This window comes from Ammospiza caudacuta, chromosome 26, assembly GCF_027887145.1.
Source record: "Ammospiza caudacuta isolate bAmmCau1 chromosome 26, bAmmCau1.pri, whole genome shotgun sequence".
NCBI lineage: Eukaryota > Metazoa > Chordata > Aves > Passeriformes > Passerellidae > Ammospiza > Ammospiza caudacuta.
Genome location: NC_080618.1, coordinates 7089450 through 7150773, shown reverse-complemented (window position 1 = coordinate 7150773; position 61324 = coordinate 7089450). Strand labels below are relative to the sequence as shown.

Genomic DNA, 61324 nt, shown 5'->3' with positions numbered 1-61324 from the left:
CTTCTCATATTTTACACAGAAATCCAAGGAAATTGGGAAAAAAGGCCCATTCCAGCCTGTGCTGCCTGTTTGGCTCAAGCAGCTGCTTTGATTATTTCTTTGTTTTGGGGTTATTTGGGCTTTTTATTTATTTTTTTTTTTTCCTTTTCATGTGGGCTGTTTCTGGGCAAATTCCTTCAAAAGAAAAAAAAGCCCAGAGGAGCCACAAAGCTCTGGGAAAGGTCAGGGGCAGACAAAGGAGGAGGGACACGGCTGCTGCTGCTCTGGAATACTGAACACCCCCAAATTCCCCACAAACACCCCCAAAACGCCCTCAAACTCTCACCAAACTCCCCCAAACTGTCCCCAGGGTGCCGGGGCTGGACGGGCAGGATGAGACCCCGATCCTGGGAGCGCCGAGCGCTGCAGCTGCTGCTCCAGGCGGATTTAATTTGAGTTTCTCTCCTCCTCCATCGCAGCTCGGGGGCGGTTTTGGATCCGGGTGGGATCCCGAGGCCGAGGGGAGCAGCCAAGCGTGTGCGTGCTCTGCGCTCGGCTCTGGCGCTGCATATCCCCGGATTTGGGGCTTTCTGGGGCAGAAAAACTGCTCCAGCCTGGGGGGCGCAGCCCAGGAATTCCCTCTGGGGATTCTGGACAAAGCTGGAGCCGATTGTGGGAGCATTTCCAGCCCGGCTGCGTGGGATGGGGATTCCTTGGGGATTCTGCTCTTGGCAGTGGGGTTGGAGAATCCCTTGGGATCCTGTTCCTCACATTGGAAATGGGGCATCTTTGGGATCCTCTTCTGGCCATCAGGAAGGGGGATTCCTTTGGGATCCTGTTCCTGCCATGAGTAATGGGGGATCTTCTGGGATCCAGTTCCTGACACTGGGAATGGGGAACCTTTTGGGATCCAGTTCCTGACACTGGGAATTGGGCATTTTTGCGATCCTGTTCCTGCATTGGAAATGGGGAATCCTTTGGGATCCTGTTCCTGACATTGGGAATGGGGAACCTTTTGGGATCCAGTTCCTGACACTGGGAATTGGGCATTTTTGGGATCCTGTTCCTCACACTGGGAATGTGGAACCTTTGGGATCCTGTTCCTGCATTGGAAATGGGGAACCCTTTGGGATCCTGTTCCTGACATTGGGAATGGGGCATTTTTGGGATTCTGTTCCTAACACTGGAAATAGGATTTGCGTTTTTGGGATCCTGGCTGTGACAGTGGCGACAGGGCGTCCTTTGGGACTCTGCCCTTGGCACCAGGGATGGAGAATCCTTCCAGACCCCTCAGGTGACACCGGGCTGGAGCCGGGATGTCCTTGGGGAACCCAGAACCTGCCCAGGGACGTTCCTGGAGCATCCCTCGGGATGTCCGGGCGGGGACAACGCGGCTCCCGGAGGTGCCATCCTTTGGGGTCGCCAACCGTGGGACCTGGGAGGGGATGCGGGGGCCGGGATGGGATCCGGGATGCGGGTTCCGGGCTGGTCCCGGCTGCGGGAGGGAGGGACGGGGCTGTCCCCGGGGAGGGACGGGGGTGTCCCCGCGCTGCCACCCCCGGCCCCGCCCGCGCCCCTCCCCGTCCCGCCCCGCCCCGCCCCGGGGCGGCCTCCGGGGGCACCGGCTGCGAGCGGAGCGGCACCGGCACCGGGTGAGTGCGGGCGGGACGGGGCATCCCCCTCATCCCCATCCTCATCCCCATCCTCATCCCCATCCCCATCCCGCTCTCCATCCCCATCCCCGTCCCCCGCGCCGGGAGCGGCCCCGGAGCTGAGCGCGGCTTCCCCCGCAGCCGGGAGCTCACGGGAAACCTCCGGGACCTCCGGGACCTCCGCGATCTCCGCGCTCCGTCCCCCAGCCCCGGTGTCACCTCAGCCCCCCCAGCATCGCCCCCGAGCGGGGCCGGAGCAGCCGCGGGCTCCGCGGTTCCTGCCCGGCTTCGGCACCTTCTCCTCCCGTCCCGTCCCGTCCCGTCCCGTCCCTGCGCGCTGCCCGGGCCCGCCCCAGCCCCGGCTCCTCCCGAGGCTCCACCCGAGCGCGGCCCCGAGCCCCGAGCCCCGAGCGCGGCCCCGCCGCGGGCGCTGAGCGCTCCCTCCGTGCCCCGTTCGTTCCCGCAGGACGGAGCGGCCGGGCCGCAGAACAATAGCGGCGCTGGGAACAATGGAGCGGCCGCCGCTCCCCGCCTAGCGATGCGGCCGAGGGCAGCGCTCCCGGCCCGGCGGTAGCGCAGGACCCGCGGCCCGGGGTGAGCGCTGCGCTCGGTGCCCGCTCGGTGCCCGCTCGGTGCCCGCTCCGCCCGCGCCCGGCGCCGCCTGCGGGCCATGCTCGGGCACCGGGGCGGCCTCGGGCCGGGAGCGGCGGCGGGGAGGGAGCATCGCGGCCTCTCCGGGGATGGGATATTCCCACAATGCTCGGCTGCGCCCGAGCCGCGCTCCCGCCCCAGCCGGGGATGCTGCCGGGGCGGGGTGGGACCGAGGCGGCAAAAAAACCCCAAAAACCGGAGATTTCTTTGCAGGAGCAGGGAAAAACATCGCTCTCCTGGTAAAACGGGGTTTTGGGCGGTTTGGCTGCTTTTTTCCTTGTTTTGTTGTGTTGGAGCCGGGCGGGAGCTGTGTGGATGCGGCCGGGCTGGGCTGCGGGGATGCGGGACGGGGTTTAAGGGGGTTCTTTTTGGGGAGGGGAACAAGTCCGAACACGAGAAGGCAGAGAGGGCCGGAACCCTCCCTGGTTTGCCCCGGAGCTGTGCTAAAAGCGCTTTTCAAAGCACCAAGAGAGGCTCGGGCAGGGCAGGGCGAAACCGAGGGGAAACTGAGGCACGGGGGGTGCCGGGAACTGAGCCGGCCCCAAACTGCCGGGGTTGAGCAATGCAGCGACTTCCACTTGGCCAGCGCCTTGATTTGGGTGATTCCCAGCCTGTCCCGGGCTATCCCAGCCTGTCCCGGGCTATCCCAGCCTGTCCCGGGCTATCCCAGCCTGTCCCGGGTGATTCCCGGTCTCTCCCGGGTTATCCCAGCCTCTCCCGGGTTATCCCAGTTTTTCCCGGGCTATCCCAGCCTGTCCCGGGTGATTCCCGGTCTCTCCCGGGTTATCCCAGTTTTTCCCGGGCTATCCCAGCCTGTCCCGGGTCATTCCCGGTCTCTCCCCTCCGCCCCCAGCCCGGTTCTCTCTGCAGCCCCAAAAAAGGAAGAATTTGCCCCATTCCCAGCAGAGGAAGGGGATGTGATGACGGAGGAGGCCGAGGTGGCCGGGCCGGGGCGTAAACAGGAAACTCCTCGGCACGGGAGGATGAACCTGCGCGCTGGAGCTCCCCTTTGCACCCCAAAACGGGGATTTCTTATGGCTCCGGTTCATCCCCGTGTCCCCTTGGAGGGATTTGGGGTTTTGGGAATTGGGGTTGGCCCAGGATGCTCTGGAAAAAAGCTCCGAGTGGTACCAAAGGCTCCACCCTGGGCTCTGCTGCTCCAGGGGGGGGATTTTCCACTCACTTTGATGATTTCACTGAAAAACTGAAGGTTTTTTCACTCGCTTTTGTGGTTTTCCTACTCTAGGAAGGTTTTTTCCCACTCCCTTTCATGATTTTGCTGCTCTAGGAAGTTTTTTCCCCACTCACTTGGGTAATTTTGCTGCCCCAGGAAGGTTTCTTTCGCTCCCTTTGGAGTTTTTGCTGCTCCAGGAGGGTTCATTCCACCCTTTTTGGTGATTTTGCTGCTCTAGGAGAGTTCTTTCCACAATCTTTGGTGATTTTGCTGCTCCAGGAGAGCTTTTTTTCACTCCCTTTGCTGTTCTTGCTGCTCTAGGATCATTTTTTCCACTCACTTTGGAGTTTTTGCTGCTCTAGGAGGGTTCTTTTCACTCCCTTTGGTGACTTTGCAGCTCCAGGATGAGTTTTCCCACTCACTTTTGTTGTTTTGCTGTTCCAGGAGGGTTCTTTTTTACTCATTTTGGTGTTTTTGGCACCATTTTCACATCTGCCATGTCCTTCAATCTCCCCTGAACCTCCCCAGAGCTTTTCCTCCCTTGCCAGGGGACTCCCACCAGGGATGCCCCTTGTGCCCCCCACACCTGGAACCCCAAATTTGGGGTCCCACACTCCGCTGCTGCCCCAAAACCCCATGGATTTACCCCAAACCCTTGAGCCAGCTGCAAAACCCCCTCCTGCTACCATTTTTGGTGGATAAATTGGATTATTCCTGTGGGAGGATGCATGGAGGTGGCTGCAGGGGGAAGTTTGGTGCCGGATTTTGCTGAATTTTGCCGAATTTGACCCGATTTTACCAAAATACTCCCAGGAACAGCTCCTCAGGAAACCCAAAGCTTTGTCAGCTCTTCCGCGATTTCTCTTCTCCTTCTGCTTTTTCTCTGAGCCCCAGGGCTGGGCTGGGCCCATTTCCTGCCCTTCCCCTTTTGCCGCTGAGGAGTTTTTGCTGCTGCAAATCAGATTTTCCCCGTTTGTTTGTCCCAGCGTGTGGGATGGAGCCCCCAGGATTGCTGCCCTGCAGGGGTTTAGGGTTTGGGTGCATCCCCTGGCAGGTTTCACTGCCCTGGCCTGGGTTTTGGGGTGAATTTGGGGTTTTTCTTGCAGGAAAAGGGGGATTTGTGTCCCAGGGGCTGGGAGGAAGCACATGGAGAGGTGGGAGCCTTGAGGAGCAAACGCTTTTTATTCACCTCAGTTCCTCTTCCAGGAGAAGGGGAGGGAGGGAAAAGACTGAAAAAAATTAAATTTTTCCATCCAAGGAATAGCAGAACCCCAAAAACTGTTTTTATATCATTCAAAATCATCCCAATTCCCCATTCTGAGGCCTCTTCGAGGGCTGATTTCCAAACTGAGCATCCCAAACCCAAAACCTCCCCCCGAGCTCCGAGCCAGGGCCTGTCCCGGGTGGGGTTTGGGGTTCCCAAGGGTTTCTGTGGTTTCTGGGATGACAAAAACCTGCAGGATCGGCCCAGGATTTCTGCCTGCCGGGAAATCCATCCCTGGGGCTGCCCGAGGGAGCAGCAGCCGCTGCCAGCCCCGCGCCTTGCAGCTCTGCGGGACGGAAAAGAGTAAAAACATCGGGGGGAAAATCGGGAAAAAAGGAACAATTGCCATTCCCCGGCCTGGCCGGGACACCCGCGGGGGCTGCAAATGCAAATGCAGCGGGAGCAGGGTAAGGAGATCTCAGGGTAAGGGATTAAATTTTCAGTGAGTTCGGCGCCTCGGCCTTATCTGATCTCGCTCGTTCCCGGAGGAGCCGCCGAGCCCCGCCCGCCCCCAGAGCCCTTTCCAGTCCGGGGGGGTTATTGCTGTTTATTTAGTTAGTTAGGTTTAGGTTTGATTTGAATTTTTATCTATTTATTTATTGCATTGCTTTAAATTATATTTATTTCCTTATTATTTTTATTATTTATTTATTTTTAGGTTTAGTTTTTCATTTCCTATTTATTTATTTAAAGTTTATTTATTTATTTAAAAGTTTTATTATTTTATTATTTTGTTATTTTATATTATTTTAAATTTTCATTTTAATTACTTTTTAATTATTTATTAATTTTTATTATCTTTAATTTTTATTCTTACTTTTTATTCTTATTTTTGATTTATTTTCATTGCTTTTTAATTTGTAACTTATTTTATTTTCATTTCTAATTGGCTTTATTCTTAGTTTTACTTTTACTTTTATTTTCATTTTTTATTTCCATTTTTATTTCCATTTCCTTTATATTTATATTTACAATTTATATTTATATTGTTGCTTTGGTTTTACTTTTATTTTCTTTTTATTTCCATTTCCTTTATATTTATATTTACATATATATATCTATATATCTATATATCGATATATCAATATATCGATATATCTATATATCTATAGATTTATATATATAAATATATTAATATATCAATATATTTATATATTTATATATTTTATATGTATATTTATAAAATATGTATAGTTATATTTATACACTTATTTATAATTTTATTTATACTTATATGTTTATGTTTATAGATTTATTTTATTTATATTTATTTTTATTTTTATTTCCATTTTCAGTGTTCTCCCCCCGGGCAGGGTGGCTGGCTTGCCTTTCCTGACCCCGCCGTGTCCCCCCAGCCCGGCCCCCCCCATGCCCGCCCGGCCCCGCCATGGAGCTCAGCACGGGGGGCGCGGTGCCCTGCGGGAAGGACAAGTTCATCTCCAGGTATGGGGACACGGGGGACATGGGGGGACACGGGGGAAAAGGGCGGGACATGGCGGGGGACACAGGGGACACGGTGGGGAAAGGTTGGGGACATGGGGCTGGAGTGTTCCTGGTGTTCAGGGGATGGCGGATGTGGGATCTGGGATCTGGGATATGGGGTGGATGTGGGAAATGGGATATGGAATATAGGATGGATGTGGGGTATGAGATGTGGGATATGGGGAGATGGATGTGGAGTGTTGGGGTATGGGGTATGGGAAATGGGATGGATGTGGGGTATGGGATATGGGGAGATGGATGTGGAGTATTGGGGTATGGGATGTGGGATATGGGAAATGGGATGGATGTGGGGTATGGGATATGGGATGGATGTGGGGTATAGCATGTGGGATATGGGATGTATTTGGGATATGGGATAGGGGATATGGGATGGGTTAGCTGGAACCTGAAGTGGGCGATGTGGTGTGGGATGTGTTATCTGGAACCTAAAATATACAATATCTAACAATATATAACAGATTATAACAATATATGCAATATATAACAAGATATGCAATCTATATATTGTATATATACAATATATAACAACACTATCTAATGTATAACATATAATATATACAATATATAACAACACTATAGAACGTGTAATATATAGCAATAGCTAACAATATATACAATATATATATTGTACTGCATATATATGGTATCTAACAATATACAAGAATATGTACCAACATATAACAATATATACAATATATAACAACACTGTGTAATATATAACAATATCTAACAATATATACAATATATATACAATATCTAACAATATACAAGAATATATACAATATATACCAACATAGAACAATATATACTAAATATAACAACACTATAGAATGTGTAATATATAATAATGTATAACAATATATAACAATGTATAACAATATATAACAATATATACTATAAATATATCTAGCTATTGTATTGTATGTATACCATATCTAACAATATACAACAATATATACAACAATATATACAATATATAGCAACACTATACACAACAATATATACAGCATATAACAATATATACAATATGTAACAGCACTATCTAATGTATAACATAATAATATATGCAATATCTAACAAATCTAACAATTCCCAAGATTTGGGCTGGTTTCTGTCAGCTGAGCATCCTGAACCTCTCTCGGCCAGCCCAGCTTTGGGAGCTGGGGATTAATTAATTAATTAATTAATTGGGAATTCATGCTGGAGGCGTCGAGTCCTGTGATCCATGGCTGGGCTCAGCCAGCCTGGCGTGCCTCACTTGGATTTTTCAATGATTTCCGTTGCTGTAGTTTATTTATTTTATTTTTGTTTCCATACATATCTTTATTTCCACCTTTTAATTTTTTTTTTTAATCTCAATTTTTGTCCTTGTTTTTGATTTTGATTTTTATTTATTTTTGTTTTCCTCACCACTTTGCCCCTCAGAGCTTTGTTCTGAGCTGGAGGAGCCCGGCGTGGCCACCTCGCCTGTGACCACTCGTGACTCCAGCGAGACCCCCAGAAATCTGATTTAATTATTGGGTTTTCAGCTCGTGACCAACTGCCCCCAGCTCCTTTGGGGTTTTCTGTGCCTTTTAGGGACATTTATGGGGGACACCCTCACGGGGAGCTGCTCCCCCTGATTGTGGCTGCAAAACGTTGGACCCCCACAAAACCTTCAATAAGGGAGGAGGAAAAAGACCCAAATCTGCCTCAAATAAAGCAATTTTTGGGTCCCCAGCAGCACAGAGGGTTCCTCAGCCAGGGCAGCAATTCCTGCTTTTCCTGCAGCACCTCAGGGGTCACTGGTGGTGCCTGCAGCATCTCACCCCAGAACGCATCTCAGCACCTTTTTTCCTAATTTTTTAATTTTTTAAAAATCTTTTTCCCCCAGGAATGAGCTGCTCCTGCACCTCAAGACCTACAACATCTACTACGAGGGGCAGAACCTGCAGCTGCGGCACCGGGAGGTGAGAGAGGAGGGCGTTGAGGGGCACAAAAGGGAATCCAGGGGTCCAGGGGCAGCCACAGCTCCTCTGGGAACTCCAAATTTATAAAAAATATATAATATTATAATTTTATATTTATATATGTATGTAATTTGCATTCACATTACATATATATATGTGTGTGTGTGTGTGTATATATATATATATATATATAATTTTTACATATAAATCTTTATATTATATATAAAATCTTTACACTATATATATACATACAATCTGCACTTGGATTTATATATATGTATAAAACCTTTATATTGTATATATGTAATTTGCATTCAGATTATATGGATATATGAATTTATATATATTGATCTTTATATTACATATATAATCTTTACATTATAGACAGAAAATCTGCATTTGGATTATATATATATATATATATAAATTTGCATTCACATTATATAGATATATGATTTATATACCTAAATCTTTACCATATATGATATATATTTTCATTATATTTATATACAATATTTACATATATAAATACATACATATATATATAATATATATATTTACATATATTACATATATAAAATCTACATTCGAATGGCACGTATATATCTGATTTTTTATATGCTATGTAAACCTTTATATTATATATGAATGCTTATATTGTATATATAAAATCCCTACATTCTATGTATAAAATCCTTATATTGCATGCATAAAATCCTTATAGTCTACGTATAAAATCCTTATATTCTGTATATAAAATCCTTATATTCTACATATAAAACCCCTGTGTTCTGTGTATAAAATCCCTACATTCTGAGTATAAAATCCCTGCGTTCTGTGTGTAAAATTCCCATTTTCTGTGTGTAAAATTCCCATTTTCTGTGTGTAAAACCCCCGTGTTCTGTGTGTAAAATTCCCATTTTCTGTGTGTAAAATTCCCATTTTCTGTGTGTAAAATTCCCATTTTCTTTGTGTAATTGTGGCTGCAGGAGGAAGGGGAGCTGATCGTGGAGGGGCTGCTGAACATCTCGTGGGGGCTGCGCCGCCCCATCCGCCTGCAGATGCAGGACGACAACCAGCGCATCCGCCCGCCGCCCTCCTCCTCCTCCTGGCACTCGGGCTGCAACCTGGGCGCCCACGGGTGAGTGAGGGCAGGGGCAGCCCCAGAAAACACAGCCCTAAAAAACACAGCCCTGAAAATACAGACCTAAAAACACAGCCCCAAAACACAGCCCTGAAAATCTCTGAAAAATACACAGCTCTGAAAATGCAGACCCGAAAAACACAGCCCTGAAAAACGCAGCCCTAAAAATGCAGACCCGAAAAACACAGCTCTGAAAAATACAGCCCTGAAAAATGCAGACCTAAAAATACAGACCCGAAAAACACAGCTCTGAAAAATACAGCCCTGAAAAATGCAGACCTAAAAAACACAGCCCCAAAAAACGCAGCCCTGAAAAACACAGCCCCTAAAAGCATAGCCCTAAAAATACACAGCCCCCAAAAAACACAGCCCTAAAAATACACAGCCCCCAAAAAACACAGCCCTGAAAAATACAGACCTAAAAACACAGCCCTGAAAAATACAGCCCTGAAGAACACAGCCCTGAAAAACACAGCCCTAAAAATACAGACCTAAAAACACAGCCCCAAAAACCACAGCCCCAAAAAACGGGCAGGCAGCCCCAAAAATACACACAGACAGACACAAAACCACACAGCCCCAAAACCACACAGGCAGCACCCAAAAAGAGGCGGAGAACCCCAAAACCACACACAGACAACCCAAAAACATTCAGCCCCAAAACCACACAGCCCCAAAAACCACACAAACGGCCCTGAACCCACAAAAAAGCCCCAAACCCATACAAAAAGCCCCAAAACTTCCCTCCAGCCTGTCAGGCTGTGCAGGTTGCACCCCCAGGCAAGGCACCCCGGGACAGGGACCCAGGACAGGTCGCCCACCCCTCTCTGTCCCCCCAGGTCCGTGCTGAAGCCCAGCACCCTGCCGGACATCCAGGTGACAGATGTGGACACGGCCACCGGCACGGAGAATCCCGGGAATGGCACAGGTGAGCTGGGCTGGGATTGGGCTGGGATCCGTCGGGATCAGATCCACCAGGACTGGTCCAAGGGTTTGGATCCACCAGGAGCAGGACGAGGGCTTGGATCCACTGGGCTCAGATCCACCAGGAGTGGTCCTGGGGCTCACATCCACCAGGTTTGGATCCACTGGGAGTGGTCCCAGGGCTTGGATCCATCAGGAGTGGTCCAAGAGCTCAGATCCATCGGGAGTGGTCCTAGGACTCGGATCCTCCAGGATGGGATCCACTGGGATTGATCATGGGGCTCAGATCCACTGGGATGGATCACAAGGCTCAGATCCACCAGCTTTGGATCCAGCAGGATCGGTCCTGGGGCTCAGATCCACCAGGATCAGGCTCGGATCCACTGGGAGTGGTCCCAGGGCTTAGATCCATTGGGAGTGGTCCAAGAGCTTGGATCCACAGGGATTGGATCCACCAGGATCAATCCTGGGGCTCAGATCCACCAGGTTTGGATCCAGCAGGATTGGACTTGGATCCATCAGGATCAGATCCACTGGGATCAGTGCTGGGGCTCAGATCCACTGGAAGTAGTCCCAGGGCTTGGATCTACCGGGATTGGGTCCCCCAGGATCAGTCCCAGGGCTCTCCTGGGGCTCAGATCCACTGGGAGTTGTCCCAGGGCTTGGATCCTCCAGGATGGGATCCACCAGGATCAATCACGGGGCTCTCCTGGGGCTCAGATCCACCAGGAGTGGTCCTGGGGCTCAGATCCACTGGGAGTGGTCCCAGGGCTTGGATCCTCCAGGATGGGATCCACCAGGATCAATCACGGGGCTCTCCTGGGGCTGAGATCCACCAGGAGTGGTCCTGGGGCTCAGATCCACCAGGAGTGGTCCAAGGGCTTGGATCCATTGGGGTTGGGTCCACCAGGATCGGCCCTGGGGCTCTCCTGGGGCTCAGATCCTCCGGGATGGGATCCACGGGGAGTAGTCCCAGGGCTGGGATCCACTGCAGTGGAAGGTGTTGTGCAGCCCCCAGGGTGGCAGAGGAGGCCCCGCAGCTGATGAGGACCCGCAGCGACGTCGGCGTCCGGCCCCGCGGCAGCGCCCGCACGGCCGGCGAGCAGCGGCGGCTGCGGCGGCACCGCTTCTCCATCAACGGGCACTTCTACAACCACAAGGTGAGCCTGGTGCCGCCATCCGTCCTCACGGACGGGTTTCGTGGTGGTTTGTGACCCCAGAGTTCAAAAAGAACCATCACGGTACAAGGTGATGGTTCACGGGGTGACGGATCTCAGAGTGCAAGAAGATCTGACATGGTACAAGGTGATGGTTCACGAGGTGATCTTAGAGCGCAAAGAGAACCATCACGGCACAAGGGGGTTTGCATAACCATGCGTTGGTTATGCTGGAGAACAAGACAAGGGCAGAAGCAGCTGCTTGGGTCAGGAAGTATTTAGTGCTGGCTTCAATGGCTCGTGGGTGGTGGGATTTTGAGATTAATGGGAGGATGGCGAGTGTGTTGATTTCAAGGGGGTTTGCAGTGATAATCAAAACAAATGCAGCTTTATCGAAAAACCACAGTGAAATGTGATGAGGAGGAATTAGGGGGAAAAGGGGAAAAATAAAGGAAAGAGGGAGGAAAAAAAGGAAGGTTTATAGCTACCAAACATAGAACGGCAGAGTCCTTCAGTGCCCAGCCCATGGAGTTCACCAGGTCATGTCCGGGGAGATCTCAGATGTCCATCTGGACTCCAATCATACTCTTTTTTGATGAGGGAAGAGGACGAATCTTGATACCAAATCAGAGGTAGTCTATTGTATCTTTGGGGGAAAGAACGGCGTTTGGGAAGGGTACACGCAGTCCGTGTTCTCAGCAGAGATTTCAGGCGGGGTCTTCTGTTCAGTGCTCCCCAATGAGGATTGTGAGGCCAAAATGAGAGGAATTTTGGACAGAGCCTCACAGAGGGCTCTGGGGGGGTCCAGGGGATCTGGGGGGGTCCTGGCAGGGCTCTCAGTGCCCGCTGTGCCCCTCAGACCTCGGTGTTCACGCCCGCCTACGGCTCCGTCACCAACGTGCGCATCAACAGCACCATGACCACGCCCCAGGTGCTCAAACTGCTGCTCAACAAGTTCAAGGTATGGGCATGACCCTCCCTCGGTGCTCTGAGTGCAGCTTGTGTTGTGGTTAAAGTAAGTTAAAATGTTTTATAGATTATGTGTATACAAAATCTGCATTCAGATTTTATATATATATATATATACACACATATACATGTATCCATATATAAAGTATTATCTGTTTGTACTCATATTTTATCATTTTTATATGTTATAACTTTATATATATTTATATTTATTTATATAGTTTATGTTTATATTCATATTATTTATAAATATTTATATTATATACATGTATTTTGCATTCAGGTTATATACATATGAATTTTTATATAGAAATCTTTATATTATATATAAAGGTTTAGATTATATATAAAATATTTATATTATATGTGTAAAATCTGCGTTCACGTTATATATATATATATATGTATATGTATACATACACAAACACATACACATGTATATATATATACACATATATATATGTATATATATGTATATACACATATATATATGTATATATATGTATACATATGTATATATGTGTATACATATATATATATACACATATATATATATAAATCTATACCATATGTAGATAGATAGATAGATAGATATAGATATAGATATAGATATAGATATAGATATAGATAGATAGATATAGACTATACCAGGGCAGAACCTGTCCCTTTATCAGAGCTTTGTGTCTCCCCCAGATCGAGAACTCAGCAGAGGAGTTTGCTCTGTACATGGTGCACACGAGCGGAGGTGAGTGCCCCAAACCCCTGGGCATGAGTGCCCCAAACCCCTGGGCATGAGTGCCCCAAATTCTCCTGGGCATGAGTGCCCCAAATTATTCCCAAACTGCTGGACATGAGTGCCCCAAATCCCCAGCACCAGGGCCAAAGTGCTGCCACCTTGGCCCTGGTGTTGCCCAGGCACTGTCAGTACCACCCTGGCACTGCTGGTACCGCTCTGGCACTGCCAGGACCTCCGGTACCACTGAGGCACTGGCAGAACCACCCAGGCACTGCCAGAACCACCCTGGCACTGCCAGAACCACCCAGACACCACGAGTACCACCCTGGCACTGCCAGTACTACCTGTGCACTGCTTGTACCACCGTGCCCTGCTGGTACCGCCTTGGCACCGCCAGTACCACCCAGGCACTGCCAATACCACTCTGGCACTGCCAGTACCTCATGGGCAGTGTTGGTACCACCCTGGCACTGCCAGTATCACACAGGCACTACTGGTACCACCTGGGCACTTCTGGTACCACTCAGACACTGCCAGAACCACCCTGGCACTGCCAGAACAACCTGGGCGCTGCCAGTACTTCATGGGCAGTGCTGGTACCTCATGGGCACCGCCGGTACCACCCTGGCACCGCCAGTATCACACAGGCACTTCTGGTACCACTCAGACGCTGCCAGAACCACCCTGGCACTGCCGGTACCTCGTGGGCACTGCCGGTACCGCGGCGCCGCGCCGGTGCCAAGGCCGCGGTTCCATCGCTGTCCTTGCAGAGAAGCAGCGGCTGCGCGGCAGCGATTTCCCGCTGCTGGCCCGCGTGCTGCAGGGCCCCTGCGAGCAGGTGTCCAAGGTGTTCCTCATGGAGAAGGACCAGGTGGAGGAGGTCACCTACGACGTGAGTGCGCCCTGGGGGTGCGGGGGCACTTTGGGGTGTCTGGGGAGAGCCGGGTTTGGGCGGGAGGGACCCCAAATCCCAGCCGGTGCCACCCCTGCCGTGGCAGGGACGCCTCCCCTGGCCCTGCTGGCTCCAAGCCCCAGTGCCCAGCCTGGGCCGCTGCCAGGGATCCTGGGGGGGCTTTTTTGGGAATTCCGTGCCAGCCCCTGCTCAAGCCCACAGGGGAGGGTTTGTCCCTGATGGACAGAGAGGTGCTGGGGCTGCAGGAGCTGCTCTGTCCATGGAAACTCCTCATCCTCCAGGAAATTCCCCAGAGCATTCCCAGTGTGTTCCCAGTGTACTCCCAGTCCATCCCCAGTGCATTCTCAATGCATTCCCAGAGCATTCCCAGTGTGTTCCCAGTACATTCTCAGTGCATTCCCAATATATTCCCAGAATACTCCCAGAATGCATTCCCAGAGAATTCCCAGTATATTCCCAGTGCACTTCCAGTACATCCCCAGTTTATTCCCAGTCCATTCCCAGTCCATCCCCAGTGCATTCTCAATGCATTCCCAGAGCATTCCCAGTCTGTTCCCAGTGCATTCCCAGTGTATTCCTTCCCAGTTCATTCCCAGAGCATTCCCAATATATTCCCGGAATATTCCCAGTGCACTCCCAGTGCATTCCCAGTTCATTCCCAGTGTATTCATTCCCAGTGCATTCCCAATATAATCCCAGAATATTCCCAGTCCATTCCCAGTGCATTCCCAGTGTATTCATTCCCAGTGCATTCCCAATATATTCCCAGAATATTCCCAGTCCATTCCCAGTGCATTGCCAGTGCACTCCCAGTGTATTCATTCCCAGAGCATTCCCAATATATTCCCAGAATATTCCCAGTCCATTCCCAGTGCATTCCCAGAATATTCCCAGAATATTCCTAGAATATTCCCAGTGCATTCCCAGTGCACTTCCAGTCCATTCCCACTCTGTTCCATTCCCAGTTTATTCCCAGTTTATTCCCAGTGTATCCATTCCCGGTGCCTCCCCAGCCCCGTTCTGCCATCCCAGCCCTGCCATCCCCAGAACAGGAATTTCCCAGAATTGTTTTTCCCACCGGCTGGGAGCGGCTCCCTTGTGCCATCTGCCGGCTCTGCTCTGAAATCCCGCCCCAAACCCGGCACTTTTGGGGTCAATTTGGGATTAAACAGCTCCGAGACCCTGGGGACCCTCAGAGCCACCTCCAGCACTCAGTGGGTGAATAAAAATAAAAATAAAATAAATAAACCATAGGCAGATCTTTTCCCCTTAACTGTCCATTTGTTCCCACGAGATGATGGTCACAAACATAATTTTTTTTTTAGGGTTTGCTGCAAAATTTTGGGATATTTGGTGAATTCTAAGGAGAGGAAGGGGGATGGGTGAGTTTATCCTCCTCCTCACCATCTCCTGCCTCTGCTGTGCCCCCCAGGTCGCCCAGTACATCAAATTCGAGATGCCCATCCTCAGGAGCTTCATCCAGAAGCTGGAGGAGGAGGAGGACCGGGAAGTGAAGAAGCTGAAGCACAAGTACGTGGGGCTGGGGGGGAAGAAAATCCCCCAAAAAATCTCATTTGTGCAGCTCCAGCGCTGGGATTTTCCCTGCCGGGTGATCCCTAAGTTTGGGGAAGCAGAGGGGGGGGGAAAATAGGAGGGGAAAATAATCAATTTGGGATTTTTTTGTGGGATTTTCTGCCTGGTTTTGTGGTGAAAGCGGGGTTTAACATCCCCAAACAGGGGTTTGAATTATTGCAGGTTGGAAAAAATCCTTTATTTAAAATTTCTGTGCCCCCTCCAGGTACTCCATCCTGCGGCTGATGATCGAGCAGAGGCTGGAGGAGATCTGCGAGGGCCCCACGGCCATGTGAGCATCCCTGGGATGTGCTGCACCAAATCCCAGCCCCAAAACGCTCCCGGACGGCCCCAAACCCGAGCCAAACCCCCCTCCCAAAAACTCCGTCCCTCAAAATCCTCGGGGGGCTCCTCCCAGGAGGGCTCTGGCTGGGGCAGCTCCAGCCAAAGCCTCAAATCCAGGGAAAAAAGGCAAAAAAAAAAAAAAAAAATAGAAAAAAGAGGAATTCTGTGAGCAGCACCAAGCTGGGGCTGCCAGAATTGCAGAGCTGGGATTTTGGGGGGCTCGGGTTGGAAATTCCCAATTCTGGAAAACACAGGGGAAAAGAAGCAAAACAAAAAGGAGAAAAAAGAGGAGAATTCCAGAGCTGGGATTTTGGGGGGCTCGGGTTGGAAATTCCCAATTCTGGAAAACACAGGGGAAAAAAAAAATTAAAAAAAAAAAAAAAAAGAGGAGAGATCCAGAGCTGGAATTTGGGAGGGCTCAGGTTGGAAATTCCCAACTCTGGAAAACACAGGGGAAAAAAAAATTTAAAAAAAAAGAGAAAAAGGAGGAGATCTGTGAGCAGCACCAAGGTGGGGCTGCCAGAATTGCAGAGCTGGAATTTCGGGGGGCTCAGGTTGAAAATGCCCATTGTGGCTCCCCGTGAGGGTCCTGCTGCTCGGCAGCAACAGAGCACAAAAAATTCCTCTTTTTTTTTTAATGAGAAAAGCACATTCCTGCCCTATCACCGCAATAATTCCCAGGTGTGGGGAGGATTTATAAATCCCAAGGGTTGGCTGAGGTTTTGGGGGGGTTTAACCTGACCTGGGGGCTCGTGGGTGCGTTTCCAGCCCAGGAGAAAATCCCATTTCTCCCCCAAAGCTGCAGCCACGGCGTGGCCCCTCCGCCCCCCCTGTAATTTGCACTAATATTTCAGGATTTTGCAGAAAACCACGATGTCAAACCTCTCTGGTAGCTGAAAATGCCAAAAACCACAAAAGCGAATGGCCGAGGGCCTCGAGCACCTCGCGGGGTCTGGGTGGGGAAAGGGGGAGAGGCAGGAGGAGGCAGAAATAAAAGAGGATTTTGTTTTCCAAATCCATTTTCTAGCCAGGAAACGATCCTGGTGAAACCAGGAAAAACCTCTTTCCTCCCGGGCTAAACCAGCAATACCCATTTTATACCTCGATGTGAATTAACCTCTGACTTTCCCCCCACTTCCCTTTGAGTTTTTGCAATGCGTCTTTGTAATTTTTTTCTTTTTTTTTTAATTATTAATGTTTAAATTTTAATTTTAATGGTACCTTTTCCACCTTTAACTCACGTTGGGGAAAGTGTTTGTACAGCGAGAGGAGCTTTGGATGTGTTTGAAGGATGATTGTGGCACTGCTGCGTGGATTAACAAGGAAATAAAATAAAATAAATAAAATAAAATAAAATATGTAGCAACTTCATGCAGAATGAAACCCCCTGAGTCAGAGCCTGGCTTTGTCCAGAATAAATCACTTTTTGTGGGTAGAAATTCCATGGAAATCAGTAAAAAATGAGGGAAAATAGTAAAATCCCAGTGGAGAAATTCTCCAAGGAGAAACACTCTCACCTCCCAGATTTACAGATTCCCACCTAAATTTCTGGCAGATTTTTGGGGAATATTGGGCAGGTTTAGGATTTACCCATCCCCAGGGATAATTTACCCCTGCACTCTGCAGGCTGCATCCTGCCGGCATTTCCCTCCCAGCAGGTAAAACCTGGGTTATTTTATATAAATATTTATGTTTATATAAATTTTGGGTTATTTTGGGCTATTTTGGGTTATTTCGGGCTATTTTGGGTTATATTTTGGGCTATTTTGGGTTATATTTTGGGCTATTTTGGGCTATGTTGGGTTATGTTGGGCTATTTTGGGCTATGTTGGGTTATTGTGGGTTATTTTGGTCTATTTTGGGTTATTTTGGGTTATATTTGGGGCTATTTTTGGTTATTTTGGGCTATTTTGGGTTATTGTGGGCTATTTTGGACTATTTTGGGTTACTTTGGGTTATTTTGGGCTATTTGGGGCTATTTTTTGTTATTTTGGGCTATTTTGGGTTATTGTGGGCTATTTTGGGTTACTGTGGGCTATTTTTGGGCTATTTTGGGGCGATTTGGGGCTATTTTGGGTTATTTTGGGCTATTTTGGGTTATTGTGGGTTATTTTGGGGCTATTTGGGGCTATTTTGTGCTATTGTGGGTTATTGTGGGTTATTGTGGGTTATTGTGGGTTGTTGTGGGTTATTGTGGGCTATTTTGGGCTATTTTGGGTTATTTTGGGGCTATTTTGGGTTGTATTTTGGGCTATTTTGGGCTATTTTGGCCCCCTGGAAGCCGCCCCGGGGCTGTCCCCGAGCCCTCCCCGCTCTCCCTCCCCTCCGGGGGCCGGACCTGCCCCGATCCTGCGGGAAAAGCCAAAGCCAGCAGAGCCAGCGGGGCCCCGGCACGGCTGAGGGCAGCGCCGCGCACTCCTGGGCTGAAAACGCCGGGAATTGGGTGCGGAAACAGCACAGAAACAGCGCAGAAACAGCGCAGAAACAGCGCAGAAACAGCGCAGAAACAGCACAGAAACAGCGCAGAAACAGCGCAGAAACAGCGCAGAAACAGCGCAGAAACAGCACCGCGGTTCGTTCGGCTGGGCTGGAGGGCGGCGTGGGGAGCGCAGCGCCGGGCGCTCCAGCGCGGGCATCGTCCCTGGATGATGGTCCCGAAATTTGGGGAAATAGAGAGGGGGGAAAAACAGGAAGGGAAAAACAGGAGGGGAAAATCCTCATTATGGGGTTTTTTTTTGTTTTTTTTTTTGGGATTTCCCGCCCGGTTTTGTGCCAACAGCTGGAATTGGGTGGGGGGAAAACGCTCCTCAGCGCTTTCTCTAAAACAACCCCGAAAGCCGAAGCAGTGGGGCAGGGAAAGGAGGCGAATTGAACAAAATTCCATCAATTTCCATGTGTTTGGAGCGCCGGGCCAGGCCTGGCAGGTTCCGGCGGGGCGGGAATCGCTGACACAGCCGCGCCTCGGCCGGGGGGGCTCTGTTTGTCCCCAATCCTTTTGTCGGGGCTGCGATGGCTCAGCAGCTCGGGCACAATGGGGACGCGTTTGCTCAGCCCCGGGGCAGGGGGACAGCGGGTCCCGGCCCCTTCCTGCGGCCCTCTGGCCATTTCGGGGCTGTTTGCCCCGCGGCGGCCGCGCTCTCTGCTCGCTGGAAGAGTGGGATGAGGTAAAAATGTGAAATAATGAGTTAAGTTAGGGAATTGTGGAATGGGGTGGGTGGGGAGATCAGCCGGGTCAACCCTTGTATGGGGAGGGGTATCTGCCACTGGAATGTATTAATTACCGATCAATATAATATATAAAAATAGGTATAAATACATTAAAATGTAATAAAGTAATGCCACACTCATTAATATAATAATATAATAATATAATAATATAATAATATAATAATAATATAATATAATAATATAATAATATAATAATATAATAATATAATAATATAGAATGTAATAATACAGAATAAAATAATACAATGCTTATTAATATAATAGTCTCTAAAATAACAATATAATAACATATAAAATAGAATAACACAAGACAACAATATAATAATATAGTAATATATAATATAATATAATATAATATACTATACTATAATATAATATAATATAATATAATATAATATAATATAATATAATATAATAATATTATGTGATAGACGACATTAACTATTATTATATATTAATGGCCTCCATTAGAAATCATTGGTTATTGATCACATATTGTTATACATTCTGTATTAATCTATAATACGTAGTGATCTGGACAGTAAATGAGTATATAAATCATAAAATAGAGATAATAGAGGGATAAATAGAGCAAATATAGAGATAATATAGAGAGGCAAATGGAGATAATATAGAGAGATATATAGAGATAATATAAAGAGATATATAGAGACAATACAGAGATAAATAGAATAGATAAATCGTTAAATAGAAAGATTATAGAAATAAATAGAGACAATATAGAGAGATAAATAGAGATAATAGAGAGATAAATAGAGACAATATAAATAGACAAATAGGATAAATAGATAAGTACATAAATAGAAATAGTATAGAGGTAAATAGAGACAATATAGAGAGATAAATAGAGATAATAGAGAAATAAATAGAGACAATATAGAGAGATAAATAGAGATCATATAGAGATATATAGCGACAATAGAGACAGGTAATTAGAGAAAATATGGAGATAAACGGAGACAATATATAGAGATAAAAGCCACTGAGGTTAGCTTGGTGCTAATAACACCAAATTTGGGGTGTTATTAGAATTAGAATTAGAATATGTTAAAGAACCCCAGACCCACAGAACGGTTGGACAGGAGGTCACCGAGCCCCACCTGTGACCCTCCCACCTCCCACCACCCAACCCAGCGCGGAGCCGCTCCCGATCCTCGGGGTTCCCTCAGAGGCAAACAGACCGAGCCCCCGAGCCCCTGAGGGCCCCGCTCTGACCGCCGTGTCCCGCAGGTGGGGCAGGATGCGCGCCGCGCCCCGCGCCCGCCGCCGTTCGCTGCCGCTGCTGCCGCTGCTGCTGCTGCTGCTCGCCCTGCTCGGCGCTGCCGCCGCCGGCCGCCGCGGGGCCCCGGGCAGGAGCTCCGCGCCCGGGGGGCTCCGCGGGGGCTTCCGCGCCGTGTCCCGCGCCGGGAGCGCCCCGGGCCGCGGCTCCAAGGTGGCCGGAGCCATCGCGGCCGGGGCGGCGGCGGGCTACGGCGTGGGGCTGCTGGGGCGCCCGCGGCCCGCCCGCCTGGGGCACGGCGTGCCCGCGGCCCGGCAGCCCCCGGCGGCCGGCGGCTTCCACGCGGCGTGGCCCGAGCTGGGCGCGAAGCGCGGAGCCCCCAGCGGAGCCCCCGGGCCGCGGAGAGCCGGGCCGGGGCTCGTCCTGCTGCTGGCGTCGGGAGCGTGCGTGCTGAGCCACGGGATGCAGCGCTGAGGGCGCCGCCGGGCGTCCCCGGCCGGGGCTTCGGACCGAAGCGACTTTCGAGTGACTTTGCTGGGAGATTGGACGTGGCTTGGGGAGGTGGGAGAGGCGCTGCGGAGCTGGGGGCGCGCCGGGAGCCGGACCCTGCGAGCTCCGGCCGGGGCTGGGTGGATCCTGCGAACCCCGGCTGGAATCGGGTGGGCCCTGCGAACCCCAACCGGGACCGGGCGGATCCTGCAAATCCACCTGGGAACGATGGATCCTGCAACCCCAGCCAGGACCGGGTGGCTCCTGAGAACCCTCCCGGGACCGGATGGATCCTGCGAACCCCAGCCAGGACCAGAGGGATTCTGCAAAGCCACCCGGGACCGATGGATCCTGCGAGCTCAGCCGGGACCGGGTGGATCCTGCAAACCCCACCAGGGATCGGCTGGCTCCTGAGAACCCACCTGAGACCAGAGGGATCCTGCAAATCCACCCGGCACTGGAGAGATCCTGAGAACCCACCCGGGACTGGAGAGATCCTACAAACCCACCTGGAAACGATGGGTCCTGCAAGCCCACCCAGGATCGGATGGATCCTGTGAACCCACCCGGGCCCAGAGGGATCCTGCAAATCCACTCGAGACCAGATGAATCCTGCAAACCCGCCCAGGATCGGGTGGATCCCACCCGGGACAGGACCTGCGTGAGCACGGGCAGCCCTGCCAGCACCTGTGGAGCTCGGCCCCCGCAGCCATCCCCGCTGCACGGCTGCCCCAAAAGCCGCTCCTTTCCCCCCAAAAGAGCGCTGGGACTCGCGGGCACGGGGGCGTGGGGCCGGGAACCCGAGGCCTCGGCCTCGCAATAAAGTTTGGCCTTGAGACATGCTCTGGTTTTAACCAAATCTGTCGTTCCTAGCGCTGGGATGTGCGACCGTGTTCACAGGGGTCCTTGGGTGAGGGAAGAGATGAGGATCTGACTCCGTGTTTCAGGAGGCTGATTTATTATTTTATGATCTATATTACATTAAAACTACACTAAAAGAATAGAAGAAAAGGTTTCATCAAAAGGCTGGCTAACAATAGAAAAAGAGTGATAACAAAGGTTTGTGGCTTGGACTCTCTGTCCTTCTATTCTATTCTGTTCTATTCTATTCTGTTCTGTTCTATTCTATTCTATTCTATTCTATTCTATTCTATTCTATTCTATTCTATTCTATTCTATTCTATTCTATTCTATTCACAGCTGACTGTGATTGCCCATTAATTAGGAACAACCCCACGAGACCAATCACAGACGCACCTGTTGCATCCCACAGCAGCAAATAATCAATATTTGCATTTTGTTCCTGCGGGCTCTCAGCTCCTCAGGAGGAAAAACCCCAAGGAAAGGATTTTTCATAAGAAGATGTCTGTGCCGGGGACGGGAATCTCTGATGGGGATGCGCTTCCACAGGTGGGTGGAGAAGCCAAATCCAGGCATTTCCCAGCCGGGGTTTGGAGCGGGTTTTTTGGCTTTTCAGCCCAAATTCAGCCGTGTAAAGCCAAGCTCGGACAGGAGATGGAGCTGTTGGCCCGGGATAAAACCAGGCTGAGATCCGCGCTCCTCTCAATCCGGCTGCTCCTCCTCCGGCTCTCTGCTAACCGGGCGGCCGTGCACCAAAATTCCTCTTTTTACGGCGTTTTCCAGGCAGGAAAAACGTATTCAGCTGGGTGAGGGGTGTTTATTTGGGGAGATGGGGGGTGCCAAGGGCAATGGGATCAGAGATTTGGAGAAAACTCTAGAAAACCACTCAGATTTTATTGTGTTTATATTTTGGGGGGGGGGGTATTTACATTTTGGGGTGCATTTGGGGGATGCTAAGAGCTGTATGAGGAGAGATTTGGAGAAGGCCCTAAAAAAAAACACCTCCAATTTTATGGTATTTATGCTTTGGGGGGTATTTAGGCTTTGGGAGGTATTTACACTTTAGGGGGTATTTACATTTTGAGGGGATATTTACACTTTAGAGGGTATTTACATTGGGGGGTATTTATACTTATTTTGGGAGGAATTTACACTTTTTGGGGTATTTACATTTTGGGGGAGTACTTACACTTTTTGGGGGCATATTTAGATTTTGGGGGGATATTTATACTTATTTTGGGGGGTATTTACACTTTGGTGTGCATTTACACTTTTGGGGTATTTACATTTTGGGGTGCATTTCTTGCCATCCTGGTAAATCAGAAACTCCTCCATGCCTGGCTCCTGTGCACACTGCAGGATTTGGAGTATTTAGCTAATTAATTAATTAATTAATTTCTCTGCTTCAGCAGAGGGGTAATGTGATCCAGCTGTCCTTAAAGGACACAACGGTTCAGGCTGTGTCACCCCACTTGGGTGTTGCCAGAGCCAGGAAAGTTCTGACCTTCCAAAAATCACCCTAAACCCCCACGGGGGGTTAAAAACCAGAGTGTTGCGTGTGCAGGGAGGGGAAAAATGTTATTTTTGAGCATTGCCAATGTGTTTCCCATGACTGGGAGGGAGGGAATTGAAGGTTTTGGGGTTAAAAAACGAGAAATTTGTAATTGTGCTGCTGCTGAGGTCAAACCCTCCCCAGGGGAGTTCAGCAAGTGCTGGGAGCCTCTTCCTGGAAATATCCATGAGATCATCTCGGGAAATGGGGGATTTTTAAATCCATTCTTTTATTCCCTTCCTTTGGATGAGGTGAAGTTTTCTCCTTCCTGATTTGGGGGAATTTCTCCTCCAATTTGGGGCTGTTGGAGGAGGGGCCCTGCGGGCTGCGAAATGCAAATAAATGGGAAAAAAAATCCCATTCATTGAGGCCGATTTGCACCGTGCAAACAAATGGAAACAAATCCCATTGAGGCCGATTTGCACCATGCAAATAAATGGAAACAAATCCCATTGAGAACGATTTGCACCATGCAAATAAATGGAAATAAATCCCATTGAGAATGATTTGCACCGAGAGGGCAGTGGCTCCGGGGGGGGGGTTCTGCTCAGGTGAGACCTCACCTGCAGGGCTGGGAATGTTCACCTGGAGATGGGAAATTCCAGGGAGAGCTTCCAGCACATTCCAGGCCTTGCAGGGGCTCCAGGAAAGCTGGAGAGGGATTTGGGACAAGGGATGGATGGGCAGGACACTGGGAATGTGTAAAGAGAAATTTAAGTGGGATTTTGGGATGGAGTTCCCAGAGCAGCTCTGGCTGCTCCATCCCTGGATGTCCCCGAGGCCAGGTTGGAGCACCTGGCACAGTGGGAATTGTCCCTGCCCATGGCAGGGGTGGCACTGGGTGGGATTTGAGGTCCCTCCCGACCCAAAGAGCTCCAGGATTCCACGATGAAGCCTCCAGGATGGAGCAGGGCTTGGCTCGGGCTCAACGCCACCGAAACAGCAAATGTGAAAACTCCTTTATTAGCACAGAAACCGGAACGAGACAGAAATTGGAAAACTCCTCTTGGGCTGCAGCGAGGCCATGGGAGGGAGGAGAAAAGGTTAACTGGGACTGCGGGGTTTGGGCCAAATTGGGGCTGGAAGGGAACAAAAGCTCCGGAGGGAGGACGGGAGGGCGGAAATGCAGAAAATGCAGAAAACGCAGAAATGCGGGAAATTCCGCGGGGCCGGCACACAAAGGAGGCTGCCGGGCACCTTGGCTTGATCCGTTTTAATGTGTACCAGACGTGGAACACTTAGAAAAGGCTCAGCACGGCAAATCCTGGGCATGCAGCGTGACTGACGGGGTTACAAAACATCCGCGTGTCGCGAAGGACGGGGCGCCTCAAAGCCCTGCTTTGGCTGTCCTGGAAGGTTTCTCTCTGTTTATAGGTATTTATATATAATATATATATATCTTCACTTAGCTTACACCGATGCAAAAAGGAAAAAAATAATAACAAAAAAAAAATCCTCATTTAGGACAGTGTTATTCAGTGCCTTGCAAAAATAAAATCACACGAGGGATATCGAACGCAGCGCCACGGGTGTTACAGCTCGTCCCCAGCCCAGCATCCACAGAGAAGCAAGAATTAACAATTTCACCCGTTGCTTCCACAGGGCAAAGGAATTACTCACAAAAGTGATTTTTTTTTTAGCATTTCCCTTTCCCAGGCCCATTTTTTCCCAATGCTGTTTGCTGTACCGGCGTGGTTCAGCTGCTTTCAGTCTCTTGCTACCCCCTGAGAATCCTTTGTGCTGCATTTTAACGTCCTTTGGGTCCAGGTGCTGAAGCACGAACACAGCTTGTCACCTGGAGCACCCAAACTGGCTTTTTCTGGGGCTGTAACACCATTTTGGGGGTGTTTGGGGCATTCAGCAGCACTTTCTGCCTCTAAACATCGACCGGTGCCCCAGCCCCGCTGTGACAGGGAGTACAAAATGACTTTATTTCGGTGTCTTGCTGCAGGGGGTTTGTGCAGCATGCAGGGTGTGCAGTGGCAGCTCCTTATGTACACGGGGAAGGGGCTTTTTTTTTGTGGTGGAAGGGTTCAAATTGCAACCTGGCAGCTTGAGAACCCCAGGGGTACCCCAGGGAACGGGGGTGACGGTGGGGTGAGACAAATCCCTGCCTGTTAACGAAGAGGATTTTTGGAAAAGCTCCTGCAGGGACGCCAAGGAGAGCTCCCCTCTGCCTGGTCCCTCTCGGGGCGACCCCGAGGAGGAGGATGAGGAGGCGAAGGCCGCGGTTCTGCGCTCCAGCACCATCCCGGAGCCATTTTTGGGGCAGAAAACGACATTTTCATCCCACCGCCTAAACCCCGAGGCGCCGCGATCGCGCCGGGGGGCTCCTCACCAAAACCAAGCGGGACCGGGGCGGGCGCGGGGACCCCACGGGGGACACCTGGACTGCACGGGCCGCCCTAGTGCAGGACGACGAGGACGAGGAGCAGCAGGGTGGCCAGCGGGGAGTCGGCCAGGCGCCGCCACGCGCCTGAGGCCAGCCGGTACTCCTGGTACTGCTGGATGCACATCTCGCGGATCACCTTGGTCACCACGCGCGTCTCCAGCTCCGCCTCCGTCTGGTTGAGGGCGTCCGAGGCGTTGCCCTTCCTGGCGGCGGGGCCGATGTTGTGCTCGGTGACGGTGATGTTGAAGCAGTCGGCCACGAAGACGTCCTGCGGCACGGGGCCGCGCTGGTCGCGGTAGTCGCGGTAGTAGACCTGGTTGGGGTAGCGCGCGGCGTTCTCGTTCCACCAGCGGTACTCGTCGGGGCTGTCGAAGCGGTAGTGCATGCCCGACATCACCCTGCCCATGGCGTAGCCCCCCAGGCCCCCCACCACGGCGCCCGCCGCCGCCGCGCCCGCCACGTGCTTGAAGTTGGTCTTGGGCTTGGGCGCCTTCCAGGGCTTCTGGTGGTAAGTCCCTCCGCTGGACGGGTTGTAGCCTTGGCCCCAGCCCGGGTAGCCGGGGTTGTGGGGGTAGCCGGGGTTGTGGGGGTAGCCGGGGTTGTGGGGGTAGCCCGGGTTGTGGGGGTAGCCCGGGTTTTGGGGGTAGCTGGGCTGGCGGGGGTAGCTGGGCTGGCGGCTGCCCCCGCCCCAGCCGGGTTTGCCTTTGCCCTTCTTGGCGGAGGCGACGTCGGCGCAGAGCCCCAGGAGCAGCAGCAGCAGCAGGCAGGAGGTGCCGAGGAGCCGGGCCATGGCTGTGGGGACAAGGACAGAGTCAGGGCAGGGCCACGCTCCCAGCCCTGCCTCGCCCGTGGGGCACAACAAACACAAATGCGGCTGGTCCCCCCAAATCCAGCTGCAGAATGAACAGCATTGGACAAAAGGTATTCATCATCCCCCCAAACCCTTCATTTATATGTAAATGTAAAATTTTTTATATATTTTTATACATATATGTGTATGCTTTTATATATATATATATATATATATATATATATATATATATATATATATGTGTGTGTGTGTGTGTATATATATATGTATATACACACATGTATATATATTCTTTTTATATACGTATATATAAATACATATATTTTATGTATGTATTTTAATATATGTATATATATTCTTTTTATATATGTATATATATGTATTTTATATATGTATATATAAAAATTTATTCATTATTATATGTATATATTTTTATTTATTATTGTATTATTATTGTATTTATATTTTTATTGTTGTGTTATATATGCTTATTTCTATCTATTTTATATATTTACATATATGCATATATAGGTATATATGTATATATTTTTATATATGTGTATATGTATTTTAAATATATTTGTATATATGTATTTGTATTTTAGTGTATGTATATAAATATATATATATACATGTATTTATCTATTTTATATATGTGGAAATATATGTATTTTTATATTTTTTATATCTATATATATATATTTATGTATGTATGTATGTATGAATGTATGAATGTATTTATATATATATATTTTTTAATATATTCCCCAACAGGACCCCTGCTGACAGTGGCAGCTTTAAGTGATGAAACAAAAGCTTTTACAAGCAAATGCTTCACGTGGTTTTGAGGTAAAACCCCGCTCATCAATCCGGCCCTACCCAGCCTGGGGGCAGAAATGAGATCCCCGCCGTGCCACCATCGATGCCAAGGGGCACTCGGTGCTGCAGGGAAGGCAACGCCCAGCCTGGCCCCGGGGGGTTCTTTTCCCAATTTCTGCGTGTTTTACCCAAATTGCCGTTCATTAATGGGTATTTTTGGGATTCAGAGTTTCCCAGCATCCAGTGACTCACTGAATGCTGCTGGCATTCCGGGCATCTCCCACACTGCCCGGGGGATAAATCCCATTTCCCCCATTTCCAGGGGGGATAAATCCCATTTCCACCCCTGAATGCATAATCCAGCCAGGACAAGGGACAGTCCCCACCGGGGCTGCAAATCCTTTGGAAAACACCTCAAAGACCCAAAAAACCCAAAAAGCCCAAGCTGCCAAAACCCTTGAATGCCTCCTGGCAATGCCAAGGGCTCTGAGTCACTGCTGCCGTGGGTTTAAGGTTAAAAAAGGGATTTTCCATCCTGCCCCCCAAAATCTCCCCTCGCTGCTGGGGAGGGTGAGAGGAGCATCCTCAGTGTGGGTGGGTGTTTCAGCATCACTGGATCCAGCAAGAAATAATTCACTTTGGGTCCTAAATTTATTTTTTTGCAGCATTTACAGAGTTACCCCAGGATTAATCATAACACAGGCAGGAGATGCTGAACTTTCCTACAGCCACAAAGGGCAAACCCTGTTCAAGCCAGAAATTCTCCTGTTGCCACCTGGACAAGGATTTGTGGGCCACAAAAAGCGAATTAATCTCTCTGGGTTCGTTAGTGATGCTTTTTCTGCCAAAAATCTGGGTTTATGCCCAGAAATGTTTGAACGAAAGGCCCTTCAAGCTCAGTGGTTTGGGTGGGATCGTTGGCAAGGCCCGAAATAAAACCTCAGCAGGATGCAAAGCCCAGTCCTGGTGATGGGCAGGAATTCCAGGTTTGGGATTTGGAATTTCAGATTTGGGATGGGCAGGAATTCCAGGTTTGGGATTTGGAATTCCAGGTTTGGGATTTGCTTTTCCCTGGTGATGGGCAGCAACTCCAGGTTTAGGATTTGCAATTCCAGGTTTGGGATTTGCTCTTCCCTGGGAATTCCAGGTTTGGGATTTGGAATTTCAGGTTTGGGATTTGGAATTTCATGCTTGGGATTTGGATTTGCTCGTCCCTGGTGATGGGCAGCAGTTCCAGGTCTGGGATTTGCAATTCCTGCTTTGGGATTTGCTTTTCCCTGGGGCAGGAATTCCAGGTTTGGGGTTTGGAATTCCAGGTTTGGGATTTGCAGTTCCAGGTCTGGGATTTGTCAGTCCGTGGGATTTGCTCGTCCCTGGTGATGGGCAGCAATTCCAGGTTTGGGATTTGCACTTCCAGCTTTGGGATTTGGAATTTCAGGTTTGGAATTTGGATTTGCTTTTCCCTGGTGATGGGCAGCAGTTCCATGTCTGGGATTTGCAATTCCAGGTTTGGGATTTGTCAGTCCCAGGTTTGGGATTTGCAGTTCCAGGTCTGGGATTTGCTCGTTCCTGGCAATAGGGAGGAATTCCAGGTCTGGGATTTGCTCATCCCTGGTGACGGGCAGCAGTTCCAGGTTTGGGATTTGCAATTCCAGGTCTGGGATTTGCAGTTCCAGGTCTGGGATTTGCTCATCCCTGGTGACGGGCAGCAATTCCAGGTCTGGGATTTGCAGTTCCAGGTCTGGGATCTGCAGTTCCAGGTCTGGGATCTGCTCATCCCTGGTGATGGGCAGCAGTTCCAGGTCTGGGATTTGCAATTCCAGGTTTGGGATTTGTCAGTCCCAGGTTTGGGATTTGCAGTTCCAGGTCTGGGATTTGCTCATCCCTGGTGATGGGCAGCAGTTCCAGGTTTGGGATTTGCAGTTCCAGGTCTGGGATTTGCAGTTCCAGGTCTGGGATTTGCTCATCCCTGGTGATGGGCAGCAATTCCAGGTCTGGGATTTGCAGTTCCAGGTCTGGGATCTGCTCATCCCTGGTGATGGGCAGCAGTTCCAGGTCTGGGATCTGCAGTTCCAGGTCTGGGATCTGCAGTTCCAGGTCCGGGATCTGCTCCTCCATGGAAAATCCCGGCCCCAAGGAGCGGGCTGGGGCTCGCTGCCTCCCTCACCCTGCAGCACCCACCCGCTGGGGGCAGGGATGAGATCAGGGGGGTTAAAAATAGCCAAAAGGCAGGGAAAACAACGGGCTCCTTGGGTGCTCGGCAAAATGGGCAGCGGAGGAGGAAAATCCACAGAATTGGGTATTTTTCAAATATATTTCTGGAGGCGTCGCTCCCCGCTGTGAGCTCCGAGGGGTTAAAAACCAGGCCCCGGCTGAATTAAAAATTTAAAACCCTGGTTGGAGAGGGGTTCTGGCAAAGCTCTGCCATGGTTTTATTGAGGAAATCGCGGGGTTTGAGGCTGATTCAGGGATCCTGCTCCTCTAATTGCCTTGAGAACGCTGATAAACAGGATACGGCGCTAATTAGCGAGCCAGGAGCTTCGCCCCAAATAAATGAGTTCCCTGGCCAAATCCCTGAAGGAGCTGCTTGCTGAGAATCCGGGATTTTCTCCCTTTAAAATCCCAGATTTCTCTCGGCGAAGAGAAACCCGGAGTTGGGATCTCTCTGCTCGGGAATTCTATTTATGGCCTGACCATGACACTAATATTAAATTACACATCGAGTGATTTCACTGGGATTTTTTTTTTTTTTTAATTTTTAACCTTTCTGGCCCAGATTCGCCTTCTCGGCGGACGCTGGAAATGACGAATTAATTCAGGTGGTTTGTGGCGGAGCCGATTTTTATCCGTGCCGGAGGAACCCAGCGGAAAATGGAGGCTGCAAGCAGCAATTACGTGCTCGGCGTTGGCAAGGAGGAGGATTCGCTTCGGAGGGGAAAAACCAACACCCAGGTGCCAAAACACGCCTGGAAATAACCTTGGGAAGGTCTCCGGGGAGGCGGAGGAGGGAGGTGGGGATGTGGAGATGGGAGGATGCTCGGGGATGGGGGAGTCCGGACCCTCCTGGGCTCAAAATCCCGGCCTGGGGCTCTGGAAATTTCAATTAAATCGGAATTTCTCTGAAAACATCACCCCTGGGTTTAGAGATCTCCCCTTCACCCCTTTGTCTTTCCCGAGAAAAGGGGGAGCAGCTGGCGGGTGGGAGAAAAGCCAAAACCCTCGGAGGAGAAATTCCCGATGTTGAGTAACCGCTGAGTAAACAAGAGGCGGGCAGGAGCGGGGCGCTGGCTTGTAAGGAACCGCTGGAAATGTCAATTTTTCATCGGGAAAAGAGGCAGCCCCGCGCTCCCGGCGTTCAGACCCCCCTCGCCTCGGGGTTTATCCCTCCCGCATCCCCTCCATCCCCGTTCCCCCGGCACTCACCGGCTGGAAACGGCGCTGCCCGCTCGCCCCGAGGTGATTCAGCCGCGGAGCTCCGCGCAGGAATAAATAGCGAGAGGGAGGAGCTGCTCCGGGCAGCCCGGCCCCGCTGAGCCCTCACCCATCATCATCGTCATCGTCATCCTTCATCCTTCATCCGGCATCCGTCCCCGGGGAAAAGCCCGGGCCGCGCCCCGAAACCGCCCCAAAGCATCCCCGGGGTGCGGGGAGCAAAGGAGAGCCTGGAAAATCGAGGGGGGGTCGTGGTTTGATTGGAGAATTATCAGGGTTTGAGGGTGGTGGAAAAATCCTGGCAAACTGCAGAACGCGGACGGTTTTATTGGAGAATTATCAGGGTTTGAGGCTGGTGATAAAACCCTGGAAAACCTCAGAACCTGGATGGTTTTATTGAAGAAATATCAGGGTTTCAGGCTGGTGATAAAATCTTGAAATACCGCAGCAGTTGGATTTTATACTGAGGAAATATCAGGGCTTGGGCTGATTTAAGAATCTGGGAAAACTGCAGAACACGGATGGTTTTATTGAAGAAATATCACTGTTTAAGGCTGGTTATAAAATCTTGGAAAACTGCAGCCCATGGATGGTTTTATGGAGGAATTATCAGGGTTTGAGGCTGATGATAAAACCCTGGAAAACCTCAGAACCTGGATGGTTTTATTGAAGAATTATCAGGGTTTGAGGCTGATGATAAAATCTTGGAATATTGCAGCATTTGGATTTTACACTGAAGAAATATCAGGGCTTGGGGCTGATTTTAAAATCTTGGAAAACCTTAGCACCTGGATGGTTTTGTGGAAGAATTATCAGGGTTTGAGGCTGGTGATAAAACCCTGGAAAACCTCAGAACCTGGATGGTTTTATTGAAGAAATATCAGGGTTTGAGACTGATTTAAAAATCTGGGAAAACTGCAGCCCATGGATGGTTTTACGGAGGAATTATCAGGGTTTGAGGCTGGTGATAAAATCTTGGAATATTGCAGCATTTGGATTTTATATGGAAGAAACATCAGGGCTTGGGTCTGATTTAAAAATCCTTTGAAAATCACAGCACCTGGAGAATTTGATTGAAGAATTTTCAGGTTTTAAGGCAGATTTGAAAATCCTGGAACATCGCAGCATTTGGATTCTATACTGAAGGGATATCAAGGCTTGGAAAATCCTGGGAAATTGCAGCATCTTGGTGGTTTATTGAAGAAATACCGAAGAGAATGAGGAGGTTTGGGGCCGTTTTGGAAATCTTGGAGAATCACAACACTTGGATTTTTTTTTTAATGGAAGAAACTCTAGGGTTTGGGTTGGAAATCTCCTGGTTGGGAACCTGGGAGAGGCCAGGATGCTTTTAGCAGCTGCTTTTAGCAGCTCCAAATCCATTATCCCGTGGAGCAGAGCTGCTCCCAGGGCTGGGGGAGAGGAAATCAAACCAGGGAGAAAAGATGGATTTGCCTTTCAAAGCTGTGTCCCTGCAGAGGAGCAGAACTCACTCCTGCAATCTCAGTTTGTGTCGAGGAATCCTGAAATTCAGGAGGAAATGCCACAGAAAACAACTAAAAATCCCATGGGATGGCAAAAATGGGGTTTTTTTGGAGGGTAAGGATGCAAGAGTGGAATATACAGAGACAAGAGTGGGGGAGTCTCCCAGTTTTTAGAGTTTTCCCAATTTTTAGGGTTTTCCCAATTTTTAGGGTTTCCCAGGGCCAGCACCCTGGGACAATGGGAGGTGTCCCTGCCACGGGTGAGTTTTAAGGTCCCTTCCAACCCAAATCCCAGGATTTTATGATTTTAACACCCCCCCAAACCCTCCTGAGGCGGCCCAGAACAGCTGGGCCAGGAATGACCATCCTGGGCCACATCTGGATGGAAAAGGGATTTTCCTGCGATCCACCTGGGTTATCCTGAAATAAATTAAAGTGGTTTCTCCCTGTAACACAAACGTTAATCCAGCCAGGAGAGAATGAAATCGGCAGGACTGAGGGCTGTGGGCCCGGGGAAGCCCTGCCCTGCAGGAGGAGTTTATTCTGTGTGTGGAACGGCTCCTGCCTGCCTGCTTTGGGTCGAAATATTCCTCCAAATTCCACACCAGGAAAAGGAGCAAACCAGGAATGGGTTGGCTGGGCTGAATTAATCCTACATTAATCCAAAATCCAGGGTTTTACTGTAATAATAACTTGTTCCAGGAGAACAACAACAACAACAACAACAACAAGGGAAAACTATTAATCTTGAAAAGAACATTTACTGAAAACAGCGCTGTGGCCAACACTGAAAAATAAATCTTTTTTTATTTCAAGCAGCAGAAATGCTGTTTGCAGAAACAGAGCCACTGCACATCAATCAGCAGCACGGATCGTTAATGAATTTTTAATTCCTTGTGGAAGCCGTCAGGGCTGAGGCCTCCCCACCAGTGCATGCAGGGCGGATCTTTAATGGATTTTTGGCATCCCAGGGTAAAATTCCTCTCAGCCCCGAGGCAGGAGCTGCAGCTCCTCGGGATCCTGGTGGAAATGATGCCCCAGGCCCTGTTCCTGGGGTGGCTTTTGCTCAGGAAATGCTGACTGTGGTTCTGGGGAGGGAGGGAAGTTCATCTCCTTCACGGCCTCTCGGTGATTGATTTTGTGTTGGTTTTTATGGCTTGGGTTCATTGAAGGTGATTTATTCAGCCAGCCCTGGCTTTGCAAAGGCCGGGTGGATATTTAACCCACCGGGGTTAAAATCTTCATCCACTGGGCTTAAAAATGGTCATTTATTTGGGTTTAAAATGTTCATCCATTGGGGTTTAAAATGTTCACCTATTTGGGTTAAAATGTTTGTTTATTTGGGTTAAAAATGTTTATCTATTGGGGTTAAAAATGTTCATTTATTGGGGTTAAAATCTTCATCCATTGGGGTTTAAAATGTTCATTTATTTGGGTTAAAATGTCCGTCCATTGGGGTTAAAATGTTCATTTATTTGGGTTAAAATGTCCATCCATTGGGGTTAAAATGTTTATTTATTTGGGTTTAAAATGTTCATCCATTGGGGTTTAAAATGTTCACTTATTTGGGTTAAAATGTCCATCCATAGGGTTAAAAATGTCCATCCATTGGGGTTTAAAATGTTCACTTATTTGGGTTAAAATGTTCATCCATTGGGTTTATAAATGTTCATCCATTGGGGTTAAAAATCTTCATCCATTGGGGTTACAAATGTTCATTTATTGGGGTTTACGTCTTCATCCATTGGGGTTAAAAATGTCCATCCATTAGGATTCAAATATTCATTTATTTGGGTTAAAATGTTCATCCTTTGAGGTTTAAAATGTTAATTTATTTGGGTTAAAATGTTCATCCATTGGGGTTTAATATGTTCACTTATTTGGGTTAAAATGTCCGTCCATTGGGTTAAAAATGTTCATTTATTTGGGTTAAAATGTCCATCCAATGGGGTTATGAATGTCCATCCATGGGGTTAAAAATGTTCATAAATGGGATTAAAATAATCCATCAATGGGGTTAGAAATCTTTATCCGTGGGGCTTAAATGTCCCTCCATGGGGTTAAAAATGGGGTTATAATTATTTTAGGGTTAGAAATCTTTATTCATGGGGTTATAAATGTCCATCCATGGGTTATGGTTATTTTAGGGTTAGGAATCTTTATCCATTGGGGTTTAAAATCTTTATCCATTGGGGTTTAAATGTCCATCCATTGGGGTTATGATTATTTTAGGGTCAGAAATTTTTATCCACGGGGTTATAAATGTCCATCCATTGGGGTTATGATTATTTTAGGGTCAGAAATCTTTATCCATTGGGGTTTAAATGTCCATCCATTGGGGTTATGATTATTTTAGGGTCAGAAATTTTTATCCACGGGGTTATAAATGTCCATCCATGGGTTATGATTATTTTAGGGTCAGAAATCTTTATCCATGGGGTTATAAATGTCCATCCATTGGGGTTATGATTATTTTAGGGTCAGAAATCTTTATCCATGGGGTTATAAATGTCCATCCATTGGGGTTATGATTATTTTAGGGTCAGAAATTTTTATCCACGGGGTTATAAATGTCCATCCATTGGGGTTATGATTATTTTAGGGTCAGAAATTTTTATCCACGGGGTTATAAATGTCCATCCATTGGGGTTATGATTATTTTAGGGTTAGGAGTCTTTATCCACAGGGCTATAAATGTCCCTGGAGCTGCTCCAAGCTGCTTAGGGCTGTGCTGAGCCCTGGGTAAGCTCCTTACCCGGTGGTGCCACATCCAGGCCTGGCATCACCTGCGTGGGGCACAGCCCCAAAAAATTCATTTTGGTCCCTTCCAGCATCACCAGGGCGCTGGGAGGTAAAACAGCAGATTTTATTTTTAAAAAATATAGCATTAAAATTCTCGTTTGGGGAAAAAAAAAATTGAATTTAGGGACAAAAATTGGTAATAAAAGTGCTTTGAAATAGGGGGAAATTGAGTTTTTGAGGCTTTAATAAAAAAAAAAAAAAAAAGCTAAAATGCTCGTTTGGGGGAAAATTAATTTATGAATAAAAATTGGTAATAAATGTGCTTTGAAGTAGGAGGGAAATTGAATTTTTGAGGCTCTATCATATCTACTCAAAAAATTGAGTTTTTGAGGACTTTATTTAGAAAAATAATGTTCAAATGTTTGTTTGGGGAAAAAATGAATTTAGGAACAAAAACTGGTAATGAAAGTGCTCTGAAGTGGGGGAAAAATTAATTAATTTAGGGACAAAACCTGCTAATAAAAGTGCTCTGAAATGAAAGGAAAAAATGAATTTTGGAACAAAAATTGGCAAGAACATTGCTCTGAAGTGAGGGGGGAAAATGAATTTTGGAACAAAAACTGTTAATAAAATTGCTCTAAAATGAGGGGGGGGAAATGAATTTAGGAGGAAAAACTGGTAATAAAAGCGCTCTGAAATGGGAGGGAAAAAATGAATTTTGGAACAAAAATTGGAACCAAAAGTGCTCAGAAATGGGGGAAACAAAGGGGTTTTTGAGGCCCTTTCTGGATGAATGGCTGGGAGCTGGAGCAGCCCGTCCTTGTTTGCTGCTGCTCCAGCTCCGGCCCAGCACTGGAGATAAAAATAAAAATAAAATAAAAATAAAAATAACCCAGCGGCGCCTGGGAACAACAACCCCAACAATTCCCTGCTGTGCCTGGCAAGAGCTCCCAGGAGATAAAGGCTCCTTGTGCTGAGAAATCTCCTTTTTTCTGCTGGCACAAAACCCAGAGCAAAGTTCTGTTCCTCCCCACAGCTCGGGAGCGAACGCGTTGCCAGAAACGCCGGAATTCCCAGAAACCGCCCCCAGATTCCGTCACCCTTGGCAGGAAAATGGGAATTTTCCTCCTCGGAGCAGGAGTGACTCACGGGGAGAATTTTCCTTTTTCTCCTCCCGGTTTTTGGGTTTGTCATGGCCTGGAAGGGACCCGGGTGAGGTCAGAGCCCCGAAATATCCCGGGATGGGCCCGGGAGCTGCCGGCGAGTCACGGAAATTCAGATTTTAAACCCTGGGCAGGGAATTCTCCCTGCTTTCCTGGCTGGGAAGGAAAAAAAGCACAAAGAGGGCAGGAAAAGGGAAGGAAAAATCAGATTTCCCGCTTAGAAAATGGGTTTTGAAGTGAGCTGGGGAAAGCTAGACCACCCCCCCAAAAAATGCAGATTTTAATTTAAATTTTTAATTTTTTTTAAAGTCGAGATATAGACTGAAGGAGAAATAATTTTTAAAACTGAGTAATAATTTTAATGTATCTTTTAAAATGAGTTAGATAATAAGAGAAATAATTTTACAACTAAATAATAATTTTAAAAAATAAGTTAATTAATTAATTAATTTTGAATAAATTAAATAATAGGAGAAATAATTTTACAACTAAATAATAATTTTTTAAAAAAAGTTAGGTAATTAATTAATTTTAAATAAATTAAATAATAAGAGAAATAATTTTAAAACTAAAGAATAATTTTGAAAAATAAGTTGGTTAATTGGTTAAAAAATAAGTTACGTAATAAATAATTCTAAAATTAAGTAATATTTTTTAAAATTGGGTCAATTAATTAATTTTAAAAATAAGTTAAATAACAAGAGAAATAATGTTAAAAATAAGCAATAAATTTTTAAAAATAATTGATTGTTAAAATAAGTTAAATAATAAGAAAATATTTTAAAGCTAAGTAATCATTTAAAAAAATAAGTTAATTAATTTTTAAAATAAGTTACATAATAAGAGAAATAATGTTTAAAATAAGTAATTTTAAAAATAATTAATTAATTTAAAAAATAAGGTAAATAATAAGATAAAATATTTTTAAATAAGCTATAAATTGACTTTCATTTTTTTTAGACAATTTTTTTCCTCGTTACAGCGATTTTTGGCCCAGGTCTCCACCTTGTTTATTCACCTGAGGACTGAGCGAGTTTTTCCTGCCCTGACCTGGTTTCTCAAGGAGGATGAGATGATTAAACCCAGATGATCAATCCTCTTATGGTGAGGAAATTTCCCTGCACCTTACAGGCCCTTTATGAAATTTGTCTTCATTAAGACACCACGGAAGTTTTACACACCAAATATTCATTAATAATATAGAATAGCATAGAATAAATAGACTATCTTAATTATATTAATCCATCATTATTTAGGAACAAAAACTGGTAATAAATGTGCTTTGCCCTTTGGCTCTGGAAGTGGAGCCGCCCATGAGACTCTTTATAAAGTTTGTATTTATAAAGACACCAGGGATTAATATAAATATAATATTATATTATATTTATATTATTCCATCATTAAATGTCCCATCTGCCCTTTGGCCCTGGAAGTGGAGCTGCCCACGAGGCTCTTTATAAGGTTTGCCTTTATTAAGACACCAGGGAAGTTTTACACCCCAAATATTAATTAATCATGAAATTAATAATAATTTTATTATTTTTTAATAATATAAATCCATCATTCAACTTGCCCTTTTGGCCCTGGAAGTGGAGCTGCCCTCGAGGCTCCTTACAGAGACACCAGGGGAGTTTTATACACCAAATATTCCAGAATTAAATCTCAAATCCTCTGGCCCTGGAAAGAGCCCATGAGGGGGAGTCAGAACTCGGAGTTAAAGCCCGGGGGAGGCTCCGAGGATGCTCCTGGGGTTGCCATGGGCACGGGGCCGTTGCCATGGCTACCGAGGGATGCAGGAGCGGTGCTGGAGACAAACCCTGCTGGTCCCTCCCTCCCCAAATAAATTCCAGCTGGGAATGAGGATCTTGTTCCCTCCTATCCAAATAAAATCCAGCTGGGAATGGGGATTTCATCCCTCCCCAAATAAATTCCAGCTGGGAATGAGGATCTTGTTCCTTCCTATCCAAATGAAATCCTGCTGGGAATGGGGATCTCATCCCTCCCCAAATAAATTCCAGCTGGGAATGGGGATTTCATCCCTCCCCAAATAAAATCCAGCTGGGAATGGGGATCTTGTTCCTTCCTCACTGAATAAAATCCAGCTGGGAATTAGGACCCTGTTCCTTCCTCACTGAATAAAATCCTGCTGGGAATGGGGATCTTGTTCCTTCCTCACTGAATAAAATCCTGCTGGGAATGGAGATCTCATCCCTCCCCATCCAAATAAAATCCAGCTGGGAATGGGGATCCTGTTCCTTCCTCACTGAATAAAATCCAGATGGAAATTGGGATGTTGTCCTTCCCCAGATAAAATCCAGCTGGGAATGAGGATCTTGTTCCTTCCTATCCAAATAAATTCCAGCTGGGAATGGGGATTTCATCCCTCCCCAAATAAAATCTGGCTGGGAATGAGGATCTTGTTCCTTCCTATCCAAATAAATTCCAGCTGGGAATGAGGATCTTGTTCCTTCCTATCCAAATAAATTCCAGCTGGGAATGAGGATCTTGTTCCTTCCTATCCAAATAAATTCCAGCTGGGAATGGGGATTTCATCCCTCCCCATCCAAATAAAATCCAGCTGGGAATGGGGATCTTGTTCCTTCCTATCCAAATAAAATCCAGCTGGGAATTGGGATCTTGTCCCACATTGAATAAAATCCAGCTGGGAATTGGGATCTCATCCCTCATTGAATAAAATCCAGCTGGGAATTGGGATTTTGTCCCTCCCTCACTGAATAAAATCCAGCTGGGAACTGGGCTCTCATCCCTCCCTCACTCCTTGCTGCAGAAAGAGCTTTAAAAGGACCATTTTGGGGGTGGGGATGGAATTCTGAACGATCCCCCAGGGCAGCCGCTCTGTGTCTCGGCTTCCCGAGCTGTTTTTGGGGGATGATGAGAAAAGCGGATGGAAGAGGTCACGGGTGCTTTTTGTGGAGAAGAAAAGGAGGTTGGTGTTCAGTGAAAAACAGAGAGAAAAATGGGGGGAAATGGAATAAGAATGGGGGAATTGAGTGCTGCTACAATGGCAGGAATGAGCTGATGCTGGCTGGACTTTTCCTGCATTTCTCCTCCATTCCGGGAATAGAGAAGAACAATTTCTGCCCTGAAATAGGGAATTTATAAACAATTTCTGCCCTGAAATAGGAAATTTATGAACAATTTGTGGCCTGAAATAGGAGCCGGGCAGCAGCAGCTGGGCTGAGCAGAGCTGCCAGAGCTGCAGCCCTGTGAATTAATTATTGATTATTTATGGATTATTGACTCTTCCCAGGGCAGCAGGGACAGCAGGAGTGAGGTGAGGGGCTGAATCCCAAGGGGGAAGGGGAATGGTTAAATCAACACCAGTTAATTAAGTGCTTAGAAAGTAAAGAACATAGATCCAGGTAAACTAGGATAGAGAAAAAAAAATTCAAAGAATACAGGTCCAGATAAACTGAGATAGAGGGAAAAACATCTGAGAGAAAACAGATCCAGATAAAGTGAGATAGAGAAAAAAAAAAAAAAAAGAACACAGATACAGATAAAGTGAGATAGAGAAAAAAAAAAAAGAACACAGATACAGATAAAGTGAGATAGAGGGGGAAAAATTCAAAGAACACAGATCTAGATAAACTGAGAAAGAGGAAAAAACACCTCAGAGAACACAGATCCTTATAAGGTGAGATAGGAAAAAGAGCTTCGAAGAACACAGATCCAAACTGAGATAGAAAAAACCAAACCCCTCTGACAGAGGAGACAGAAAAACACTTTTTAAAATCCATTTAGCAGCTGCAAATAAGCTGATTTCAGTCTTTAATTTATCAATGCAAGTAATAAAGAGGAGACAAAGTGCCTCTGTGAGGGTGGGACTGAAGGTTAATCATAAATCTGGGGCTGCAGGTTAATCATAAATCTGGGACTGCTTGAGGTGAGGAATCATTATCCAGCTCATCCTTATTTTTATTTTTCCCCTAGTAAACAGAGTCCAGTTGGTTCAGGACAATTTTCTGGATTATTCCTGGGGGATTTACCATTAACTCAAAGATCCTCTGATTTTTAATCCATCCACATCCCAGGCAAGGAACAGGGATATTCATGGATTTAGAATAAACATTTATTTTGGTGTGAATCCCTCTGCCATTCATTATTTGTCTGCAATTTAGAGTGGCCCAGCTATGAGAAGCAACCTCAGGAAGAAGATGCAGCTGAATTAATCTCATTTCTTTGCAAACCCACTGGATTTGATGACTTCAAAGGTCTTTTCCAGCCTAAACAACCCCAGGTTTGTCTCTGTGTTTTATTTAATCAGTGAATGGACTCAGTAAATATTATTGCTCTTATGCTATTTAACGTTTCAAGTCCATAATCCCTTTTTGCTCTCTTGCACCACCAAGCGGGGATTACAGGATTTAAAATACAGCACTGCCGTGGAGTAATAAATAAATTAAAAATAATAAATTTTAAAAATTATTTATAATAAATTTATAAAATAAATTATAAAATATAAATTATGAAATAAAAATTAAAATAAAATAAATTTATAAAAATATATATTATAAAAATTTAAACTCAAATTATCAAAAATTATTATGAAATTAATTTATTATAATTATTTATTTTAAATATTTTTTTAATTATGAGAACCTCTTCTTTTAATTATCTCAGAATTTTGTGACTTTCAAGATGCATCCAGCTGGGAGCTTTTTATTTCCTGGCTGAACCCCAGGTAAGAACATTTTCCACACACCCCTCCCCACCACAACCCCCTCTGACCCCCAAATCCTCCATTTTAACGCTGATTTTTGGTGCCATCAGGTGGCTTCCATGTGGGCTGAGGACATCCCTGTGGATGGGGGCTCCTGCAGAAATCCTTTTGGGGTTTTCATTCTAAATCCCTTTGGAAAAATCCTTAGCAATGCTGACCTCTGCAGGCTGAGGGACTGCTGAAAACCCCGGGCAGCAATAACCTAAATAATGCATGAACCAGGTGTTTTACTGCTGCTGGCTGTGGGTAGGAAAAGCCTATCATAAAATAAAAAAAACTTATAAATAATGCATTAAAATGGGGCATTTCTCTCTCAGCTGGCAGACAGAGAGCGTTTATGGGGAGGGAAACCCGCGTTTGGTGGATCTGCAAACCCCTGGATGGATTCTGTGAATAATTTGCTGGTTGGACAAAGCCCTGCCAAACCAGGAGGTGAAGGAGCTGGATGAAAAACAGGAATTTCACACAAAAAAAAAAATCACAAATTGGGAGATAAAGAGCCGAGCTTCCTTGGACCTCAGGCCTGGTCCTGGACCCTCATGGCCGTGTCACTCCCTCAGCCTCAGGGTCCCCTTTGGTCCTTGAGCCCCCACATCCCTGTCACCCTCTTGGTCCTGGAGCCCCTGTGTCCCTGTCACGTCCTTGGTCCTGGAGCCACCTCAGGCCTGGTCCCGGACCCTCATGGCTGTGTCAGTCCCTCAACCGCAGGGTCCCCTTTGGCTCTGGAGCCCCCATGTCCCTGTCACCCTCTTGGCCCTGGAGCCCTCGTGTCCCTGTCACCCCCTTGGCCCTGAAGCCACCTCAGGTCTGGCCCCAGACCCTCATGGCCATGTCAGTCCCTCAACCCCAGTATCCCCTTTGGCCATGGAGCCACCTCAAGCCTGGCCCTGTCACCTCCATATCCCTGTCACGCCCTCAGCCCTGGAGCCATCTTAGGCCTGGTCCTTCAGCCCTCATGGCCGTGTCACTCCCTCGGCCCCAGGGTCCCCTTTGGCCATGGAGCCCCCATGGCCGTGTCACCCCCTTGGCCCTGGAGCCACCTCAGGCCTGGCCCTGAACCATCATGGCTGTGTCACCCCCTTGGCCCTGGAGCCACCTCAGGCCTGGCCCTGAACCATCATGGCCGTGTTACCCCCTTGGCCCTGGAGCCACCTCAGGCCTGGCCCTGAACCATCATGGCCATGTTACCTCCTTGGCCACAATCCCAGCCCCAGAGCCCCGCTCAGTCCTGGAGCCCCTTCAGCCATAACCTCAGCCCTGATGTTCCCCTAAACTCCTTCAAGTCCAAAGCCATGGGGTCCCCTCAGCTCCAAGGCCCCTCAGCCATGGGCTCCTCTCATCCCAAATCCCTCACCCCAAAGCCCCTCAGAGCCATTCCCTGTGGATAATGGGGACGCAAAGGGCGTGAACAAAAGAGTCAGGGGCTGATTTTAGGGGAGGATTTTAATGTGCCCCACACCGCCCAAGGGTGCTGGGAGTGGGGGATTGCTGTGGGGTGTGAGAGGGGTGGGGGAGCCTCCCCTTCCAGTCGGGCTCTGGGACCACCCAGAGACCCCAAATCTCCAGGTGCCCCACGCTCGGGAAGGACACCAGACCCCAAAGGACACCGAGAAAGAGACGCCAGAGGGATCCCAAGCCCTGAGAGGTGCAGAGGGATCCGGACCTTTGGCACAGGTTTGTGCTTTGGGTTTGTGCTGCTTTGGGGTTGGGTTTGGGTTTGTGGCAGCTCCTGGGGCGCTGCACCCGGCAGAGCCCCGTCCTAGAGCTTGAGCGCTGTGACACGGGGGATGTGGAAGGGACAGGTCTCCTCTGACCCCGTGGAGCTGCAGGAGAGATGGAGAAAGCCTGAGGCATGGTCAGGGAGGTGTCCACACCCCCATCCCTGTGCCCTCCCTGTCCCTTTGTCCCCCTTGTCCCTGTGTCCTCCCCATCCCTTTGTCCTCCTTGTCCTCATGTCCTCCCCTCGTTCCCATGTCCTCCTCCTTATCCCCGTGTCCTCCCCGTCGTTGTGTCCTCCCTGTCCCCTTGTCCCCCCTTGTCCCCCTTGTCCCCCGTGTCCCCGTCCCCGCCCGCCCCTCACATGAGGCGGTTGCGGATGGGTCGGAAGTGTTTGGTGAGCCTGACGGCGAAGATGATGCTGGGGATGAGGAAGAAGGTGCAGCAGCCCAGGCTGAACCAGAAGGCGTTCTGCAAGGAGAACCGGCGGGGCTGAGCGGTGCCGGGAGGGCAGGGACAGCCCCGGCGCTCCCGCAGCTCCTCCCGGGGCCCCGAGCAGCGGAATCCTCACCCAGGGCTCGGCGATGCGGTCGCACAGGATCACCCGCCCGTTGTCCAGGGCCGTGGCCAGCGGCTGGCACGAAGCCACGTCCTCCCTCAGCTGCAACGAGACAAGCACCACACCTGGCTGCTGTGTGCAGTTTGTTTGGGGAGGGGGATCCATGAGGGCTCCTGGGCCCCGAAAATCCCTGTGAGGTGACGGGGGGGCTCTCACCATCTGCCTGACCCAGTTGAGGTACTGGGTGAAATAGCGCAGCTCCTTCCTGGTGAAGCAGCCGAGCTCCTGGGCAGGGACAGGCAGCGTGGAGGGAGAGCCCTGCACTTCCCAATTCCCATTAACCCCCAGGTTCCCAGTCCGGATTGAGCCCCACAGTTCCCAATTCCAATTCAGCCCCGTACTTCCCAGTCTGAATTTAACCCACAGTTCCCAATCTGGATTCGGTCCCACGCTTTCCCAATTCTGATTCAGCCTCGCACTTCCCAACTCCAACTCAGCCCCACAGTTCCCAGTCCGGATTCAACCCTACAGTTCCCAATTCCGATTCAATCCCACTATTCCCAATTCTGATTCAACCCCAGTCTGAATTTAACCTGCACTTCCCAATCTGGATTCAACCCCACACTTTCCCAGTCCAGATTCAGCCCCACACTTCCCAATTCTGATTCCACCCTGCGTTTCCCATCCCGGCTCCATCCCCGCATTCCCCAGCCCTGCTCCATCCCCATATTTCCCATCCCAGCTCCATCCCTGCATTCCCCAGCCCTGCTCCATCCCCACATTTCCCACCCCGGCTCCATCCCCACATTCGCCACCCCGGCTCCATCCCCACATTTGCCATCCCAGCTCCATCCCCACATTTCCCACCCCGGCTCCATCCCCACATTTCCCACCCCGGCTCCATCCCCACATTCGCCATCCCAGCTCCATCCCCACATTTCCCATCCCGGCTCCATCCCCACATTTGCCATCCCAGCTCCATCCCCACATTTCCCACCCCGGCTCCATCCCCACATTTCCCACCCCGGCTCCATCCCCACATTCGCCATCCCAGCTCCATCCCCACATTTCCCATCCCGGCTCCATCCCCACATTTGCCATCCCAGCTCCATCCCCACATTTCCCATCCCGGCTCTATCCCCGCATTCCCCAGCCCTGCTCCATCCCCGCATTCCCCAGCCTCTCTCCGGGCCTATGCAGGCTGGGAAATGAGGCTGAAGGCTCCCGGTGCCCTCTTCTCCCTCTTTCCTCCCGGCTGCAGGGGATTCCAGCCCCGCTGATCCACCTAGCCCTGCCTCACCTGCCTCAGGATCTGCTGGGCCTGCAGGGGCAGCCGGGCTTCCACCGAGGCCGTGGTGGCCAGAGTCCTCCTCACCCGCTCCTGGGGAGGCACAGCGAGGGCAGAGCATCCTCAGGGCCCTTGGGTGCCCGGGGGGTGCAGGGAGAAACCCCGAATTGGGTCAGGGAAAGGGGGATGTGCCCTGAGCAGGCAAACCCCTTTATAGCGGGATTTCTGGTTTGTGACAGCAAATCTAATCCCTAAAGGAGACTGATTCTCCTGGCTGGCATTTTTCCTGGCTCTCCCATCACCCTGCAGCTGTATTTTTTTGGGTTTTGGCAGATGGGGCCCATGGAGCACCAGAGTTTTTGGGGCTGGAAGAGACGCGTGAGTACCTTGAGGTGCGGTGCCAAACGGGAGAGGAACTGGACGCTTTCCCCCAGCTTTGCCTGTGGGACAGGGAGGTGAGAAACGTTCAGAACCCTCGTTTTCCCCTTCAAGGGGGTACCAGCAGCACCACTGCCACCAGCCCGGCACGGACTCACCACCAAAGCCTCCTGCGACTGCACCGTGGAGTTCTGCATGTGCCACAGCACCCTCGCCTCCGCTGCGAGCCGCCCGGCCACGGTGCTGTTCCTCTGCGGGCACGGCGGGATCAGCCCGGCCCCGAGACCACCGGGGGCTCCCCTTTTACTGGCCCCGAGACCCCGAGGGCTCCCCCTTTCCCTGCCCCACCGCTCACCTGCATCTTCTGCAGCCCCTCCAGGTTCCTCGCCAAGCCGGGCAGGCTGGTCTGCACCACGGGGTTCTTCATCTGTGGGAAAACACAGTTGAGGGCTGCCCAAAATCCATCCCCACACCCCGCAGCGGGGTCCAGCTGATGGTGAGCACCCTCACCTCCTCCTGGAAGCGCCCGTAGTCCACCTCGTCCAGCCCGCTGCGGGCGAAGGTCTCCAGGTCCTGCCTGCCCTCGCTGCGGAGCAGCCGCACGTCGCCCAGGTCGGCCGTGAAGTCTCCCAGGCGTTTTTGGAAGTCAGCCGTGTACTGCAGGGCGGGACAAGGCGTTCTGCAGGGCTCCCAGTGTCCCCAGTAAAGCTCCTGCCTCACCCTGACCGTGACCAGCAGCTGTGGCTGGAGCTGGGCCTCACCTGGGGCGTTCTCAGGTGCTCATCCAGGTCGTAGGAGCTGTCGAGCTGCAGCACCTCCCAGAGCCCCGCGCCGCTCTTGCACTCCCTGCGAGGCAGAGGAAGCGTTGGAGGGAGCCCAAATCCACCCTGGTGGCACTGAGACCACCCCAAATCCTGTGGCACTCACCTGTACGCTGAGCTGAGGTTGGAGTCCCTCCTGAGGTTCAGCTGGCGGGTGAGGTTCATGGACGGAGGGAGATTGCCCGGGGTGTCAATGAACTGGGCCAAACAGGAGGAGAAACAGGGTCAGGGTAAGGCAGGGGCGCTCCCAGCAGGGATTCTGGGGGTGTTCTGCCCTCGCAGGGGTATCCTGGGGGAGCTCATGGCAGCCTGAAATAATTTTGGGTTTATTTGGATATTCCCCACCGAGGAGCCTGGCCTGGTGTGTTTGGAGGGACAGGCCCATGTGTGGCACTGCCATGAGGACAATCCTGACCCCAGTCGCACTGCCCCATCACTCCCATCTGCCCACCCCAAGGACCAGGGAACAGCAATTAGGAACTGAATTAACAGCACAAAGGTGATTCCCAGCTGATGATGCAAATCCAAGGAGCTAATCCTAAACTTTATCTCTGGTCTAGGACAGGGCTTTCCCAGGCGGGTTTAGGGGGAGGACACAGAGCCTTTGGAGGAGTTTTGGTGCACGGAAGGAGAGATTTACACGGTGATGTGTGGACGTGTGGCCACCCACCTTATAAATCTCCTGGTTGACCCAATTTCTGCAAACCAGCGTCTGGATGTTGCCCCCGACCAGGAAGGTGGCGAAAACCAGGAGGATGAGGAGCCAGGAGAACAGGAAAGCCAAGCCCACGCCGCTGAAAGAGGGAGAGGAGGCGGCGCTGGTGGCTTTGCAGCCCCGAGCGGGCAGGAAGGGACCTGCCCGTCCAGCTGCAGCCCCGCGGCTCCTTCCCGAGCCCGGGCACGCCAGGCTGGGCTGGGCAGGGTGTGACGGTGTGATGCAAGCTCCCAGGGAGGAACAGCTTCTCCCAAAGCTGCCGGCGCAGGCGGTGCCTTCAAAGCTTTTCCGCTGGGACCTCTCCCAGTCCCTCCCTTGGCTTTGCTTGGGGTTTTTTGCGGGGTGTGTGTGAGATGGAGCAGCCCCCCAGCACCCCGATGAACACAGTGAGATGGAGCAGCCCCCCAGCAGCCAGATAAACGCTTACACCAGGAGAAACTTGGCGCCAGCTTCCCCTCGGCACTCATAGTCGCTGGGGTCCTCCCGCTTGGAAAGGCCGTAGGCCCCCAGGGCCATGCCCGTCACGTTGCAGGTGAGGATGAGGAGGATGATGGAGCACAGCACCGTGCCCGCGATCCACCTGCAGGGGAGAGCAGCAGGGCACAGCCTGGAGACGCGGGGCTGAGGCGCCGGGGGCTCGGGGCCCTTCTCTGCCAGGAATGGTGTTCCTGTTGCCGATGCTGAGGCATGCAGAGGTTGTGGGGAGTGTATTTTGGAGCCCCCCTATTTTTTGGATATCTTGTTCGCCATTTAGGAGAACAAGACGTCCAAAATGAATGATGGAGCCTGAGCACAGGAAAAGCATGGCCTTGAAGAATGCGTGAGTTGAGATGCGGAAGAAGGCCAGTTTGGGGAGGTTTAGTCCGATTGTAACTATTATTAGTCCTAGCTGGCTTGAAGTAGAGAAGGCAATGACTTTTTTAGCATCGTTTTGGGTGAGGGCTCGTGCAGCTGCCCCCGGGCTCACCTGTAGCGCTCGAAGCGCTCTGCCTCCCGCAGGTACGGCCGGCTCCGCTGCTCCGCCTCCGCCAGCGCCTCGCTGGCCGGCCGCGTGTAGTCGGGCAGGGGGAAGCCGTCGGCGATGGACTGCACCTTCTCCGCCGTGCGGGCCAGGTCGGCACGCAGATCTGCGGGAACAAGGTCGGCTGGATGGTCCCTGCACCCCGCCCCGCGTCCCCAAAAGGCTTCACCGCGTGGGGATGTCCCCGCTCGCTGTGCCAGCCCCACTCACCCTGGATGACCTGCGCCATCCTCTCCACAGCCAGCTCCGGGATGGAGTTGAAAGTGCCATTGCCCTGCAGGGAAAGAGGGGGTGCTGGAGCTGCCTGTGGGTGCTGGACCCTCCACGCTTCACCCCGACCCCCAAACCTGGCGAATCATCTCTGCAAAGTCACTTCGGGGCAGACCAGCCAGCGCCTTCAACACCTTCTCCACCGACGGCACCTTAGGGTGGACAAAGGACCCCGTGAGTGCCAGGGCGGCAGGGTTGGGAGGCGACCAGGCCACCAGGAGCCCGTGCCCACCTTGCCGTAGTCGGCACCCAGCTGCAGGCCCTGTGCCCTGCCCAGGACGCTGGCGCACGAGGTGCAGCGCGGGTCGTCGAGGAGCGCGACCACGCGGCGCCTCCGCTCGAGCAGCGCCGGCTCCAGCTCGGCCCGCGCCGCCGCCAGCGCCCGCGCCGTCCTGTGCACCGTCTGCAAATGGTGCAGCGAGCTCTGGAGGTCTGAGAGAGAAAGCCCAGGGCTCGGTCACGCCGCTCCGCTCGGCCGCCACGCAGAGGCCGCGGTGGCGGGGCCGGGGACAGCGGAGCTCCGGCCGTACCTCGGGCCCTGTCCTGCAGGTCGGCGAGCGCCGCGTAGGTCATGGCCTGGAGCTGTGAATGGATGGAGAGCCCCACGCTCCTGCTGAGCCCTGCAAGGCACCGAGGCTCCATCAGCACCGAGACCATCCCCAGGGCGAGCTCGGCACCATCGGCACTGAGTCCATCCCTGGGGCGAGCTCGGGGTGCTGCCGGTGCCCTGCTTACCACCCAGGTCGGAGCTGATCTGCTTTCGGGGCACCTCGAACTTGTCCACCACCATCTGCACGCCCTGCCGGGAAAGAGGAGCCGCTGAGCCGCGGGCTGAGGGGAGGGAGCCCCACGTTGCCATTTGGAACTCATTTTTATGGCAGCCACATCATCTCTTGCCTGGTGAACCATTCCCTGAGGGAAACGCAGCCATCCCTGGGCAGAGCACTGTGCCAGGGGCGAGGCCATGTGGGGACACACCTGGGGGACATTGGCAAGGTGCCGAGGGCGAGGGTGCTCGGGGACACACCTGGGGGACGTTGGCAAGGTGCTGGGGGCAATGCCACTTGGGGACACCTGGAGGACTTTGGCAAGGCCACTCAAGGACTCACCTGGGGGAATTTGCCAAGGCCGCTGGGGGACTCACCTGGGGGACTCACCTGGGGAATGTTGGCAAGGCTGCTGGGGGTCTCACCTGGGGGAATTCGCCAAGGCCACTCGGGGACTCACCTGGGGGACGTTGGCAAGGTGCTGCCGCAGCGTGCGCAGGGTGGAGGGCACGGCCCCCAGCCCCGGCTCCATCTGTCCCTTCACCCTCTGGCTGGTGACGAAGGCGCAGGTGACGCTGACCCTGCGGGGAGCGAGCGGGCGGTGACGGCGCAGCCCCGCGGGACATGGCTCCCCCCGCCCAGCGAGGATTTTGGGGGTGATCCGGGGGGCTCACAGGATGACGAGGGAGGTGAGGGACAGGCAGGCCAGCAGGCAGCGGCGGCGGCAGCCCAGCGAGCGCCGGTGGGCGCGGAGGCGGCCCCCGCAGCGCCGGCGGCTCCGGCAGTAGCAGAAGCACATCCCGGCCACCGGCACGGCCACGGTGAAGAGCAGAGCCACGGCGGCACACACGACGTAGCCCAGCTCGTACTGCACCACCTGCGCCACGGGAGAGCCTCCTTGGGGCACCTCTGCACCGAGCTGGGGCGCTCCAGGTGCCCTGTGCCAGGCGGGAGCATCCCCGTGGCATCCCCTGCCCACGGCCCGGCTCACCTGCGACGTCCTCACCGAGCTGGGGTCGTTCAGGGCTGTCCTGAGCAGCTCTGCAAGAAATAAATCATGGCACAGGCAGAGGAGGCCGCACCCGGTGCGTCCCCAACCTTCCTGGGGCAGCAGCACCGGGCCAGGGGCAGAACCATCCTCTGAACCCCTGGAACTGCTCTGGGACAGAGGCTGAACCCCCGAGGACCCCTGGAACTGCTCTGGGACACAGGGATTGCATCCAGCAGAACGCGCAAGGCGCTGGCAGCAGTGGGATCGCTCTGCTTGAGGTGAGGAATCATTATCCAGCTCATCCTCAGTTTTTATTTTTTCCCCTAGTAAGCAGAGTGCCCGCCAGTTGGTTCAGGATAATTTTCTGGATTATTGCTGGGGGATTTACCATTAACTCCACGATCCTCCCATTTTTAATCCATCCACATCCCAGGCAAGGAATGGGGGTATTCATGGATCTATAACAACCATTTATTTTGGTGTGAATCCCTCTGCCATGTGTGAATCCCTCTGCCATGTGTGAATCCCTCTGCCATTCATTAATTATCTGTAATTTAGAGCGACCCAGCTACAAGAAACAACCTCAGGAAGGCGATCCAGCCCAACTAATCCCATTTCTTTGCAAACCCACTGGATCGAACGACCCCAAATTCCTCCCCCGCAGCTCGGGGCTCACCTGTGGGCAGCGGGTTCTGCTGGATGAGGTCCAGGCAGCGCCGGACGAGGGCATAGAGGGGATCCAGCGAGCTGGGCACGCGGTGCAGCGCCGGCACCCGGATCTCGGCGTGCCTGTCGGTGAATCTCAGCACTGGCACTGCCCCGGGCCCGGCAGGCTGGCACTGCTGGCTGCCCGCGCCCCGCAGCATCGCCCCGGCCAGCAGCAGCAGCAGCAGCGGCGCCGCCCGCATGGCTCCGGCCAGCGCAGAGCCGGGGGCTCGCTCCGCTGCGATCGCCGGCCGCGGCTGCTGCTGCTGCTGCCGCTGCTGCTCCGGCAAACCGGCCCGACGGCTCAGCAGGGCCCAGACGCTGCCGTGGCTTGTTCCCCCAGCACGGCTCCCCCGGGGCGGCCGCGCGGAGGCGTCTCCCAAACCATCCCGGGCGTGTTTGGCAAGCGCCGGCGCCCCTGAGTCACCGCCGCGGGGTCCCCGCTGCCGAGGCTGTCCCCAAAGCGCGGCGAGGCGTCCTGTCCTCAGATTTTTGGGTTTTGGGGGTGCTGAACCCGCCGTGCTTGGGATGGAGGGTGCTGGACCCCAGCGCAGCCGGCTTGGGAGGATGGATTTGGGATTTTGGGGATGGTTTGGGGAGTGGGAATGCCCTCGTGTGTGGATGGGGTAGCCAGGGGTCAGAAAAGCATCCTGAGTGCTGGGGTAGCAACAAGGAGCCGAAATTCAGGAGGAACACGTGCAGAGGGGCACCGAGCGACAGCCGGGTGTGAGATGAGCTCTCCGGCCCCGGCCAGCGCCGGTCCCACACCCGCGGCTCCTTCCCAGGCCCGGATCCTGCTCGCCGGCCCGGCCCGAGCGCTAATTACAGGCTGGGCTGGAGGCGCAGGAGCTCCAACCTGATCTGTGCGAGCGGGGGAGCGGCCCCGCCGTGCCCAGACGGCCCCGGGGCACCCCGAGAGCCGCGATCCCGCTCGGCCGGGCGGGTCGGACCGGCCCGAGCCCCGCGCCCTGCCCCGGCTGCCCGGCGGGGATGCTGAGGCGGTGCTTCCCCTCCCTGCGCTTTGCTCCTGGCTTTGTTCCAGGCTCACGCACACCACCCGCACGGGAATGGGATGCTGGGGACGGGAAAATGCTGTCCCGGCTCGGTTTGTCCCATCCCAGGCCAGGGAATCTTGGGATTTTCAGGATTTTCAGCACCTCGCTGGTGCTGGGCAGTGATGGGGGTGCCAGGGATGATTTCCCACCGTGGTTTCCCATTCCCACCGTGGTTTCCCATTCCCACCGTGGTTTCCCATTCCCGCCGTGATTTCCCATTCCCACCATGGTTTCCCATTCCCACCGTGATTTCCCATTCCCACCATTGTTTCCCAACCACGGCCTCCGTTTCCCGTTCCCACGGTGATTTCCTAACCCCAGCCTGGATTTCCCACTCCCACGAGGATTTCTCATCCCCATTCCCATTTGACATCCATGTCCATGAGGATTCCCAACCCACAATCATTTCCCACTCCCACAGGGTTTTCCCATCCCCGTAATTACTTCCCTTCCCCATTCCCATTTGACTTCCATGTCCGTGAGGATTTCCCATCCCCATTCCCACAATCTTTTCCCATGTCCACAATGTTTTCCCAATTCCCATTTGACTCCCATGTCCACGATGATGCTTTCCCATCCCACAATCGTTCCCCGCTCCCTGGTTCGGTACTGGGGCAGAGATGTTGGTGCTGGTGGGGTGATGCCAATGCTGGTACTGGACTGGTGACACTGGGTCAGTGTTCCCGGTTCTGTCCCGGTTCTGTCCCGGTTCAGTGTCCCCGGCTCAGTCCCGGTTCTGTCCCAGTTCAGTCCCGGTTCAGTGTCCCCGGTTCAGTCCCGGTTCTGTCCCAGTTCAGTCCCGGTTCTGTCCCGGTTCAGTCCCGGTTCTGTCCCGGTTCAGTGTCCCCGGCTCAGTCCCGGTTCTGTCCCAGTTCAGTCCCGGTTCTGTCCCGGTTCAGTGTCCCCGGCTCAGTTCGGGTTCTGTCCCGGTTCTGTCCCGGTTCGGTCCCGGTTCTGTCCCGGTTCAGTGTCCCCGGCTCAGTCCCGGTTCTGTCCCAGTTCAGTCCCGGTTCTGTCCCGGTTCAGTCCCGGTTCTGTCCCGGTTCAGTGTCCCCGGCTCAGTTCGGGTTCTGTCCCGGTTCTGTCCCGGTTCGGTCCCGGTTCTGTCCCGGTTCAGTGTCCCCGGCTCAGTCCCAGTTCAGTTCCGGTTCTGTCCCGGTTCTGTCCCGGTTCAGTCCCGGTTCTGTCCCGGTTCAGTGTCCCCGGCTCAGTCCCGGTTCTGTCCCGGTTCGGCGGCGCCGCCGCTCTGTGCCTGCAGTACCGCCCGTGACCGCTACGCGGCGCGAGAGCCCCAGCGCGCTGGGCGGGGGCGTGGCTCTCAGCGGTGGGCGTGGCCAGTGTGGCGCCGCGCGCACGTGCGGCGGGCGCGTAAGTGACGTCAGGCGCCGGACGCGAAAATGACGTCACGCGCGGGCGCAGTGGCGTCGCCATCATGGCGGGCAGGGGTTCCTGCCGCGTCCCGGAGCGGTGAGCGCGGCCCGGGCTCTGAGGGGCTCTGAGGGGCTCTGAGGGGCTCTGAGGGGCTCTGAGGGGCTCTGAGGGGCAGGGGATACCGGGGCTGAGGGGATACCGGGGCTCTGGGGCCGCAGGGGCTGTGGGGACACAGGGTGTGAGGGCTGTGGGGTGTGCGGGGATACCGGGTGTGAGGGCTATGGGGATACCGGGTGTGGGGGGATACAGAGTGTGAGGGCTATGGGGATACCGGGTGTGAGGGCTATGGGGATACGGGGTGTGAGGGCTATGGGGATACCGGGTGTGGGGGGATACAGAGTGTGAGGGCTATGGGGATACCGGGTGTGAGGGCTATGGGGATACGGGGTGTGAGGGGTGTGGGGGGATACAGAGTGTGAGGGCTATGGGGGTACGGGGTATGGTGGGATACAGAGTGTGAGGGCTGTGGGGATACCGGGTGTGAGGGCTATGGGGATACCGGGTGTGAGGGCTATGGGGATACCGGGTGTGGGGGGATACAGGCTCTGTGGGGACACAGCCTGGGAGGGTCCCCGGGCCTGGGGATGCTTCAGGATCTCTGACCAGGGTGGGAGTTGAAGGTCCCTGAGCCAGGGAGGATTTGGGGGTCTGGGGAAGGTTTGAGGGGGATTTGGGAGTTATTCCAGGCCCTGTGGAGATTGAGGGGGAATTTGGGAATTCCAAGCCCAGGAGAGGTTTGAGGGGGCATTTGGGGGTCCCGGGCTTGAGGTTTGAGGGGAAATTTCGGAATTCTGGGCCCGGGAAAGGTTTGAGGGTCCCCGGACCGGGGCCGTGGTTCCCAGGCCGGGGTGGGCTTGAGGGTCCTCAGGACTGGGGGGAATTTGGGGGTCCCTGGGCCGGGCGGAGTTTGAGAGGTGCCCAGGACAATTTGGGGGTCCCTAGGACGGGGAGTTTTGGCCGCCCATGGGTCGGGGGGTTTCCCTGAGGGCTCTCAGTGCTGCTGAATTCGGGGTTCCCGGCCCGGGGGTCCCTGCCCCGCGTGACCCCCTCCCCAAATGGCTCAGGTGGACCCAGTACAGCCCCCTGGGCCGCAGGATGGCCGGCACGCGCTTCGTGGCCTTCAAGGTGCCCCTGAGGAAGGTGAGGGGAGCTTTGGGGGGCACTTCGGGGCTTTGGGGGGGTTCCTTGGGGGAATTGCTGACTCCAAAGCGCAGAGCTGGGTTTGGGAGGGGCAGCAGCTCCAGGGGACGGCGACAGGAGGACAAAAATCAGCTCCAGGATGGAGACCGGGGGGAATTTCATCCTAGGAAGAGAAGGGAGGGTTGGAACGGGGACAGGAGGAGAAAAATCAGCCTCAGGATGGAGACCAGGAGGGATTTTTTCCTAGGAAGGTCGGGGAGGTTTGGAACGGGGACAGGAAAAGAAAAATCATCTCTAGGCTGGACAGCAGGAGGGATTTCATTCTGGGAAGGGGAGGAGGAGAGGAAACAGCTCCAGGATGGACACTGGGTGATTTTAACGTGAAAATTAAGCTGGATAATTTCAATGTGAAAATTAAACTGGATGATTTTAATGTGAAAACAAAAATGACAGTTTTAATTTTCACCCAAACCAGCCCAGAATTCAGTGACCAAACTGTGATTTTCCCTTTTTTTTTTTTTTTTTTTTTTTTTTCCTGAGTTGTTGTGTGTGATCTCCAGCACACTCCAAAGCCAGGAGCCTCTCCCCACCCCTAGGTTTTAGTAACTGCCGTAAAACACCTTCAACTGCTTTAAAACACAATTTCCTGCCTTGCACCGTGGTTTCCCGCAGAGCTTTGAGCAGAACCTGCTGCCAGAGCAGAGGTTTTCCCCCCGTGACCTGCTCAGGAAGGTGCAGGAGAGGAAGGAGGAGCTGGGGCTGATCATCGACCTCACCTTCACCACGCGCTACTACAGCCGGCAGGTCGGTGCCCAGACGGGGGCTCACCCCAAAATCTGCACCCGGGGGCTGGGGGGGGACCTGGGGGGCATGGGCCTGATCAATCCTCCATCCAACCCCCGGGCGTTGTGCTACCGGGGCTTTCCTGATTAACGGGAATTTTTCTGTGAGGAAAACTGGGGGTTTTCTTGGTTTATTACTTGTAATTAATAAGAATTACGTGTAATTGATAAGAAATTTTTTTGTGTGAGGAGAACTCGTTTTTATTGCCTGTGATTCTGTAATTAATGAGAATTTTTGTGTGAGGAAAACTGGGTTATTTTCTGGCTTATGACCTGTGACTCTTTAATTAATCAGAATTCTAATGTGTGGAAAACTTATCTTTTATTGCCTGTGATTCTGTAATTAATGAGAATTTTTGTGTGAGGAAAACTGGGTTATTTTCTGGCTTTTTACCCGCGACTCTTTAATTAATAAGAATTTTTGTGTGAGAAAAACTCATCTTTTATTGCCTGTGATTCTGTAATTAATGAGAATTTTTGTGTGAGGAAAACTGGCTTATTTTCTGGCTTATTACCTGTGACTCTTTAATTAATCAGAATTCTAATGTGAGGAAAACTGGTTGTTTTTTCTGATTTATTACCTGTGATTCTTTAATTAATAAGAATTTTTGTGTGAGGAAAACCCTTTTTTTCTCTGCTTTACTACCTGTGATTCTTTAATTAATCAGAATTCTTATGTGAGAAAAACTCATCTTTTATCGCCTGTGATTGTGTAATTAATGAGAATTTTTGTGTGAGAAAACCCCTTTTTTTTCTTTTTTTTTTATCTATGATTCTTTGATTAATAAGGATTTTTATGTGAGGAAAACTCATCTTTTATTACCTGTGATTGTGTAATTAATGAGAATTTTTGTGTGAGGAGAACTGGGGTTTTTTCTGGTTTTTTACCTGTCATTCTTTAATTAATAAGAATTCTTATGTGAGGAAAACTCATCTTTTTCTGGTTTATTATCCATGATTCTTTAATTAATAAGAATTTTTGTGTGAGGAAAACTCGTGTTTTATTACCTGTCATTGTGTAATTAATAAGAATTTTTATGTGAGGAAAACCCTTTTCTTCTCTGCTTTACTACCTGTGATTCTTTAATTAATCAGAATTTCTGTACGAGGAAAACTCATATTTTTTCTAGTTTATTACCTGTGATTCTTTAATTAATAAGGATTTTTGAGTGAGGAAAACTGAGGGTTTTTTTTTTTCTGATTTATTACCTGTGATTGTGTAATTAATAAGATTTTTTTTTTTTCTGGTCTATTACTTGTGGTTGCGTAATTAACACGAATTTTTGTGTGAGGAAAACTCATCATTTATTACCCGTGACTGTGTAATTAATAAGAATTTTTGTGCTTTTTTTCTGGCAATTCCCGGTTCTCCCCCAGGATCTGCCCCCTGCCACGCGCTACTGCAAGATCCTGACCAGGGGCCACGAGATCCCCAGCAGGAAAAGCTTCCTGAGGTTCAGGGACCTGGTGAGGAGGTTCCTGATGGCCAACAGGGACAACGGTGAGCCTGCCCTTCCCCTCCCTGGGCCTGGCAGTGCCAGAAATGCCAGAAATGGGATTTTCTGCGGGAGGAATTCTGATATCCGGGCAGGGATGGAGGCAGAGCTCACCCGGGGGGGCTTTGAGGTCCCTCCCACCCCAAACACTGCAGGGTTCTGGGATTGGAGCCTGCACTGGGACTGTTATGTTAATGAGCTGAGTGCTAATTAGAGCTGAGCGTGGTGATTTGTGTGGGTGCTGCACTGGGGGGGTTTGGGGCAGGTGGGCTCATTCTGGGCCATTTGGGCTCATTCTGGGGATGTTTGGGCTCATTCTGGGACCATTTGGGCTCATTCTGGGGATGTTTGTGCTCATTCTGGGACCATTTGGGTTCATTCTGGGGATGTTTGTGCTCATTCTGGGACCATTTGTGCTCATTCTGGGGATGTTTGGGCTCATTCTGGGGCCGTTTGGGCTCATTCTGGGCCATTTGGGCTCATTCTGGGGCCGTTTGGGCTCATTCTGGGGCCATTTGGGCTCATTCTAGGCCATTTGTGCTCATTCTGGGGACGTTTGTGCTCATTCTGGGGCCATTTGGGCTCATTCTGGGGCCATTTGTGCTCATTCTGGGGACGTTTGTGCTCATTCTGGGGCCATTTGGGTTCATTCTGGGGCCATTTGGGCTCATTCTGGGGCCATTTGTGCTCATTCTGGGGCCATTTGGGTTCATTCTGGGGCCATTTGGGTTCATTCTGGGGCCATTTGGGCTCATTCTGGGGCCATTTGGGCTCATTCTGGGGCCATTTGGGCTCATTCTGGGCCATTTGGGCTCATTTTGGGGCCATTTGGGCTCATTCTGGGGCCATTTGGGCTCATTCTGGGGCCATTTGGGCTCATTCTGGGGCCATTTGGGTTCATTCTGGGGATGTTTGGGCTCATTCTGGGGCCATTTGGGCTCATTCTGGGGCCATTTGGGCTCATTCTGGGGCCATTTGGGCTCATTCTGGGGCCATTTGGGCTCATTCTGGGGCCATTTGGGTTCATTCTGGGGCCGTTTGGGTTCATTCTGGGGCCGTTTGGGCTCATTCTGGGGCCGTTTGGGCTCATTCTGGGGCCGTTTGGGCTCATTCTGGGGCCGTTTGTGCTCATTCTGGGGATGTTTGGGCTCATTCTGGGCCATTTGTGCTCATTCTGGGGCCATTTGGGCTCATTCTGGGGCCATTTGTGCTCATTCTGGGGACGTTTGTGCTCATTCTGGGGCCATTTGGGTTCATTCTGGGCCATTTGTGCTCATTCTGGGGATGTTTGTGCTCATTCTGGGGCCATTTGGGTTCATTCTGGGGATGTTTGTGCTCATTCTGGGACCATTTGTGCTCATTCTGGGGATGTTTGGGCTCATTCTGGGGATGTTTGGGCTCATTCTGGGGCCATTTGGGTTCATTCTGGGACCATTTGTGCTCATTCTGGGGCCGTTTGGGCTCATTCTGGGCCATTTGTGCTCATTCTGGGGCCATTTGGGTTCATTCTGGGGATGTTTGGGCTCATTCTGGGGCCATTTGGGTTCATTCTGGGACCATTTGTGCTCATTCTGGGGCCGTTTTGGCTCATTCTGGGCCATTTGTGCTCATTCTGGGGCCATTTGGGTTCATTCTGGGGATGTTTGGGCTCATTCTGGGACCATTTGGGACCCTGGGGACGTTTGTGCTCATTCTGGGGCCATTTGGGCTCATTCGGGGCCGTTTGGGACCCTGGGGAGGGGAAGCAGCTCAGGGTGCCCTGTGTGTGTTGCAGATAAACTCATCGGGGTGCACTGCACCCACGGCCTGAACAGGACTGGCTACCTGGTCTGCAGGTGAGTGCTGGGGGTGGCGCTGCCAGGTCAGTTCTGGTGCCACTTCCAGGTGTGTTCTCCTTGCCCGGGTGGGCTCAGTGTTGGCAATTCCAGGTGAGTTCTTGGCCAGATGAGTTTCAGTGGTGGCACTTCCAGGTCAGGGGCTCAGTGGTGGCAATGCCAGGTGAGTTCTCCTTGCCCAGAGGGGCTCAATGGTGGCACTTCCAGGTCAGTCCTGTGGCAACTCTAGGTCAGTTCTCCTTGCCCAGGTTGGCAATTCCAGGTCAGTTCTCCTTGTGGCAATTCCAGGTGAGTTCTTGCCCAAATAAGGTTCAGTGGTGGCAGTTCCAGGTGATTTCTCCTTGTGGCAATTCCAGGTCAGTTCTTGCCCAGGTTGGCAATTCCAGGTCAGTTCTCCTGGTGGCAATTCCAGGTGAGTTCTTGGCCAGATGAAGCTCAGTGGCAGCAGTTCCAGGTCAGTTTTCCTTGTGGCAATTCCAGGTGAGTTCTCCTTGCCCAGTTCACCTCCCCTGGTGCCACTTCAGCAGGAATCCAGACTGGAATAATTTCTGTGACCCCAAACTTGCAAGGATTCACAGGGGGGGCATCTTTTCCATCCCAAAACCCAGCATTAAATGCTGATTCTCCATAAATAAAAGGTTTAAAACTCCCCAGTCCTTTTTTATCTGTTTGAATCACCACCAGCCCATCAATGTTTTCATAATTAATTGTTTAATTAGAGATGTTCTGCTGCTCTTTCAGGTACCTGATTGAGGTTGAAGGCATGGAGCCCAATGCTGCCATAGAACGTGAGCAAACTGCTGGGATGGGGATGTTCAGGGAGGGAAGGGCAAATCTTGGGAGATTTTTTTTAAAGTAGCTTTAAGTGGCTTTTGTTTTTATTTGGGAAAAGATTTTTTTTTTTTTTAGAAAAGTGGGAAAAATAGTTTATTTAACAATGTGTTTATAGGTCTGAAAAATGAATAATGTTAATAAAACCTTTTGTTGTTTTCAGGAGAAATTAAATTAAAATTAGATTTAAATTAAAATTAGATAAATAAACTCTAAATTAAATTAAATTTAGATTTTTTTGGTGGATTGTAGTTTGGTTTGCTTAGTTTTTTATTAGTTTTTTTGGTGTTGGAATGCAGTGTTTTAGGCTCTGGTGGTTTTTGGGTTTTTAGTTTAGAGTAGATTTGAGCAGTTAAAAAATAAAAGGAAAAATTATAGTTCAGGGAACTTTTTTTTTGTTTTAGTTAGCTAAAAAGGAAGTGCAAAGTAGAGTTTGGGATGGTTTCAGCTGCTCTGGGGTAACTCTGTGTGTCCCCAGTGTTCAACACGTCTCGAGGGCACCCCATGGAGAGACCCAACTACATCCAGGACCTGCAGAGGAGAGTCCCGGGGTGAGCCTGGCTCAGAAACCCCCAGAGGGCAGGGGCAGGGGGCTCTGGGGAGGAATCCCCCCTGGGAGGGCTGGGATGGAATTCCCAGCAGATCTGGGGCAGGGAAAGGTGTCCCTGGGTGGGATTTCGGGTCCTTTCCAACCCCATTGTGGGGCTGGAGCTGGATGGAAAAACCCCCCAGGCCCCTTTCAGGGTGTGATGACCTGGTGGGATCCCTCAGTGGGTGAAGAACTCCATTTTCCAGTGCAAACATCTGGAATTCTCTTCCCAAAGCAGCTGTGAGCTGAAGGATCTGGGCTCAGGTGTGAGGAAGGAGAGCAGTGCCCCAGCAAAGGCCCAGGAGCACCCCCAGCCCCCCCTGGCAGTGCCCAGGTGGGTGTTTGCCCCTTCCCCTGCTCCCTCCCTTTGCAACAGCCCCAGCTGCATCTTCCCAGGCTCCCCCAGCTCTGGGAGGGTGAAAAAACCATTTCTGAAAGTTGTTCAGAGCCAGAATGGCAGCAGGGAGGCTCTTGTGCCTGCAATGCTCACAGAGCATCTCCAGGACAGCTTTGGGCACAGCTGGGCCTCCTTCCCCTCTGCCCCAGTTCCTGATGGAAATTGAGAAAAATTTCTGGTGGAAATTGAAAAAAAATCCTGATGGAAATGGAAAAAAATTCCTGATGGAAATGGAAAAAAATTCCTGATGGAAATTGGGAAAAAAATTCCTGATGGAAATTGGAGAAAATTCCTGATGGAAATTGGGAAAAAAATCCTGATGGAAATTGGGAAAAAAAATCCTGATGGAAATTGGAGAAAATTCCTGATGGAAATTGAAAAAAATTCCTGATGGAAATTGGGAAAAAAATTCCTGATGGAAATTGGAGAAAATTCCTGATGGAAATTGGGAAAAAAATCCTGATGGAAATTGGAGAAAATTCCTGATGGAAATTGGGAAAAAAATCCCTGATGGAAATTGAAAAAGATTCTTGATGGAAATTGGGAAAAAAAATCCCTGATGGAAATTGAAAAATATTCCTGATGGAGATTGAAAAAATTCCTGATGGAAATCCTGTCAGAAATGAGGAGTGAGCCTCTCTGGGAGTTCAGGCTGCAGGAAAGGCTCTGGGTGCTCCCCCAGCCCTTTTTTGGGTGCTGATCCCCAATTTCCCTGCAGGAGCAGCAGCAGTGCCAGGCAGAGGCAGGAAGAGCAGAAAAATCTGGAGCAGAGGAAGCAGAAAAAGCAGAATCATCAGGAAGAGAGGAAACAGAAAAAGCAGAAACATCTGGAGATGGAGCATCAGGAAGAGAGGAAACAGAAAAAGCTGGAGCATCTGCAGACAGAACAATTGGAGGAAAGGAAGCAGAATCATCAGGAGCAGAGGAAGCAGAAAAAGCTGAAACATCAGGAGCAGAACCACCTGGAGATGGAGCATCAGGAGCAGAGGAAGCAGAAAAAAAGGGAGGATCTGGAGCAGGAGCATCTGGAGATGGAACATGTGGAGGAGAGGAAGCAGAAAAAGCTGAAACATCAGGAGCAGAATCACCTGGAGCACAGGAAACAGAAAAAGCAGAATCATGTGGAGCTGGAACATCTGGAAGTGGAGCATCAGGAGCAGAAAAAGCAGAAGAATCTGGAACAGAGTAATCTAAAAATGGAGCATCAGGAGCAGAGGGAGCAGAATCATCTGGAACAAAGGAAGCAGAAGAAGCTGAAACACCTGGAGCTGGGGCATCAGAAGCAAAAGAAGCAGAAACAGCAGGAACAGAATCATGTGGAGCTGGAACATCTGGAGATGGAGCATCAGGAGCAGAGGGAACAGAAGGAGCAGAATCATCTGGAACAGAGGAAGCAGAGCAAACTGGAACATCAGGAGCAGAATCATCTGGAGATGGAGCAGCAGGAGAGAAGGAAGCAGAAAAAGCAGAAGCATCTGGAACAGAATCTGGAGCAGGAGCATCAGGAGCAGAGGAAGCAGAAAAAGCTGAAACATCTGGAGATGGAGCATCAGGAGCAGAGGAAACAGAAGGAGCAGAATCAGGAGCAGAG

The 61324-nt window shown here is 50.6% G+C and overlaps 4 protein-coding genes across 15 annotated transcripts in view; 2 read left to right on the top strand and 2 right to left on the bottom strand.

Moving 5' to 3' along the window:
- The first annotated feature begins 1609 nt into the window (after positions 1–1609).
- On the top strand, positions 1610–17323 carry RASSF2 (Ras association domain family member 2). 5 transcript variants are annotated; one of them, XM_058820192.1, is made up of 12 exons: positions 2009–2225; positions 6016–6163; positions 8097–8172; positions 9162–9313; positions 10156–10244; positions 11252–11400; positions 12257–12358; positions 13060–13111; positions 13873–13994; positions 15448–15545; positions 15814–15879; positions 16787–17323. In XM_058820192.1, the coding sequence occupies exons 2-12, from the start codon at positions 6108–6110 to the stop codon at positions 16827–16829; spliced, it is 1005 nt and encodes a 334-aa protein (XP_058676175.1). In that variant the 5' UTR covers positions 2009–2225; positions 6016–6107; the 3' UTR covers positions 16830–17323. The 5 variants fall into 5 exon arrangements, with proteins under 5 accessions (XP_058676174.1, XP_058676175.1, XP_058676171.1 ...); XM_058820189.1 differs by lacking the exon at positions 13873–13994 and adding an exon at positions 4928–5127 and having other exon boundaries at positions 2102–2225; positions 15814–17323; XM_058820191.1 differs by lacking the exons at positions 2009–2225; positions 13873–13994 and adding an exon at positions 1610–1631 and having other exon boundaries at positions 15814–17323.
- Positions 17324–24263: 6940 nt separating this feature from the next.
- Positions 24264–30825, bottom strand: PRNP (prion protein). The gene is made up of 2 exons (XM_058820214.1): positions 30748–30825; positions 24264–26486 (listed from the first exon to the last, which is right to left on the bottom strand). The coding sequence occupies exon 2, from the start codon at positions 26482–26484 to the stop codon at positions 25708–25710; it is 777 nt and encodes a 258-aa protein (XP_058676197.1). The 5' UTR covers positions 26485–26486; positions 30748–30825; the 3' UTR covers positions 24264–25707.
- An 11592-nt stretch (positions 30826–42417) lies between these two features.
- Positions 42418–50320, bottom strand: PROM2 (prominin 2). Its single transcript, XM_058820239.1, has 23 exons — positions 50089–50320; positions 49413–49462; positions 49096–49298; positions 48882–49002; positions 48390–48453; positions 48185–48274; positions 47887–48086; positions 47732–47806; positions 47595–47658; positions 47331–47490; positions 46791–46943; positions 46319–46442; positions 45755–45846; positions 45589–45673; positions 45338–45484; positions 45183–45254; positions 44986–45078; positions 44836–44889; positions 44462–44542; positions 43378–43446; positions 43174–43263; positions 42967–43073; positions 42418–42709 (listed from the first exon to the last, which is right to left on the bottom strand). The coding sequence occupies exons 1-23, from the start codon at positions 50318–50320 to the stop codon at positions 42646–42648; spliced, it is 2490 nt and encodes an 829-aa protein (XP_058676222.1). The 3' UTR covers positions 42418–42645.
- A 2280-nt stretch (positions 50321–52600) lies between these two features.
- The window catches only part of DUSP11 (dual specificity phosphatase 11), a 9805-nt gene continuing 1081 nt past the window's right edge, over positions 52601–61324 (top strand). Inside the window, exons 1-9 of one of the 8 annotated variants that reach the window (XM_058820145.1) lie at positions 52601–52639; positions 53668–53743; positions 54416–54547; positions 55963–56086; positions 57856–57916; positions 58658–58704; positions 59226–59298; positions 59572–59670; positions 60452–61324. The exon at positions 60452–61324 is cut by the window's right edge and continues 1081 nt beyond it. In XM_058820145.1, the coding sequence (XP_058676128.1) occupies positions 52605–52639; positions 53668–53743; positions 54416–54547; positions 55963–56086; positions 57856–57916; positions 58658–58704; positions 59226–59298; positions 59572–59670; positions 60452–61324 (1520 nt within the window). In that variant the 5' untranslated portion in view covers positions 52601–52604. Of the gene's footprint in view, positions 52640–53409; positions 53744–54283; positions 54548–55962; positions 56087–57855; positions 57917–58393; positions 58555–58635; positions 58705–59225; positions 59299–59571; positions 59671–60451 lie in introns of those variants that run through there. The other 7 variants (XM_058820147.1, XM_058820148.1, XM_058820144.1 and 4 more) reach the window with 7 other exon arrangements.

Excerpts from the sequence above, each read along its gene's own strand:
- PRNP (XM_058820214.1), bottom strand. The coding sequence starts at position 26,484 with ATGGCCCGGCTCCTCGGCACCTCCTGCCTGCTGCTGCTGCTGCTCCTG.
- RASSF2 (XM_058820191.1), top strand. The coding sequence starts at position 6,108 with ATGGAGCTCAGCACGGGGGGCGCGGTGCCCTGCGGGAAGGACAAGTTC. Across the intron at positions 12,359-13,059 it reads TGCTGCTCAACAAGTTCAAG|ATCGAGAACTCAGCAGAGGA; the intron begins GTATGGGCATGA and ends TGTCTCCCCCAG. Across the intron at positions 15,546-15,813 it reads GTGAAGAAGCTGAAGCACAA|GTACTCCATCCTGCGGCTGA; the intron begins GTACGTGGGGCT and ends TGCCCCCTCCAG.
- PROM2 (XM_058820239.1), bottom strand. The coding sequence starts at position 50,320 with ATGCGGGCGGCGCCGCTGCTGCTGCTGCTGCTGGCCGGGGCGATGCTG. Across the intron at positions 49,463-50,088 it reads GCAGAACCCGCTGCCCACAG|AGCTGCTCAGGACAGCCCTG; the intron begins GTGAGCCCCGAG and ends TATTTCTTGCAG. Across the intron at positions 48,454-48,881 it reads ACCTTGCCAACGTCCCCCAG|GGCGTGCAGATGGTGGTGGA; the intron begins GTGAGTCCCCGA and ends CTTTCCCGGCAG.